The following is a 72,089-nucleotide window of genomic DNA, read 5'->3' as shown; positions in this document are numbered from 1 at the left end:
ACAAGCATATATAAATAATAGTTATTCATTTTTCTCTTAGTCTATAAATTACCTTGCAAATACCAATTGTTGTTATTAGTATTCATTTGGTGGTTGCAAAATCAGATGAGAAATAAGTACTGGATTTTTATAATTCTGGAAACATATCCTTTATATTTGCCCAATTCAGCCTTACTAGAATTAAGCAATAACCTTATCCCCAGGATTCCAGGTTCTGTGATTCATGGACATAGGATAAATTCCTGCATTAAGTCCTTATCTTCTACAGACAAAGTTCCAAGACTTCCCTCATGGGGTTTATGAGTTCTTTTATATTGAGGCAACCTTTTCTACCTTATCTTTTCTCACTCCATCACCTACTGTCCTGCATTACCGGCCACCCCAATCTTCCCAGAGTCAGCCTTATGCCTCTGCACAGATGGAGGACTGGAATCTCCCCACTTCCTTGCCAGGCCACCTGCACCTGTCCAACCAGGAAGGAGAGCTGCTCCCCAGCACTAAAGACTGGCTTCCAACCTTGTACTTTGGGAAAGTCTCTGGTGCCTCTCCTCCCACCCCCCAGGCAGACTTAGTCATTTTCTTCCTGGGCTGGAACAGAGCCTTATACATTCTTTTTCTGATACTTCATTTATTTTGTTTACATGTCTGTCTGCCCAAAAAGATGCTGAGTTCTTGGGAACCAGGCTGTGTTATTCACCTTCACCCTGAGCACCTAACCCAGTGCCTGAAATGTTAACAAAGTTTGTAGGGTTTTTGAAGAATATTTGAAATTATTGAATAACAAGGTATTCAATAAAAGAAATACAGTTCTTCAATCTATAATTTTCCCTCCACATTGGTCATGAACTCTCTCATTGGACCAGTGGTTCTTAAACATTTTATGGGCATGTAAGTCACCTGAGAGAAACATAAAAATGCAGAGCTGAGATTGCCCACCAAATACCCAGAAAATTAAATTTGTTGAGAGACAAACCCAGGCAACTGTGTTTCCAGAAATTTCTCCAAGTGATTTTCATTCTGATGCACATCAAAGTTTGAGAACCATTGCCTTTAGGTCAATCCGACTTAGAAATTGCTGGTTCCAATTGTTTCAGGTATTTCCTGCTGTCAAAAGGAGCAGAAACAAAAGTACCCATTCAGAGAGCTGGGAGCCCTCTCCCCACCTGGGCTCAGGTGCCTGCGCTCTCCTGGGATAGTTAATGTCGCCTTCCTTATCGCTCCGCCAGCCTTTGATCAGGAGCTTCTTCATTCTGGCTCATTCTTCACTTCAAAGCTGGGAAACCCGATCGGCAACTCTCTTCTCCCTTCACCCAAGGCCCAGCCAGCCCTACAGGTGGGCCAGTCACTTGGGAATACTGTACAGACAGGCTTTGGCACTCACTGCTAGAGGCCAGGGCAAAATCTTTTATGTGGCACTCCTGTCTGATTCGCCCTCAACACAAATGGTGCCAAAGAGAAGCCAGGAGAGGAAATGCGAGCTTGTTCTAAACCCGCCGCTGTGGGTGTGGAATCACCACAGTGGGGGTGCAGTTTTAGGAACAGTTCCACAGTGTTCCATCTCCCGATCCCTGGGGCAAGACTTCCTAGGCTAAACAGCAAAGCTTCCCCTACAGGAAAGAATCACTTGGAGGTTCGAGCATAAATCTTCTTTTATCTGAGCATTAAAATTAGTTCCCAAGTGAAACTTTACATAAGGGAAGATGATAGATCAGTTGGCTTTGTGAATTCAGGAAGAGCATCTGTTCAGCCTCCTTGGTAAATTATTCCACATGGAAAGACTGGCATGTGCAAGTGTAAGATGTTATTTTAAACCCTGGATGACAACCACGACCCTTACATTTCCCCTACCCAAAGGACCTTGCTTTCACATTACCAAAAATAAGCATAAGGTCATTTTTTATAAAAAAAGAATTATTGTGTATCTCAACAATAATTCACATATCATTAAATTTAACCACTTAAAGCATACACCTTAATGAGTTAAGGAATGATTAATACAATCAAAGTTTAGACCGTTCTCATGACCCCACAAAGAAAACCTGTACCCATTAGCCATCGTTCCCAACCTCTTCCCTAGGAACAATTCTGGGTGTTACTTTCTGTCTTCATAGATATGCCTATTTTGTACATTTTATATAAAAGGAATCATAGAATAGGTGGTCTTTTGTGACTAGCTTCTTTCACTTAGAATAATATTTTTGAGGTTTGTTGATATTGTAGGATATATCAATACTTTGGAACTTTTCATGGCTCAGTGATATTCCATTGTATGAATATACCACCTTTGGTTATCCATTCCTTCATTCATTAACAAACACTTGGGTTTTTCTATTTTTGGTTATGGATAGTACTACAATGAATTTTTATATGTGAGTTTTTACATGTGTGCATATTTAAACTTCATTTCTAAGAATAGGATTGCTGGATTCTGTAGCAACTCTTTAACATTTTGAGGAACTGGCAAACTCTTTTCAAAGTGGCTACACCATCTTTTTATTCTCACCAGCAAGTGACAAGTGTTCTAATTTCTCTATATCCACATCAAAATGTATATAGCCTCCTTGTTAATTTCAGACATTCTAGTTGGTTTGTATGGCAACTTTGATTTGTGTTAATAATTAACCATGTTGAGCATCTTTTCTTGTCTTGACTATTTGCACACTTCTTTGAAGAAATGTCTATTCAAATCCTTTGCCCATATTTAAGTTGGGGTATTTGTATTTTCATTACTGGATTATAAAAGTTCTTCATGTATATACAGATTCTTTTTCAAATATGTGATTTGAAAATATTTTCTCCAAGACTTAATTGCTGTTTCATTTTCTTGATGGCATCACTGCAAATATAAAAGTTTGTTTTGTTTTTTAAAATTTTTATGAATTCCAATTTATTTATTTTTCTTCTGTATTTTTGTTGTCATATTGAAGGAACCATCACCTAAATCAAATGGACAAAGATTTACTTCCGTTTTCTTCCAAGTATTTTCAACTTTTAATTTTCAAATATAAATCTGTGGTCCAATTTAATTTATCTGATATTAGATAGGGACTCAAAATATTTATCTATCATGTTGACTCAGCTCAGTTTAATTGAAAGACTATTCTTTTCTCACCCTTATCAAAAAATTAGTTGACCATGAATTTTAGAGTTTATTTTTGGACTCATAATCTTGTTTTATTGATCTACATGTCCCGCTTCTATTAGTTTTACTTGTTCTTTATTACTGAAACTTTGTAGCACGATTTTAAATCAAGAAGTGTAAGTATTCCAATCTTGTTCTTCTTTTTCAAGATTAAAAAAATGTTTTACTAGTTCAGATTCTTTGCATTACCATAAGAATTTTGATATCATATTGTGAATTTCTTTTAAAAAGCCAGCTGAGATTCTGAGTATGCATTGAATCTGTAGATAAGACACATTGCCATTGTAATAATTTAAGGCTTCCAATCCTTGAATATGGAATGAGTTCTCATTTGTTTAGATTTTTACTTTTTTACAACAGTATTTTAAATTTTTTTTTTTTTTTTTTTTTTTTTTGCGGTACTGGGGATCGAACTCAGGGCCTTGTGCTTGCAAGGCAAGCACTCTACCAGCTGAGCTATCTCCCTAGCCCCTAAATTCTTTGTATACAAGCCTAACATTTCTTTGTTAAATTCATTCTTAAGCACTTTTTACCTTAAGTGAATTTTTTATTTCTATGATGTATTTGTTAAGTTGGTTTGTTATTGCATAGAGATAATCTTTTATCACAGAGCCTTGCAGGACTCTTTCATTATGGATATTACTTTTATTTGCAAAGAGTAAACTGGATTTATATTCCTGGGATAAATCCATTAGGTTGTGGTACAGATTTTTTTACGAAGTTATATATGCAGCTTGCTTATGAATTTTCGAAGATTTTTATGTATATATACATAAGAGATATTGTTATGTAGTTTTCTTATTCTGTCTTTGTCTAATTTAGTGTTAGGGTAACAGTAGCACTTTAGAATGATTTAGGGAATGTTCCCAATGTTTTATTTTTTTAGTTGAGAAGGATTTTTCTTACTTTTATAATGTTTGGTAGAATTTCCCAGTGAGGATATCTGAACCTATTCTTTACTCTGGGGGGAATTTTTAAATAATTCAATCACTTACTCTTTGCAATGTATACCTACAAGTAAGGTATACCAATACAGATTATATCTCTTGGGTGAATTTTTATAGTGTATATTTTTCTAGGAAATTGTTCATTTAATCTGTTGTCTAATTTGTTGTCATAACATTTTTCATAGAATTCCCTTCAATCAATCTTATTTCTAAAAGGTATAATTATATTCCCTCCTTTTGTGATTTTAGTAATTAAAGTCTTTCTCATTTTTTCTGTGTTAGCAAGCTAAACTTGTGTGACTTTTTTGACCTTAGAAAAAAGTTTTGTTTTGTTAATTCTTTTCTGCTTTGTAATCTTATTTTCTATTTCATTTATTTCCCTAATCTTTATAATTTTCCTCTTCTGTCTGCTTTGGGTATAGTTTGCTGTCCTTTGTCTAGTTTCTTAATGTACATTGTTGATTTCCAACATTTCTTCCTTTTTTCACTGGTCAGTTCTAAATACCAATTTTTATAGGTAATTAAAGCTATGGACATTCCATAGAGCACCTTTAAATGTATTCCATATATTTTGTATGTTTTGGTTTCTTTTTATTCATCTCTAAATTCCCTTATAATTTTTTCTTCAAACTATTGATTTTTAGGACTGTTTTTCTCAATTTCCAAATATTTCTTAATGTCTTGAATTTCTTTGTTATTGACTTCTAATTTCATTCCATTTTGGTCAGAAAGCACATTTTGCAAGAGTTTAATTCTTTTAAATTTATGGAGTCTTTTCTCATCGTTTATTATGACATCTGTCCCATTACTGCTCCACATATCTTTGAAAGAAATATGTCCTGTGCTGTTGCTCCACCCTAGACCTAATGAGTCAGAATCTCTGGGAATCCCAGGAATCTTGAACAAACCCTCCAGGTGATTCTGATTCATGTTCAAGGTTGAGAATTACTGATTTTTACTCATTGCTTATATACCCTGACCATTTTTCCCTAAGATATAATAAATGAAAAAAATTATGTGCAGGTTCTTTGAAATTCTTTGCATTTCTCTGACCCTGGTGCCTAGTGAGTTCTTCAACTGAATATTCCTCTCCCTGCAGTGTTGGCTAAATGGTAATTTGGATCATTATGCTTGAGTCTGTATTTGCTGCTTAGCACTCTGCCCTTGCTGGTCCAAGAGGTCTATTGGTCTGGCTCCTTGGTTAAGGTTCTGATGTAATGCTTAATTTTTCTAACTTCTTCCTTGCAGTCCTAGAATCTGCTTCTTTTATTCCCAAATAATAGCTGGCCTTGGTTAGAAATGGAGTGACTACTTGGAATCTTAAAACCAGACTTCTCTCCTCTCCCTTGAGCCACCATCTTCAGACTTCAAATCAATTCCATTATCTAGGTTTTCTATTAGTCTTACCTTATTCCCTAGAATGTTCTTCCCAGATTTTGTCACCTACAAAAAAAAAACTTTATTATACCATGTCTCCTTGTTTACTGTCCTTTGTTTTCTCTGTTGGGACTAGGATCTAGCCACTTTAGCATCTACTGTGTGTACCACCATCAGTATCATTCAACAATGCCCCTTCTTGAACTTGGGTATCTCCTGCCTTACTATCCTCATTGTGACTCAATGGAAGACATCAAGTTTCACAATAATCTTTGGTATTCAAATTTGAGCTGAATTATTTGGTTCAGTTCTGAGTTCCACAAATCTTAAGACATTCAGTGGAATAAAGATAAATTGGGTGGTTCTAAGACTGGAAACTGTGTCCTTTGAGAAGTTAGTTTTATGGGAAATCATCAACTCTTTTGAGGCACTCACAGAGTTGACACTTCAAGTTCCCCACACAGATCCCTTTTCCAAACCAAGAACACCCATGTCACTACCACTTGGTCTTGCTTGTTAATGTATGGCTCAATTTTGCACTTTCTCCAGGGACTTGTCATCTGTTGAGAAGATTCAGTTCCTCCTCTCAGGAAGTTTACCCTTGTCCCAGAGGGTAGTAGACAGCAAAGGACTACAAGCTCCTTTACTTCAAGGTGAGAGAATTCTGGCTGCTATTCTTGCTCCAGAGGTGGAAGCTAGGCTATAACTGAGACCACTTTCATGTTCCCCAACTTACTTAACCAGGTCTCAATACCCTTACTCCATTTCTTTTGATCCTCCCTCGATAAATCACTTGCATCTGAATCCCTGCCTCAGGTTCTGCTTCTAGAGAATGCAGCCTAAAAGCAGCCCAGAACCTCCTACCTGAGGTATTCAGAGTTATCTGTGATCATCATTTTCTAAAAAGTTATGGCAACATCTTTGAATCCCTTCATATAGATAATCTCTGTGAAATATCTGCAAATTAGCTCTTAAAATACCTTTGTTTAGAAATTAATCTTGGTGCCTTGAGATATTGCTATAACAGAAGAACTAAAAACCTACCTCTCAATGCCATAAACGATATAACGAAGTTATGATTGGATGCCTCCATGAGCCAATGAGGTAAGAAAGTTTTTTAATTGTGTTATGGTTTGAATATGAGGTGTCTCCCCAAAGCTCATATGAGACAATGCAAGAATTTTCAGAGATGGAATAATTAGATTATAAGAGTTGTAACTGAATTGGTGGATTAATCCACTGATATGGATTAGCTGGGCAGTAATTGTAGCATGTTGATTGTGACTGAAGGAAGGTCCCCAGGGTTGTACCTTTGGGGTTCATATTTTCTCCTTGTTTAGGGGAACTCTCACTCTTCTTCCTGGTTGCTGTATCCTGAGCTGTTTTCTTCTGCTGCATCCTTTTGCCACAATGTTCTGGCCCAGAGCTATGAAGTCGGGTAACCATGGATTGACCTCAGAAACTGTGAGTCAAAATAAACTTTTCCTCCTCTAAGCTGTTTTTGTCAGGTCTTTGGGTTACAACCATGAAAAAATTGATTAAAACAAATTGGTTTTCATCATAAGACTATAAATTCCTCTATAATAAAGCAGATCATAAGAACTTATTTATTTTTTTGTTTATTTTATTTTTGGTACCTAGAAGCTTAGAGTGGCCCAGGCCTCTTCTGGACAGTGACCTCACTGGGGAGCTTCATTGCTGTGTGAGCTTCACCACCTTGAGTTCAGATCTGTTCAGGTAACTGGAAAATTCCTTCTTCAGGCAGAAGGCAGGAACCTGAAGAATAACATATATACATTGCTCGGCATTACATTCTCTATGGCAGACTCTGAAATCCTGTGATTTTCATCTTACTGACTTGAGAAAGAATCAATATATGATCTTGACCAAGGAGGGAAAGACTTCCTAATTCTTTGAGTCCTTAGATAACTGAGACTATCAAAGCACCATCTACAAATTTCTGAAGATTAGCCATATCATTGATGCCAGGGAGACAGACATGAAAATAATGATTGGAGAAAACAAAGTTATGCACTGGTTACTGTGGGAGAGATACAGGAAAAAAGGTGTATTTTAATCCACAGGAGAATCAGAAGTAGAAGAAATGAGATGAACTGAGTATAGAAAGTTGAGTAGACTTTCATAAAGGGAGAATGAGAATGATAACCTTCCAGACCGAGGAATGTGTGAAGAAAACCAGGCTACACCATGAGACTATAGGGCATGCAGTGTGACTGGATATAGGATACACTGTAGCAGAAGAAGCAGAAGACAAAGTCCAGAAGGGAGGCAAAGGCAGGGCATTTATAGCCTTTTGTGTTGAACTTGAAATTGAATTTCATCCAGAAAGCATGTCTGAGTCCATTGAAGAATGTTAAAAAAGTGAATGAAATAATTAGGTTTTTATTTTCATTCACTCAAGAACCAGGAAGAGGATACACAAGGTGAGGAGACAAATAGATGAAGGAGCCAGGAGTAAGAAGGCAGCCCAGTGAGGAAGATAATGAATAAATCCAGGAGGTGAGAGAGGAGGACCTGAATGCAGGTACTGGAGGTGGGTGTGTGGTAAGAGGCTCTGATGAGTTGAAACCTGTTGAAGACTACGTGAAGGGACTGGTGAGGAGGGGGAGCCTAGGATGCAGGGTTGTGGGGCTAGAGGAAAATATGGAACAAAAAGAGAGGGTAGAAAGGGAGAGAGGGAGAGAAAGAGGGGCAAAGGAAGAGCAAGTTGAAAGCTCAAGAAAACACACCTTCTGAAGACTTTCAGCAGAGTTTAGGTAACAAACCCTATAATAATAATCCAGCTACAGTTGAGTTAAAGTCTGAGGGCAGCCCTCTCACCATAGTGTCCAATAGAAATACTTTCTGCTAGCTACATTTTTTAGAGATAAAATAAACACAGAACATTATTTTTGATAACATACTTGTCTCAGTATATTTAAAATATTAATTCATGATTCGGTCAATATAAAATATTAATAACATTTCATCCATTTAATCTGGCATCAATTTTATAATTATAAAACATATCAGTTCAAACATTAAATATTTTCTACTTTATTTTAATTGACAAACAAAATTATATATATTTATCAGGTGATGTTATTCAACATGAAATATGTACACTTTGTGGAAAGTCTAAATCAAAACGATTAACAAATACATAACCTCTTATTTATTTATTTCTGGTAAGAACACTCAAAATCTATACTCATAGCAATATTCAAGAATGCAACGAATGCATTGTTATTAGCTATAGAACTCATGTTGTATAGGAGAGTTCTTGAACTCATTCCTCCTGTCTAACTAAAATTTTGCATCTGTTTTTGTCAACTTTTTCACTGCTGTGACTAAAGGATCTGACCAGAACAGTTGTAAAAGGAGGACGGGTTTATTTGAGGGCTCACAGTTTTAGATGTCTTAGTCCACAGAAGGCCAACTCCATTCCTTGGGGCTTGAGGAGAGGTCGAACATCATGGTGGGAGAGAGTGGTGGAGGGAAGCAGCTCACATCATGGTGATCAGGAAGCAGAGAGAGAAAGTCCACTCTCCAGATACAAATATACACCCAAAGTCACACCCCAGTTCCCACTTCCTCCAACCACACCCTACCACTTCAGTTACCACTTGTTTAATCCTTATGAGGGGATTAAATCACTGACTGGGTTAAGACTCTTACAACCCAATCATTTCTCCTCTGAAACTTCTTGCATTGTCTCACACGTGAGATTTTGGAAGACATCTCACATTCAAACCATAACATTCCACTTCTGACCCCAAGAGCTCACAAACATTTCATAATGCAAAATATATTTAGTCCATTCCCAAGAGTCCCCGGTTCAAATATAAAGTCTTCTATGAGGCTCAAAGCAATCTTGCATTGAAAGCTCCTATAAAATTAATAATAATTTACAAATATCTAATATATAAAGGTACTGAGTAAACATTTCCATTTAAAAAAATAGGGGCATAGGAAGAAGGGATAGGACCAAAGCAAGACTGAAACTGGGTAAACAAGTCTTGCAGCTTTATGTCCAGCAACTGGGGCACATGACATCGTGATATTCTCTCCAAATGGCATGTGTAGCTCTGCTCCTTTGGCTGTGTTTGTTGCAGCCCAAGTGGCTTTTCTGTTGCCTTGTCTCTGCTCAATTCCTGCAGCTTTCCTAGCATGATGTCCCATGTCACTGGAATTCCTTAATCTGGGGGGTCTCCACTGCAGCTTTGGCTTCCTCCTCACATCTCCACACTTTGACTTCTCAGGGGGTGCCCACAGGGACTTCAACCCTCTGACTTAGCCAGGCTTCCTAGGTCTTCCTTTGAAATTTTGGTGGAAGCTTCCATGACCCCCTAACTCCAGCATTCTGCATTCCTGCAGAACCAGCACCATGTGGTTGACACCAAGGTCTGCAGCCATCTGGAGCAGAGTCACACTTCCAGGGACCCTGGCTGTAGCAGCCTCTAAGTGTCTGGGTGGCTAAGCATATTGAAAACACTTCCTAGGCCACCTTGTACAAGAAGGGTGCCCCCTGTTCTCTTCTAAGACAATTTTCACTTTTACTTCTTTGAGCCTATGAGTGGTGTGGTCCCTCCAGCTCCTGAGATGCCCTCAAGCCACTTTTTTCTTATTGTCTCTGGGCAAAGTCTTTAGCATTTCTTAGTGGCAGTCATGTCTTTAACAACTGCGACTTCCTTAGCCCTAGTTTTACTCTGGTCTTTTAAGTACACTTATTCAAATCTTTCTGCTCTGCTTTCTGCTCCTGAGTATCACAATAAATTTGACTAAAAGCCACCAGCAATATGAATGTCCCTTCCTGAATGCTATGCTGCCAAGACATTTCTTCTGTTTATTTTTTTAAAAATTTTTATTTAATTTTTTTTTTATAGACTGCATTTTGATTCATTATACATAAATGGGATACATCTATTCATTTCTATGGTTGTGCACAATGTAGATTCACACCATTCCTGTAATCATACATGTACATAGGGTAATGATGTCTGTCTCATTCCACCATTTTTCATAGCCCCTTCCTCTCATTTCCCTCTACATAATCTAAAGTTCTTTCTCTCATCCCCCCAACCCCCATTATATATCATGATCCACTTATCAGGGAAAACATTTGGCCTTTGGTTTTTTGGAATTGGCTTATTTCACTTAGCATGATATTCTCCGATTCCATTCATTTCTCTGCAAATGCCATACTATTATTATTCTTTATGACTGAATAATATTCCATTGTGATTATATATCCCACAGTTTCTTTATCCATTCATCTGTTGAAGGGCATCTAGGTTGGTTCCACAATCTGGCTATTGTGAATTGACCTGCTATAAACATTGATGTGGCTGTGTTACTGTAGTATGCTAATTTTAATTCCTTTGGGTGTAAACTGAGGAGTGGGATAACTAGGTCAAAAGGTGGGTCCATTTCAAGTTTTCTGAGGATTCTCCACATGACTTTCCAGAGTGGCTGCACCAATTTTCAACTCCACCAGCAATGTAAAAGTGTGCCTTTTGCCCCACATCTATGCCAAAATCTATTATTGTTTGTGTTCTTGATAATAGCCATTCTAATTGGAGTAAGATGAAATCTTAGAGTAGTTTTAATTTGCATTTCTCTAATTACTAGAGATGTTGAACACTTTTTTCATGTATTTATTAATCACCTGTATGTCTTCTTCTGTAAATTCTTCTGTCCAGTTTCTTGCTCCATTTATTGATTAGGTTCTTTGTATTTTTGATGTAAAGTTTTGTAAGTTCCTCATAACTTTTGGAGATTAGTGCTTTATCTGGAGTGCATGTGGAAAAGATTTTCTCCCACTCTGTAGGCTCTCTTTTCACATTATTGATTATATCCTTTGCTGAAAAACTTTTTAGTTTGAATTCATCCCATTTATTGATTATTGCTTTGATTTCTTGTGCTTTGGGAGTCTTATTAAGAAAGTCTGATCCTAAGCCAACATGATGAAGATTTGGGACTACTTTGTCTTCTATTTGGTGCAGGGTCTCTGGTCTAATTTCAAGTCCTTGATCCATTTTGAATTGAGTTTTGTGCAGGGTGAGAGATAGAGGTTAATTTCATTTTCCTGCATATGGATTTCCAGTTTTCCCAGCACCATTTGTTGAATAGGCTACCTTTTCTCCTTTGTATGATTTTAAATCAGCTTCACAGAAAGTGTCAGGACACAGGCAAAATGCAGACAACTTATAAGTCAGAACATAATGTGAATGGGTTATACTCCAAATTCCAATAGAGTCCTCCTTTTCTGAACCCTTTGGAGCCCAGTCTTCACTGACCACAGTCCTATTACCATTCTGGTCTTCTGAGCTCCCATTAGCCATTTAGCTCCCTGTGACAAACTAAAGCATTTCCAACTTGCACTGCTACACATCTTAAAATTCCTCCCACCAATTCCAAAAAGCTCAAAAGCTTCTGAACCACATAGTCAGGTTAGTCCCAGAAATGACTCCACTTCTTGGTACCAATTTCTGTTTTAGTCAGTTATTTCGCTGCTGTAACTAAAAGAGCTGACCAGAACAATTTTAAAGGAGGAAAATTGTATTTAAGGGTCACAGTTTCAGAGGTCTTAGTCCATGAAAGGTCAGCTTCATTTCTTGGGGTTCAAGGTGAGGCAGGACACCATGGCAGAAGAATGTGACAGAGAGAAGTGATTTACATGGTGATCAGGGAGCAGAGAGAAACTCCACTTGCCAGATACAAATATATACCCAAAGCCATGCCCCAATTCCCACCTCCTTCAGTCACACGTTACCACTTCTGTTACCACTTAATTAATCCCCATCAGGGGATTAAATCACTGATTGGGTTAAAACTCTTACATCCCAATCATTTCTCCTCTGAACCTTCTTGCATTGTCTCATACATGACCTTTGGGGGGACCTCACATCCAAACCATAACAGCATCTTTTAACAAACCACCTACTTCTCCTCCCATCCTCATTAGCCCTTAGTAACCACCTTTCTACTCCACTTGATAAGCTCAACTTTTTCAGGTTTTACTTAGAGAACATGGTGTGGTATTTGTTCTTTTTGTGGCCAAATAGTATTTAATTGTACCACATTTTTTTTTTTTATCTATTCGTCCATCAATGGACACTTAGATTGAGTCTATATCTTGGTTACTGTGAAGAATGCTACAAGGAATATGGGAATACAAATATTCCTTAGACATGCATGTCATTTCCTTTGGGTGGATACACAGTAATGTAGGATTGCTAGATCAAATGGCAGGTCTAGCTTTAATTCTGTGAGAAACAGACATACTATTTTCTATAAAGGATATACTAATTTACATTCCAACAGTGTTATGCAAGAATTCTGTTTCTCCATATCCTCTCAAACACTGGCTAACTTTTGTCACTTTGATAGTCAATCTCACAGATATGAGATGACATCTCATTGCAGATTGGATTTGCATTTCTCTAATAATTAGTGATGTTTAGCTCTATTTTTTTCAAATACCTATTGGCCATTTACATGTTTTATTTTGAGAATTGTCTATTTAGATCTTTTCCCCATGTTTAAAATTTTTAGATTGCTTTTTTTTCTTGATATCAAGTTGTTTGAGTGTCATGTTTATTTTGATATTAAGCCCTTATCAAATCTATGATTTCCAGTTTTTACAACACCATAGGTTGTGTCCTCATTCTTTTATTTCTTTGACTGTTCAATAGCTTTTGAGTTTGATGTAATCCCAGCTGTCTATTTTTCCTTCATTGTCTGTAATTTGGGATTCACTGTTGTTTGTTTGTTTCTAATGGTTTTACAGTTTGGGGTCTTATGTTTAAGTAGTTAATCTCTTTTGAGTTTATTTTTGTATTTGATTTGAGAAAAAGTATAATGTCATTTTATTTTCATATAAATATCCAGTTACCCCAATACCATTTATTGAAGAGAATTCTTTCCTCATTCTTGGAACTTTTGTTGAAAATCAATTGACAATAAATGTGTGGATACATTTTTGGGCTGTCTATTCTGTTCCATTGGTTTATATGTAATTTAATACAATCCTAAACTATGCTATTTTGATTACTATACCTTTGCAATATATTTTGAGGTGAGGTGGTACAAAACCTCCAGGCTTGTTCTTTTTGCTCAAGATTGTTTTAGCTATTCAGGGTATTTTTTGATTCTCTATAAATTTTAGGACTGATTTTTCAAGTTCTGTAAAATATACATTGTAGATCATCTTTATGTAGTGAGGAGTTTTGAAAAATATTCATTCTCCTAATCCATGAAACGTGGATTATTTTCTTCTTTATTTGTCTTCTCAATTTCTTTCATCATTGTTTCATAGTTTTCAGTGTACAGGTCTTTCACCTACTTGGTTAAACTTATCCTTAAGTATTTTTGTAGATATTATAAATAGGAATTTTTTCTTGATTTTATTTTCATAGAGTTCATGCTAGTTCACAGAATCACTACTGACTTTTGTATGTTGATCTTGTATCTGCAACTTTACTGAACTCATTTATTAGATATAACTTTTTGCAGTAGAGTCTTTATGGTTTTCTATATATAATATGTCACTAACAACCAGAAGCAATTTATCTTCCAGACATCAAATTTTACTGAAACTCTCCCTAGAATGTATGGTTGAAAAGGTCGAGTTCACATAAACATGTTTTAAAAATAGCAATTTAAAAATACCTAAGTATTATTTTAAACTTAAATTATAATTGAAAAAATTAAAATTTAATTATTCTATTTCACTAGCCTCATTTCCTCATAGTGTAGTGACTGCCACATTGGACCACAGAGTTCCAAACTCCTATTAAAGTATGCCTTGAAGGTCACAGTATTAGCATTCTCTTGAAGTTAGTTAGCAACTTCAGAAACCCTAGCCCAGCCCCAAACCTACTGAATCAGACTGTGCATTTTACAATGTGTGCACATTACAGTTCAGGAAACATTGTCTACAAGGCAGTGAAGATCACATGGCAATGTTTGAGACACGAAAGCACAGTGCAATGAAGTGACTTACTAATATCTCACAGTGAGGAGACTGGCAGAGCTCATATACAGTTTAGAAGCCTGGAGGTTACTTCCTGTTTGACCACCCACATATACCATTGATTCACCTAGTCCAACTTAGGTTTTCATTCTGGCCTTCTCCCATACAAATCCAGCATCACACAGGGGAACCCATTAATTTAAAAAGCTGCATTCAAATAAGCATTCTGAGGGGAAAATATGGAAAAGTGTCTCCCAATAGATTTCTTTCAGACCTCCCTTTAATGAAAACCATGATTGGTTGTGTGGGGACAGATCAGAATTTATGATGGAACTTCTCACATACAGAGAATTTCATTACTCCTGCAATGACTCTGGTTAGTTTACCCTTGTTCTCTAAACCTCTCTGTCTCTAATTGCTGGTCTGAGCAAAGGAGTATCTTTTTCAACATGGGGAGAGAGAAAACAGGGTGGACATAATGCAAGGTGGCTTTTGTGTTGAGCCTGCTATGCCTGTGAACCATGGTGAATGACAGATGCAATTTCATGCTGAAAACTGGGTTGAATGATCCAAGCTCAGTTATCTGTCTGAACACCTGTAATTATAGAACTTTAGGTACTTAATTTTATTGTGGGAGTTGATGAGTTTATAAAACTCAGTATGGGCACATTTTATAATACTCCAATAGTTTTGGAAACTCAACATTACTCAAAATTATTTACAAATTATTATTAGCATAATATATCCTAATTTTTCCATCAAAGTAGTAAAATATTTTGAAACTTAGAATTTCCAGAAATCCTAAGAAGCTGAGGCTATGTCTTTACCACCCACGTCAACTAAGTTGCAGCCTTATGTAATCCAAACATTATAAAATGTTCTAATGAACATTTTTGTATTCAAATAACCAGAAGTTTCTGACTTTAGTTAAATTTTCTCCTAAGGCTATTTTCTGGCATATTAACTATTGTAATTAAAAAGCAATTGAATATTAAGTCTAAATATTCACAAAATTATAGAACTGCATAGAGATTGAAAGAAATTCTAGAGAATAATTGAATCAGAATTGTACAATGAATCATTGAAAATTTGGCCTGAGTATTACCTCATATACCATCATATTACCTTATGATGTTCTGTAACCTAATTCCAAATCTGAGCTCAGATACAGAATTCCAGCAGGTTCTGATGAAGCCTAGTTATGCCAAATTTCAGCTAACGATGCTTTGATGAAGGCATCTCTGTCCATGGCCACTTTCGGAATTCAACATGAAAATATGAATAACAATGACAACAATACTTATAATAGAAAAGTATGTCTTCAAAGAAATTAGAAGGCAGCAAAATCTCAGACCACACATAGAATATGAAAGAAGGGTTTAAAAATGCAAGGAAAAGATAACCTGGCTGAGAGAAAAGCAAGAGTTGAAAAATAGCTCTGCACAAAACAGTTACATATGAATCACACCTACAAACACCAAATCCACAACAAAGATGGGCGGCCTGTAAGAAGCAACATGGTTTGGGTGTATCCTGAGCCTCATCTATTAGTGTGGAGTGGTGGAGGAGTATGTAGGAATGAAGACACAATGAATACACAAAAGTATCAACAACAACAGCAAACAGGGAATTGTGTGCCAAGACGGAGGAGAGCAGACCAAGAGCTGAAAATGACAACAAAAGGAATATTCTCTAAGTCACAAGACACACACACACACACACACACACACACACACACACAAAGAATGGTAATTTGGGGAAATTACCAATATTTTCTCTGTCTCTGTCTCTCTCTCTCTCTCTCTCTCTCTCTCTCTCTCTCACACACACACACACACACACAAATACATATACACCACCAGAAAGTATTCATAGAAACAAGATTCTGTGAGAAAGAGATATTGAAAACAACTACAGAATCATCGTGCTTACAAAGAAGGCAGCTATTGGATTTACCAAATGTAAAATATTTGTCATGAAAGATACCAAGGAGCAAATTTAAAACATGATTGAAGCATAAGGCTTTATGTAAAATAAACAGAGAAATCCAAAGATAAACCAAATAGAACTACAGCATATATCTAGAGTTTTCAAAGCACAACCATAGAATACAAAGGAAAGACAGATTTTAAAAGTCATCTTAAAAGGTGGTGCACGCCTGTAATCCCAGCAGCTTGGGAGGCTGAGGCAGGAGGATCAAGAGTTCAAAGTCAACCTCAGCAATTTATCGAGGCCGTAGACCCCATCTCTAAATAAAATACAGAAAGAAAAAAAAATCTGGGGGTGTGGCTCAGTGGTTAAGGGATTAAGTGGGTTCAATCCCCAGTCTACTCCCAACAAAAAAAAGTCATCTTAAATTGTGGGTCACAGAGAGCATCCTTTCTCTGCTTACAGTCTGGCTCTCATGTGTCTATTTTTTCCCTCCTATTGATTTTTCATGGTTGTATAATTGCCAGGGTTACCCTTGGAGAATAAAAAATAATTTAACAAAACAAAATTAAGAAATCAAATTGGGAGGAAGTGTAAAATATACAAATCTTCCTTCTTTTATAAGAGGAGTCTATAAAGGAATATAGGAACAAATACAAAAATCATTAAAATATATGCATACATTTAATCTAGTAGAATATAATAACAGTTAACAAGAATAAATGGAAATGTAAAGAAAATTTCATATTAGAAAATCTTATTAAATGTTACATATTATTAAGAGATTGGAAAAAAGAAGTCATATCAATAACTGCTAAAAAGTTTTAATAAGTTTTAAAGTTCATTTTTAATAGTACAGTAAACTATGAATTAGAATGGTTTTTCTCCAACTTGATTAAAAGTATAAATCAAAATTATAGAGTCAGCTCAGTGTATAACAGTGAAACACTAGAGGCCTTCTCATTAAAGTGAGGAACAGCAAGAGCAGAGAACAGCTACTCCCCATTATCATCAAGTAGTTTTCTGTTAACTGTTGGTGTTTCAGAAATCTCTTGATCAAATTCTGTTCTATAGTCCTGAACATCATTGAAACTCAACATATATTTGCTAATCCTTTGATTTTCTATTTTGGATACCATATGAATAGAAAAAAGTTTTCAGTTATATGTTATTTGCAAGTGACTTATACCAAGAAAGATAAATATAACATTATGAGTGAAATATATAAGGTCTCCAAGCTCTTATAAGAAATCTGATTCAAGATTTGTGCTGGGCCTATCATCCGCCATTTGCCTGCCTCTCGCCTGTCCATCGCCTGCCTTACACCTATCCGTCACTCAGCGCTCGAGGTTCACCTCCCGATCCCTCCAACAACAGTCAGCAAACTGATCGCCAACCGCCAGTGGAGCACCAGCTGCCTGCTGCTGCCTGGAAGTTCACTGTTACAGTACCTGCAGGTTTGATTACACGTGGTTGCCGCCATTTTGAGACAACAGCCAGGCCCTGTAGGATCCCTGGCTGGACTGACTGAGCCTTGTCTCCAGGATCCCTCAGCCTGACCAATCACTCCCTGCCTCTGGGGTCCTCACATCGACTGACTGCTCTCTGCCACCAGGACCCCCAGACCAACTGAATGCGCCCTATCACCAGGACCCCAGACTGACTGATTGCACCCAGCCTCCAGGATCCCACAACCACACCACACACACAGGACCTCCAGGACCCCTGCCGGACCAACTGCATCCCGTCTCCAGGACCTCCAGCTGACCATGTCCACCTCTGAGCAGCAGCTCCCCATTTGCCAACACATTTCAAAGCCAGAGCGGCCATCTTGGATAATCCTGGAAGCCGTAGCTCCAATCTTTGGGTGGGGCAAATCCCATCCTGCAATGCCTGCTGGAGGCTTGAAGCTCATTGTCAGGTACCTGTCATGCATCAGGCTACTGAACACTGGGAGGTTTCATTAGTATATGACTCCTATACAGTAGATTTTCTTTTTTCTCCTTTTAAAAAAAATTTAAGTTTTTATTTCTTTACTTTTCTTGTTCTCTTTTCCTTTTGTTTACCTGTTCCCTCAGAGTCTCTTTCTCCCTTGTTTGCATGTTAACATATGATTTCTTTTGATTACACTCTCACCTTTCTATTTTCTAGAACTTCTGTATATTCTTTTCTTATCCCATTAACAGCCACATTCTACATCCCTCTGCATCCTCTTTGTCCCCCATTAGAAACTTCAGACCTTATTGCAAACCTGTTTGTTTTACCGAAGATAATATTTGAACTCATTTTGTTTATTATGACAATTTTGTTATTGTCCCCCTAGGGGCTATTTGGCCTAGGATTGCATAGTGTCTGATTTGGACACTGCTAATATTGATCTCCCCTTAAAGAAAGGGTTTTGGAAACCTATAGGGCCACTATAAGCCTACAGGGGGAAATCTGCAATACCCCAGATCTGCACTGCTAGAGGGGAAGATACATGAACAACATGAAAAAACAAGGGAAGAAAATGATCCAAACAAATCTAGATTCTATAGTAATAGAATCCAATGACAGTATGTTAGAAGAAATGTCAGAAAAGGACTTCAGATTATACATGATTAAGATGGTTCGCGAAGCAAAGGATGAGATAAGAGAGCAAATGCAGGCAATGAATGATAATACCAATAAGCTGAAAGAGCACCTGCAGGAAGCAAAAGAACATTTCAACAAAGAGATAGAGATTCTCAAAAAAAAAACAAACGGAAATCCTTGAAATGAAGGAGACAATAAACCAAATAAAAAACTCAATGGAAAGCATCACCAACAGACGAGACCACTTGGAAGACAGAACCTCAGACAATGAAGACAAAATATTTAATCTTGAAAATAAAGTTGCCCAAACAGAGAAGATGGTAAGAAATCATGAACAGAATCTCCAAGAACTATGGGACATCATGAAAAGACCAAATTTAAGAATTATTGGGATTGAGGAAGGCACAGAGATACAAACCAAAGGAATGAACAACCTATTCAATGAAATAATATCAGAAAATTTCCCAAACCTGAAGAATGAAATGGAAAATCAAATACAAGAGGCTTACAGAACACCAAATGCACAGAATCACAACAGATCCACACCAAGGCACATTATAATGAAAATGCCTAACATTCAAAATAAAGATAGGATTTTGAAGGCCGCGAGAGAAAAGCATCAGATTATATATAGGGGAGACCAATACGGATAGCAGCCGACTTCTCAACCCAGACTCTAAAAGCTAGAAGGGCCTGGAACAACATATTTCAAGCTCTGAAAGAACATGGTTGCCAACCAAGAATCCTATACCCAGCAAAACTAACCTTCAGATTTGAAGATGAAGTAAAATCCTTCCATGACAAACAAAAGTTAAAAGAATTTACAAATAGAAAGCCTGCACTACAGAATGTTCTCAACAAAATATTCCATGAGGAGGAAATGAAAAACAACAATGTAGGTCAGAAAAGGGAGGAACTACCTTAGAGAAAAACCACTCAAAGGAGAAACCAAGCCAAGTTAAAAACCAAAAATAAGCCAAATGACTGGGAATACAAATCATTTCTCAGTAATAACCCTGAACGTTAATGGCCTAAACTAATTAATCAAAAGACATAGACTGGCAGAATGGATTAAAAAGAAAGACCCAATATTATGCTGCCTGCAAGAGACTCATCTCATAGAAAAAGACATCCACAGACTAAAGGTGAAAGGATGAGAAAAAACCTACCATGCACATGGACTCAGTAAAAAAGTGGGGGTTTCCATCCTTATATCAGATGAAGAGGACTTCAAGCCAAAGTTAGTCTGAAGGGATAAAGAAGGACATTTCATACTGCTTAAGGGAACCATAAATCAGGAAGACATAACGATAGTAAATATTTATGCCCCAAACAATGGTGCATCACTGTACATCAAAGAAATCCTTCTCAATTTCAAGAATCACATAGACCACAACACAATAATTCTGGGCGACTTTAACGCACTGCTGTCACCACTACATAGATCTTCCAAACAAAATCCAAACAAAGAAACCATAGAACTCAATAACACAATCAATAACCTAGACTTAATAGACATATATAGAATATTCCATCCATCAACGAGCGGATACACTTTCTTCTCAGCAGCACATGAAACCTTCTCGAAAATAGACCATGTGTTATGCCACAAAGCAGCTCTTAGGAAATGCAAGAAAAATAGAGATACTGCCTTGTGTTCCCTTGTGTTCTATCAGATCATAATGGACTAAGAGTAGAAATCAATGACAAAATGAAAAAGGAAAATTACTCCAACACTTGGAGACTAAATAATATGCTATTGGATGAAACATGGATAACAAAAAACATCAGGGAGGAGATTAAAAAATTCTTAGAAGTCAATGAGAACGATGATACAACATATCAAAATCTCTGGGACACTATGAAAGTGGTACTAAGAGGAAAATTCATTGCATGGAGTGCATTCCAGAAAAGAATGATAAGTCAACAACTAAATGACCTTACATTACAGCTCAAAGCCCTAGAAAAAGAAGAACAGAATAACAGCAAAAGTAGTAGAAGACAGGAAATAATTAAAATCAGAGCTGAAATCAATGAAATTGAAACAAAAGAAACAATTCAAAAAATTGACAAAACAAAAAGTTGGTTCTTTGAGAAAGTAAACAAAATAGACAAATCCTTACCCACACTAACAAAGAGAAGGAGAGAGAAGACTCAAATTACTAAAATACATGATGCAAAAGGAAATATCACGACAGACACCACTGAGATATAGAACATAATGAGAAGCTACTTTGAAAATCTGTATTCCAACAAAATAGAAACTACTGAAGACATTGACAAATTTCTAGAGACATATGCTCTTCCCAAACTGAACCAGGAGGACATACACAATTTAAACAGATCAATATCAAGCAATGAAATAGAAAAAGCCATTAAAAATCTACCATCCAAGAAAAGCCCAGGACCAGACGGATTCTCAGCCGAGTTCTACAAGACCTTCAAAGAAAAACTCATTCCAATACTTCTCAAAGTATTCCAGGAAATAGAAAAGGAGGGTACCCTACCAAACTCATTCTATGAAGCTAATATCACCCTCATACCCAAACCAGGAAAAGACACATCAAGGAAAGAAAATTTTAGACCAATATCCTTGAAGAATATAGATGCAAAGATCCTTAACAAAATATTGGCAAACCGTATCCAAAAACATATTAAGAAAATTGTGCACCATGATCAAGGGGGGTTCATCCCTGGAATGCAAGGATGGTTCAACATTCATAAATCAATAAACGTCATCCATCATGTCAATAGACTTAAGGATAAGAATCATATGGTTATTTCAATTGACGCAGAAAAAGCATTCGACAAAATACAACACCCCTTCATGCTCAAAACACTAGAAAAAATAGGGATAGTAGGAACATACCTGAACATTGTAAAGGCTATTTATGCTAAGCCCATGGCCAACATCATTCTTAATGGAGAAAAACTGAAACCATTCCCTTTAAAAACAGTTACAAGACAGGAATGTCCTCTTTCACCACTTCTATTCAACATTGTCTTCGAAACTCTAGCCAGAGCAATTAGGCAGACTAAAGAAATTAAAGGATACGAATAGGAAAAGAGGAACTTAAGCTGTCACTATTTGCAGAAGACATGATTCTATATTTAGAGGATCCAAAAACCTCCTCCAGAAAACTTCTAGACCTCATCAAAGAATTCAGCAAAATAGCAGGCTATAAAATCAACACGCATAAATCTAAAGCAAGTGACGAAACATCTGAAAGTGAAATGAGAAAAACAATTCCATTTGCAATAGCCACAAAAAAAATAAAATACTTGAGAATCAATCTAACCAGAGAGGTAAAAGATCTCTACAATGAAAACTACAAAACATTGAAGAAAGAAATTAAGGAAGACCTTAGAAGATGGAAAGATCTCCCATGTTCTTGGATAGGCAGAATTAATATTGTCAAAATGGCCATATTACCAAAAGTGCTATACAGATTCAATGCAATTCCAATTAAAATCCCAATGACATACCTTACAGAAATAGAGCAAGCAATCATGAAATTCATCTGGAAGAATAAGAAACCCAGAATAGCTAAAGCAATCCTTAGCAGGAAGAATCAAACAGGGGGTATTGCAATACCAGAACTTCAACTATACTACAAAGCAATAGTAACAAAAACAGCATGGTATTGGCACCAAAATAGACAGGTAGATCAATGGTACAGAATAGACGACATGGACACAAACCCAAATAAATACAATTTTCTAATACAAGACAAAGGTGCCAAAAATATGCAATGGAGAAAAGATGGCCTCTTCAACAAATGGTGTTGGGAAAATTGGAAATCCATATGCAACAGAATGAAACTAAACCCCTATCTCTCACCCTGCACAAAACTCAACTCAAAATGGATCAAGGACCTTGAAATCAGACCGGAGATCCTGCATCTTATAGAAGAAAAAGTAGGTCCAAATCTTCAACTTGTTGGCTTAGGATCAGACTTCCTTAACAGGACTCCCATAGCACAAGAAATAAAAGCAAGAATCAATAACAGGTATAGATTCAAACTAAATAGCTTTCTCTCAGCAAAGGAAACTATCAGCAATGCGAAAAGAGAGCCTACGGAGTGGGAGAATATCTTTGCCACACATACTTCAGATAGAACACTAATTTCCAGAATATATAAAGAACTCAAAAAACTCTACACCAAGAATACAAATAACCCAATCAACAAATGGGCTAAGGATATGAACAGACACTTCACAGAAGATCTACAAGCAATCAACAAACATATGAAAAAATGTTCAACATCTTTAGTAATAAGAGCAATGCAAATTAAAACTACCCTAAGATTCCATCTCACCCCAATTAGAATGGCAGTTATCAAGAATACAAGGAACAATATGTGTTGGAGAGGATGTGGGGGAAAAGGTACACTCATACATTGCTGGTGGGACTGCAAATTAGTGCAGCCACTCTGGAAAGCAGTATGGAGATTCCTTAGAAAACTTGGAATGACCCTACCATTTGACCCAGCTATGCCACTCCTTGGCCTATACCCAAAGGACTTAAAATCAGCATACTACAGAGATACAGCCACATCAATGTTCATAGCTGCTCAGTTCAGAAGAGCCAGACTATGGAACCAACCTAGATGCCCTTCAATTGGTGAATGGATAAAGAAACTGTGGTATATATATACAATGGAATATTACTCAGCTATAAAAAATAATAAAATTATGGCATTTGCAGGCAAATGGATGAAATTGGAGAATATCATGTTAAGTGAGATAAGCCAATCTCAAAAATCCAAAAGACGAATGATCTCACTGATAAGCGGATGATGATATGTAATGGGGTGGGAGGGGGGCAAGAATGGAGGAAGGAGGAACTGTATAGAGGAAAAAGAGAGGTGGGAGGGGTGGGGGGGAAGGAAAAAAATAACGGAATGAATCAAACATCATTACTCTATGTAAATGTATGAATATGCAAATGGTATGCTGTTACTCCATGTACAAACAGAAACAACATGTATCCCATTTGTTTACAATAAAATAAATTTTATAAAAAAGCAAACAAAAAACAAAACAAAACAAAAAAGATTTGTGCTGTCTTGCATTTAATATTGTTAGAGAGAGAGAGAGAAAGATAGAGACAGAATTTGTCCATTAAACCCAAGGTAAAAATCAGATTTCATATGCCAGATCCAAAGAGTGAAGGGTTGAATGTTTTTTCTCATATGCAAAAACTACACCAAAATAAGGGTAGGAAAAGACTGTGGGGTGTGGAGGTGTGGAAATCTCATGAAAACCGAAGAGAGATCAGTGGAGCAGAGGGAGGGGGATGAAGGAGTAGGGAGAAGGAACAGGAAAAGGAAAGAACAATGAAAAAATCTAACCAACCTATCATATGTACATGTATGAATATACCAGGGTCAATTTCACCTTTATGTGTAGCCATAATGTACTAATTTTTTTTTAAAAATAGGAATAAACAAATGAAAGATCAGTAAAATAGTGGGAAGGGAACAGGGGGAGTGGGGAGCAAGGGGAAGGGGAAGTAGTGGGGATTAAATTGGAACAAATTATGTTCCATACACATATGATTATGTTAAAATGAGTTCTAATATTATGTATGATTATAATGCACTAATGAAAATTTTTTAAATATTTCTATATTTTAAAAAATCAAGTATCATCCTAGATCCGAGCATACATTCATGGTTTAATGAATGCTGATGGAAGACTGTAAACTCCTAGACCAGAGATGAAGGACAGTGTTTTATTCACAGCAATAACAGTATCCAGAGTATTAATATTTTGGCACTGTTTTTCTGAATCCCAACAACCACAAGGAGATGTGAAGAGAGCCAGAAGACATTCACACTCAATGTGCTGCCTTACTGAAGAGCGATTGTGAGCTTTGGGAACCTGGATCTTTCATGATGGATAGATAAGGACTCACTTGCCCTTTCATCCAGAGGAATCGTCTTTATGGTCCTGGACAGTATCTATACTATACAGCATACCTGTACTTTACTCTGTAGGGAGATACTAAATTCATCTTCCAAAGCTGTTCACTATACAAACAACCTTGAAAAGGATGGTTCTGGACAAGATAGTCCAGAAAATAAGACCACCAAAAATACTTGTTCATAAGATGTGCAGAAACTCGAGAGGTCCATAGAGAACTGTCTCCCATAGTTATCAACTCTTTATTGCAATGTTACATGGGTGACATTTTATTAACTAGCAAACTTTCATATCAAGCCCTTCTTTTCATGAAGTTATGGACAATGTCCACTCCTGCCTACATGATAAATAACTCATATATAAGTGGAAAAAAAAATTTACTGTGAGTCAAGATTTTTTGGGGGGGAGAGATTCTTTTTTTGTGTTGTCTTTTTTTTTTTTTTTTTAACATCCGAGCCTGAGTCAACATTTTTCAACTCATAAAACCTATCAATCATATTCATTAAGACTTTCTGAATCTGTGCATATGTATGTGTAGGCATGTGTATGTGTTTGTTTCATATAATTCCAACCATAAGGTTTTCTATTTCTCTATATTTGATTCAAATCCAGTAAATGAGAAGTACGAAATGAATTTGGTATAGTTTGCTGAAACTTAAGTTTTAGTTACATCTAAATTCATGAATCCAGTAAATGTAAGGGCAATTTTAATAGTCCAATAGCAAACATACAGTTGTGGAATCAGTTATATCTGATTCTCTGCAACCTTTGTGATATAGTACTAGAGCAACTTTCACGCAGTCTGTATATCCTGAAAGTTTATCAAGTTGTCCTTGATACTTGACCACAGCACTGGCAATTTCATAATGTTCATTCTACCTCCAATTTTCTAGAGACAAAAATGAGTCAATAGTCTTATTAATTAGTCAAGTACTATATCAATTACTCTTTCCTACCACTGCCAGATGTAGCGTCAGAATGCTTCTAAATACTCTCTAATTGGCCACAACCATCCTATTAGACGTGAAGTGCACATTGATCAGTGTCTCTCTGTTCTCATACCAGTTGAGGTCCTCAAGATGTCCCAATGCTTAGGTTACTCCCTAAGTAGATGAGTTTCCAATATTATTCCCCAGTTACTAATAAAATGTAAAATTTATTGAATTTTTATTGCCTAATTTTATTGCATTATTGTTCTAAAGCTGAAATGAATTTAATATCCCATGACATTATGAGTACATGCTTTAGCAGTTTCATTTCACCAATGAAGAAAGCAAGACGCCATGATGTTAACTTGTCCGTCAAAGACCACATAGCTAGAAAATGAAACAAAAGTCTAACACTGAAGTCTGGCTCCAGAGTCACTCATCACCATTACAAAATACGCTTGTTAGTGAAATGAGTCTTAAGTTGCTTACGGATTAACTAAATTGTTCACTACCATAGTTTCCATATAAACCTTTTATTAGGCAACTCAACTCCATAGGGACAGTTTGTAATAAGCCAATATTACAATATCAAGGAAGCAGCAGGATACTTGAAGAAATCTTTTCCCATTTTTTCATTCTCTGGTTTTAAGGCTATAGGGTAAGAGTAACCAATTGACTTACCTTAACTAAACTTAAGGAGTTTCCAACAATACAGTGTTTTCAGTGTTAAACTTGGAGATTATAGAACAAAACAGAACAATTTATCACCCTAGGGGGGCTGTACTCCTCAACATGTAATTCACCAAGCAAAGAGGTTCCACATAGATTACTGCAGTCATTTGTTCCCAAGGATTCATCAAATATGCCAGAGACTCTTGGCATGCCTTCCCTGAATCACCCCTAATTATTTTTAAAATGCAGGTCTCTGTGTTCCATGTTATCCAAAGTTGTGCTTCTCAAACTTCAGCATATATCAGAATCATCTGAAGAACTTGTTAAAACACAGACTCTGGAATAGTCCCCTAAGTTCTGAATCAGTGAGCCTCCAGACTCTGCATTTCTACAAGGTTCTGGTGGTACCAAAACTGTTGATTTATGATTCACGGTTGATTCAAAGTATTCTGTCACTTTACAAAATTCCAATGATGTTGCTCACTGGAGGGGAACAGTTGCTGTCACAGTTTGAATAAGTATCACAAAGTATTGTCTGCACTTCTCTATAGTACTGAGCTGAAGTATGAGAGTGCAACTGAATCTCAGTAATTTAGTGAAAACTGACTGTAAAGAGATAACTGACATTATGAGATAAGATGGTGACTTCATGTGAGGTAAATATTGACTACAGATGCACCGTGACATATGATAGGGTTGCATCCTGATGAACCCATCATAATTTGAAAATATCATCCGTTGAAAATGCATTTAATGTACCTAACCTATTGAACACCATGACTGAGCAGCACAACCCACTGTATGTTTTCCCTTGTGATCGTGTGACTAACTAGGAGGTGTGCTCAGGGCCACTGCCTAGCATCACAAGAAAATATCCTACTATGTATCCCTACTCTGGGGGGAATTTCAAAGTCTAAAATCTGAAGGACAGTTTCTATTCAATGCATCACTTTTACTCCATCATGAAGTCAAAAAATCAGAGGGTGGACTATCATAAGGCAGGTACCGTTTCTGTATTAGAATAAAAGACCACCTAAGAAAAGAAAAAGAAAACTAGCATGAGGGAAAGGAATGCAGTTTATTTTATGACAAATATCTAATGTCCACAACCCAAAAAACACTTTTTTCTTAGAAAAAAACAAAACAAAACAAAACCTTAAATCTAGTGAAAACTCTAGGAAATACAAGAAATAGAGAAAAAAATCCCATTATAAGCTATATTTTCCTAGGAAATACAAGAAATAGAGAAAAAAAAACCCATTAATAAGCAAGAAATAATTTTATGTGTTAAAATCTATCAGACAATGAGCCAGTGTCTACAAACCATTAGTCTAAAAAACAAAAAGAAAAAAAAATAGTGAGCATTGCTCTGGGTTAAGAGAGAATAAACAACCCAATCTGGTATAGTCACACAGACTACAAAATGAGACTATAATTATTGTTGATGTATTCAAGAATACCAAGAAATAATTAGCAATTTTGTTAGGTATGATAATTGTGCTCTGATAATGTTTTAAAAATAGTCCATCATTTTTAAAGATATGTTATCAGATATATGTTTAAAGATATATGTTATCAGGAGAGGGATGCCAAAATAAAGGAAAATTGATTTGAAATTTCTTTATTATAAATAAAATAAATGCACCAAATGTGTAAAAAAATGTGTGCATGTATTTTTTTTTGTATTGGGGATTGAACCAAAGTCCAACCTGTAATAATTTTTAATATGGGCAATGGAAAAAAAGTAAGTGCCATATCATCTCTAATTTTGTGAAGATTTGAAATATTTCAAAGTAAATATTAAAGAAAAAAAAAAAACCTTCAAGTTGGGTGTGATAACTCATGCCTATAATCCCAGGGATTTGGAAGCTAAGGCAGGAGGATCACAACTTCAAGGCCAGCCTTAGCAACTTAGCAAGGCCCTATCTCAAAATAAAAATGGAAAAGTGATGGGGATGTAGCTCAGTGGTAAAGCACCTCTGAGTTCAATCCCCAGTACCCACCTACCCACCAAAAAAAAAAAAAAAAAAACTTGAAAGGAAATCAAGGCCATCAATAAAATTAAAAGCTGTACTAATGGCTGATGGGACACCAGAATGTCTCCTGATATTGCCATCCAGGGGGATTACTGTGAAAGCTGTCCCCAAACAGCTGTTCATCTCCTCTGCACTCCTACCCTTCAGGGGGCGCTGTGATCCTTCCCCTTCATCTGACTCTGTCTTGGAGGTGGACGCAAACCCTTATCAAGTACCAAGTATGTGACAGTTGAGGAAAGGTGACATTCTGTCACAATAGAGGTGTCCAACCACTCAAAAGCTGATGAGTTCAAGGGCTCCCAGCCTGAGACCTTCTGTGCCTCTCCAGGTCTGCTGAATAAGAGGTAGAATGTGGGTGATGAAAAAACACAAAACTGCAGTTTGTTGTATGATAGGTCAAGGTTACCAGTGGGAAAGCAAGGAATTAAAATCTGATAGAAGCGTGCCCTCAGAATAACACAAGTAGCTTCTTGTGTAACAGCAGCTCATGCTATTTTGGATCTGGCTGGGGTATCAAAAGACAAAAGCACAGTAAATTAAGTTTGAAAATCCTAATTAGCTTTCTTTCTTAATTCTAGAATAAGGTAACCCTCAGAACCCGAACAAGTTTGAAGAACTCTGATACTGCTAGATAGGCAGTATTTATGAACCAAAAATGGAAGTGAGGAGAGGCATAGAAACTAACTGGTTTGTTTTTTTCCATCAGTCTTTTATGATTTACTGAAGTTCAGCTGCTGTAATTAACCAAAACTCAGCAATTTGTTTCATAAGTGTACTGCTAAGTTAATTAGTTTCATTTAGCATGAATGACTCCATTTTGGTTTGCTCTTTTGGACTCAGTACAGGAGCCTAGTCCAAACCAATGGCCTTCTACAAATTTTACTTAACAATTCAAAAGATGCTCCATGAACAGTCTTTGGTCCAGAAACAGAAGAGACAAGGTGTATAAATTGACATGGTTACTCATATAATCAATATATTATCGTGTAGAAGGAACCCATGCAAAGAAAATTAAGTGATCTTACAATTTTTATAATTAAAAAAAAAAAAAACAGTTAATACTGTCTGACAAGGACTGCCCTTCAAAACAAGTTTTTAGGTTTTCTGCTCCCATTATAGAGATGTAATTGCTACATCAGACATTTTTGGATTGCATGACTCCTTTACATGCAACAAAAGAAATTTGGTAATATCTTAAAGTTACATTTATTGTTATCATTACAATGTTTGATATTACTTTTATTACATTAGAATGGAGGGCATCAATTCAAGGCTATCTTTTAGCATCATTAGCACCATGCCTACAATATCCATTGTGTTAATAGTAACCCATTATCATTTTTCTATATACTGACACACAATTGACAGATTGAAATATTATGAATTGAAAGGAAAAAAATCAAGAATATGAAGAGGGAGCCTACAGAATGGGAGAAAATCTTTGCCACCTGCATCTCAGATAGAGAATTAATCTCCAGGATATACAAAGAACTCAAAAAACTGAACACCAAAAAAACCAGATAACCCAATCGTAGTGGACAAAGGAGCTGAACAGACACTTCACTATAACTATAACTATAAATGGTCAACAAATATATGAGAAGAATGTCCAACATCTCTAGCAATTGGAGAAATGAAAATTAAAACTGCACTGAGATTTCATCTCACTCCAGTCAGAATGGCAATTATCAAGAAAGCAAGGAACAATAAATATTGGCAAGGATGTGGGGAAAAATGTTCCCCCAGACATTCCTGGTAGGACTGAAAATTGGTGCAACCCCTCTGGAAAGCAATATGGAAATTCCTCAGAAAACTTGGAATGGAAGCACCATTTGACCCACATATTCTGCTCCTTGGTATATAACAAAAGGATTTAAAATCAGTATACTATAGGGATACAGCCATGTTAATGTTTATAGCAGCTTAATTCACAATAGCTAAGTTGTGGAACCAACCTAAATGCCCTTCAAAAGATGAATGGATAAACAAAGTGTGGTATATATACACAATGGAATATTACTCAGCCACAAAGAAGAATGAAATTATGACATTTGCCAGCAAATGGATGGAACTGGAGACTATCATGCTAAGTGAAATAAAACAATCTCCCAAAAAACTGAAGGTCAAAAGTTCTCTCTGATACATAGATGCTAACACACAAGAAGGGGAGGAGAATAGAAGTTCATTGGATTAGACAAAGGGGAAGGAAGGGAAGGGAGAGAAGATGGGAATGGGAAACCAGTAGAATGAATCAGACATAACATTCCCATGTGCATATATGAATACACAACCAATGAAACTCCGCTTCGTTGACAACCACAAGAATGAGATCCTAAGTTATAGTCCATATATGTATAATATGTTGAAATATACTCTACTGTCATGTATGTCTAAACAGAACAAATTAAAATGACAAAAATTATGAACTGAACAAATTCATTTCCATAAGTTATAAGTATTGAGTGACATCCATTCTTTATCACTTTAACACGTCAAACTCCATTTTGAATATCTTACTCAGACAAACACCCTGGACACATAATCTGAAACCAAAAGACAAAACAAAACCAACCAACCAACAAACAAAAACCAAACTAATTGATGCTGCATTCCAAAGTAACTTTTTTCCTGAATTGCATTTGTATTGTAGTGGCTAGATAGACAGATGCCACTATAGAATAAATTTTCTCCTCCTTTTTAAGCAGATGGAAACTTTGGTTAGATTCATTTTCTGTACATGTAGTAAGGTTTTTGAAGAAAGTGCAATTAGATGATTATATTATATCCCCCATTTTTTCCCAGGAATGAAGTCATCCTTATTTATAAGTTCAGTTATAGACACAGTGTAATTATTCATTAGATTTAGCTTTAAATAAATTTTAATTATTGGAAAAATATCAAATCTATTTTTGTTCCTACCAGTAAATATATTGAAGCTCATTTTAGTCAGTAAATATACTGTTCATCAAAGTGTTTGATGAATTTTTCAGTGCTTTGCAAAACCATTGGAAGGGATTTTGAAAATATGAAGGGGAAACACTTCATAACATCTGTTGCCTTTAGGAAAAACATTCATTGATGTGATTAGTCCTATTACTGTATAGTTGTCATTGTATTAGACATTAACGATGCAAGTAAGGATGTCATGAGATTTAAATGAACTTATGAGAGAAAGAATATTAGAGGAACTGTTTTTTTTCCAGCTTTTATTAAAGTATAATTGACAAGTAAAAATTGCACATATTGTGGTACACAATATGATGTTTTCATATATGGTACATTGAAAAGTGATTATTGTAGTCCAACTAATTAGTAGAACCTTTACCTCACAAGGTTATCTTTTTTGTGTTTGTGTATATGTGGTGAGAACACTAAGATATACTATCTTGGCAATTTTGTAGTATATAGTTTGTTATTAAATGTGGTTACCTTGCTGCAAAAAAGAGCTCTGTAATTTATTCAACGTGCACAACTGAAATTTATAATTTATTCACCCTGCGTAACAATTCTACTCTTCAACACTTTTAGATTCCACATATAAATAAGATCCAATAGTATTTGTCTGTTGTATTCAGTTTATTTTACTTAGGATAAAGTCCTCCAGGGTCATCCATGTTCTCAAAAATGAAAGCATTTTCTTATTTTGTTTTGTTGTGTGTGTGTGTGTGTGTGTGTGTGAATAATATTCATCCATTGTAAAACGTTATCTGTTTATTTGTCAATGGACACTTAGGTTGATGACACATCTCAGCAATTGTAAATAATGTAGTGAGCGTGGAAGTGTGGATATTTATTCCTCATTGATTTCATTTCCTTTGGATGTAATCAAAATTGAACTGATGGATTATATGGTAGCTAATTTTCATTTTTTTGAGGAACCTCCCTACTGGTTTCTATGAGGGCAGTACCAAATTATATTCCCTTTTCTTCACATTCTCGCCCACATTGATCTTTGTCTGTTTTATTATAAGAGCCATCCTAACCCGTGAACTAATAGCTCATTATAGTTTTAATTCACATTTTCCTGGTGATTAGCAATGCCAAACATGTTTTTTATATACTTGTTAAACATCTTTGTGTCTTCTTTTGAGAAATGAGTATTCAAGGTTTTTACCTAATTTTTCATTGGGTTTTTTTGTTTTCTGAATTTTGAGTTGTTTGAGATTCATGCACGTGTGTATTTGTACACAGATAGATATGCTATGTGCAGTTTGCAAATGTTTCTCTCAGTCCATAGGCTATCTCTAAACTCTGTTGATTATTTCTTTTCTGGTGTAGAAACTTTTTAAATTTTGTACATCCTATTTACCTACCTTATTTTTGTTGCCTACCTCATTTCATCCTCTAGGTTCAATTTAATTCTCCATCAGGAAAACCTATAAATATAAACAACCCCACAGGGATAGTAATCACAAACATTGCAGCATGGACATCGGTATAAATATACACTTGTGCTTAACACAGATATTCTCTAAAGTGTGTCCAAGTGTTCCAGTAGTATTTATCTGTTGTATCCAGTTTATTTTACTTAGGATAAAGTCCTCCAGGGTCATCTATGTTCTCAAAAATGAGAGCATTTATATTTTATTTTGTGTGTGTGTGTGTGTGTGAATAATATTCATCCGTTGTAAAAAGTTATGTTTATTTGTTGATTGACGCTTAGGTTGATGCTGCATCTCATGCTAGTGCATGACTAAAGTTAAAATGAAAATCGAAGAAACCTCACTGGGGAGTGCAAACAGAAGACAGCTCCGAAGTAGCCTGGGTACAGAATCTGCTGAGACTCTTGAGAAGAGAACCGACCCTACCACCACCATGGCCATTCTGCACACCCCTTCCCGGATGCTGTACATCTTCCTCTACCCTTCAAGACTGCTCTTAATGCTTAGCTTGAATAATGGGGCAGGGAGCAAGGATCAGTGTTATTCATCTTATGCCTTAATCCACTTCCATGTAAGCTTGGAAATGAAAATTTGGCCAGGGTTCCTATTGAGTTTCACAACATGCTAGAGTTTTTAAATCAATCATTTCACATTGAACTTTAAAATCTTTAAAGGAAGCCACCCAAGCATCCGTAGCAACATGTGTTTGACTTCAGGTCATATCTATTCCCAAAAGCTCAGGTTTGCAGTCTTCTGCAATGCGAACATCAAAATGCTTTTGTTAGAAATTCAGTATGGCCATCATTGTTGAAATGCCTGTCATAGTCCCTAAATTAGCTGTTTTGGTTGCACATCCTTTTTCTTTTGCTTGAGAGGAACAGTTTGATTCCCCCCATTTCACTTGATGGTTGATAGAGCACCACACCTATTTTATTTAGGCTAAACACAGTCAATCAAACAAAATTACAAGCACATTTGTTATTTTGTAGTAAAAATATTTTTCTTCTAAGGGATTAGGTTGAAAATACTCAGGGAAAAGGAAATATTCTGGCAAATAATCTATCTGAAAACTCCAGAATGCATCCTACTAAATAGAATGGTTTAAAAAACACAATAGTTAAGCAGTTCATAGGACATGTGTCAGTACATCATACTACGTTAGGGCAAGAATTTATTTTTTAAAAAAGGGATGAAGTAGACCAAAGTATCACCAATAAACATCATATGATGTGAACAGAACAAAAGTAAAACTACAGAATAATTTGAGCAGTTTTCATTTGGGGATGATCCAAATGGTCTGCAGGAGACTCACCTTTGATTATGATGACCTGAGCAATTTCCCAATTTCAGTCAACCCACAGAAATTTTTGCTCTTCAAATGATAAACGATGAATATAGTGATACAGTCACATCGATGTTTATGGCAGTGTGGTTCACAATAGCCAAGTTATGGAACCAGTCTAGATGCCCAATGACAGATGAATTGATAAAGAAAATATAGCATACATACACAATGGAGTTTTACTTAACCACAAAGAAGAATGAAATTATAGTATTTGCCAGTAAATGGATAGAACCAGAGAACATAAAGTTAAGTGAAATAAGCCAGACTTAGAAAGTCAAAAGTCAAATGTTTTCTCTCATGTGGAACTTAGAGCAAAATAAGTGAAAAGATGAAAGGGAGATCAGTGGAATGTCAACGGGGAGCTGTGAGAGATGGGAAAAGGGAGGAACAGTAGAATGAAGTTGACCAAATTCAGTTGTGTGTATGTGTGTGAATGCACCATGGTGAATTTCACCTGTATGTATACCTACAAAGTGCAAATTTATAAAAACAATAAGTAGATGGGGGACAGCCTATGGAATAGAAGAGGGGGAACCTGGAGTGGGTGGGGAGAGAGGAAGGTGGTATTAGGGACTAAAATGGAACAAATTATGTTCCTTGCATATGTGATTATGTCAAAATGAACTCCATTATTATGCATAGCTATAATGCACTAATAAAAACAGGGAAAAAAAGATAAGCCATGTTTTGGGATTACAGCTCAATGTAGAGCATTTGTCTAGCATGTGGGAGGCCCTGGGCTCTATCCCCAAAACTGCAAATAAGAAGAAAAAAAAAAAAGGTGAGAAGATAAGAAACCAAAGAGAAACTACCAATAAACCATTCATCAAACAACTGAGTAGTTTTAAATATATAGTATTATTTCTAAAAAATATTTTAGAATTATTTCAATTACATATCTTTGTTGATAGAGGCATGTTCATCTACTGTACTGGGCAGAACCAAGAAAAAAAGTTGAGTGAAGTTAAAAACCACAAATTACTTAGGTAGAATTGTGAGACTTGAGGGAACTAGAGATTATTTAAATCTTAAAATACAACGAATGAATTAAAGATACATTGTCTTTGCATTGTCAAACATGCTCCTAAATATGTAAATAGGAAGAAAGATTGTCTTGATTTTAGACAGGTTGAAGGGAAATACCTGAAGCCTCCCCTGGGTTCTTCCTAAAAGCTATTACAAGAAAATAGTTCATGGAAACAAAAAATACTTTGCTCTATTCTTTTCAAATAGAAATCATAAATACATACTTTGGTGTCCTGTGTTTCTTAGATTTTGTATTTGTCTATTTAGCATTCATGTATCACAGGGATAATTATAGTAACTAAATTTTCTTATGTCCTACATTCTTGTTGCTCTTGCACTGTGGCCTCTGACTGGAGAAAGCCTGCCCCTCCCAGAGACACTGACCCTCCCTAGCCAATTCTTGCTAGCCAATTGCTAGCCAATTCTTACAGATAGAAAAGAGCCAGGCCATGAGCAAGTCTTCTATGCAGAAACCAGCCAATCCCCAGTCTAAAGCCCTAACCACCTCCATATCTAACTTCCATGCACTAACCAATATTTCCCCTGCCCTAAATCATTCCAGGAGCAGGTACCAGACAATGAGAGATGACTTCTAGGCCAAGAAGTCCACAATCATTTTGCAAACTATCAATCTTTAGTTACTTTCCCTGCCGTATCTTACCTGTCTCATGAAAACCCCATAATGACTCTGGCATAGACTTCCCTGCCTTTTGCCTCTTGACCACACTGGTAGCATGTGTGACCTCCCTCTCTAGGACCTGTGAGAATAATAAACCTCTTTCTTCCAAATTTCATTGTCATATTCTCCATTGGCCACAACACAGATCTTCTTAGAACACTTGATTTATACATACATATGAAAGCTTGTAATCCAAGGAAGTATGTGCATGTTGCCAAACAGACCTACCTAATTGCAAACTTATCTTGCTCTTGCCTTTTAACAGGGAAATATCAAGTATTCAAATAAAAGATTTAATTTCTCTGTAGGTAGATCAGCCAACCAGCTATCCCACAGTTAAAGTGAAACTTTATGTCTAATTCTGAACCATATGACCTCATGTGTAAGGTGTAACACAATTTTGAATTCAACTCTCTATTTTAAATTTTTGTATAAAAGCTTCAAAGACTATAGAAAGTGTACAGGTAAATTGAGGTTTACAGTATTCATTGAATTGAACACATTTAAGAAATAAAATGCTTTCCATTTTTTTGTTCAGCTTCAGCTGTTAAATACAAAAATACAAATACAAAAATCATTTAAAAATTCATGTTCATATTTTGAAAAAAATCAGCCATAGTGCCAAGGTTGTCAGTTGAAGGGGGCATTCCTGTTTGCTCAAGGACTTGCTGCCTATTATTGGCTTTGTGTGGTTCTTCACCAAGTTGAGGATTAATTGTGTTGTGGGCAATTGGAGGTTGATACCTGAACCCCAGTGGTTATAACACTTTTGAGCTTATAAACATACCCTCTGTGCACTAGTTACATGCAATTTTCGACACAGAGGCTCCTATACTCCATGACCAAGCAACAGGAGAATCTCTAAAACTCATATCTAAGTTCAGTGATGGATGGGGGCCCAAGGCCCCAACTCTTTCTTCCATTTGCCTACTATAGAAATATATATGGACTCTGTAGCATAATTAATTGTTTATTTGTCTCTTGAATAGATAGCATGCATTTTGAAAGTAACCACGCTATCTTATTTCATCCAGTGTATTGAAAGTATTCAGTCAATATGCTAGAACAAGTGGAAGAAATAGAATGATGTTTTAAAGCAAGACATAAATGATTTTAAAGTTTGCAAAGCATTTTCTCATTTAAGAGTAATACTGGGAAGAAGGCATACCCATCCCCATTTTGCTGAAGAAGAATCTTACGGGTAGAGAGTTTTAAGCTACATGTCAAAAGTAAAGCTAATAGCAAAATAGTTCAGAGCATGAACTATGGAATCACATTATCTGGGTTTGAATCCTAACACTTTCTCCTAACTGTGCAAATTAGGCAAGTTGCCTAAACTTTCTGTGACTTAGCTTCCTCATCTATAAAATAATGTATAATAACATCTTCATGCTATTGCTCTGAGGATTAAAAATATATGAAAAGCTCAGAGTTCTGTGAATAAAGGTTCTCTGACTATAAAGCTAATGTTTTCTTTACTACAATTGAATCTTAACCATTTGTTCCAAATATGCTCCTAGACAAAAGCAAATTCTAAGTTTCAAAAAACCAACCTAGAAAACTTGGAAAAAGGACTGGTCAAAGACATTTACTAAAATTTATTAGCTAAGTCCTTAACTAATACCTACAAAATACAATGCTAATTTCGTGGGCAATAATGTTATTTTGTGTTCTTGTGTTTTGTAATGTTTCAAGTGAGACTGACAGGGAAAATCACCCGGATGTGATAAACTAATTAAAAAACAACAACAACAAATAACAATGCTTCCTACCCTCAATGGACTTATAACCAAGAGTGAATATGGGAGCTATTTGCCAGAATTCCACCTCCCACAATTCACACTTCATTCCTTCAAAATCTGTGCTGACTTGTAACTGACTTAATTTTTTTTGTTTTTATTGTGGTGAAGTTCACATAACAAACATTAAATTGACCATTCAAAATGGAATAATTTAGTATCGTTAAATACATTCACGATGTTGTGCAACCATCACCCTATCTGGTTACAAATTAATTTCTTCCTTTCTCTTAAAAGAAAAACTGAGACCAATTCAACTTAACAAATTCATTTGAGCAAGGAAAAAGTTCTAGAACTGGGAAACATTACAAATCAAAGGGTTGCCCCACCTGGCCATATGTGCAGATCATATTTACAGTTCAGAATGCCCCAACCCACCATATGCGCAGGTTATACTTATAGGCAGAGGAAAGGAAGTGACATACAGAAGCATCCTGATAGTTTGCAGTCTGCATTTGCCTTATATTGTCATGTTTGGGCAGCTTTCAGATTCTGATTGCCTGTAGGTTCAGATGCTATGATTGGCTGAGACTCAGTTGATTGGCTACACATATATACTCAGGTTATACCTGCTCACCATAAAAATGAATGAAGTACTGATATATACAGAATATATACAGAATATATGTATATACTAATATATACAGAAACATGAATGAATCTTGAAAACATAATGTTACACGATTGATACTTGACCAATTCAATGTAGTGCAGGTGATGCTTCAGACTTCAGAGGCAAGAAGTCTTGCAGCCTCAGCTGGGAGCACTTGAAACTTATTTGTGGAGGAACCTGAACTGCCAGCAAAAACAACTACCCTTAGATGACTATGGAGTGAGAAAACCAAAACAAGCCCTATGGAAAAATGGCAGGAAGAGATCTGCAGCCCACTGACGGTAGGTCAGCCCTCCCAGCCATCCTTGTTAAGGTGTCAGAGATGTGAGCAAAGCAACTGCCTCAATAGTCAAGCTCTAGAAGATACTGTGTGGAGAAAAGAGGGACCTGGGTGGCAGCCAGAACTGAGGTTCAAGCATGGTCCCAGAGCAACCATTTCAGATACCTGCCTTTATTGAAGCCACCCAACACAGGCTCTCGCATATAAATAAATAGATGAATGGAGAGATAAATAAATAAAACCATGATAGCATATTAGAGAGTGAGAATGCGGGATGAAAACACACAGGAAGGGGAATTAAGAAGGCTGCTGTAGGTGGTAACAACTTGTATTGCTATTATAGTGATGTACGCAATCCTCACAGAGAAGTTGGTATTTGAGCAAGGCCTCAAAGGTGAGGGAGATAGTTAGGCGGCTATTTGTAGGAAAACTAGATAGGCAGAGCCAGTGCAAAAGTTCTCAGGTGGGAAAATGCTTGGCACATTGGCAAAAGAATGGGGATGCTAGTTTGGCTGGAGCAGAGTAGAGGAGAGAGGATGTCTTAGGAGTGGCCATAGCCCAGGTCATGTAAGACCCTGAGTTCCAAGGACTTTGACTCATATTCTGAGTGAAATGGAGAATGACTGTAGATTTTTAAGCATAAAAGTTATGTGATTGGATACATGTGTTAGAAGGGTCCCTCACCTGCTGGGATAAGGGCTCAAGGGCAAAAATGAAACATTACAATGATCCAGGTAAAGAAGATAGGAGTGGCCAGGGATGTGTCAGCAGAAGTCATGAGAAATGTGTGGATGCTAGATATTCTAAGACAGAAGATATCGCGTTCCCTCTGCCCGCAGAGAGAGACACGACTCGCTGGTTGTTCGTCAGAGCTCTTTATTCTTCTTTGTTCTTCTTTTAACAAGGAAGTCACGGTCATTTTATATGAATCATGAGCCAATCAGGTTACAGAGCATGTGGGGAGAGCATGATTACTATATAGAATACACTAGGGGCATGAAGAGAGCACGCAGCGAGCACGAGTCACCTCGTCCAATCAGGTCAACTTCCTTAAGCAGTGTCAGCTGTTTGTTGCAAACCAGGCCATTCTGGCTCAGTGCCAGGCGCCATATTGAAGTCCCTGAAAACCAGGCTAGGGTGGGGTCCGCGGTACCCCGACAGCTCCCCCTTTCTTTTATTAAAAGAAAAGGCTTGAGACCGTGCCTGTCTTAGGTTGAGGGGTCCAGCACATGTCCTTACCCGTCATCAAAGACTGTAGAGCATGCTACAGCTTCTGTCTTAGGTTGGTACATGGCCACCTCCTGCATTACCCGTCTTTGACTACCGGTCCAGCATACTCAGCCATACTTGAGGGGAACTGCCGTCCTCTAAGGCTGTCATGACTTGTTGAAGGATGATTCGATCTCTCTGTTGGGTGGCTCGTAATTGATAAATTAAGCAAATGAGATATAAAACACCTAAAATATTAGTCCTAGGGAGCCAAGGTTTGCCCATTGTTTTACAAAACCTAGAGCAGTAGAGAACCATTTGACCATTTCAGATACAGGTGCCACATTTATCCTGGTGGTATTGACTCTCATAATTTCAGCTCTTAGTTGAGAGGTTAAATTGTCAAACCCATATGACCAAGTACAAGTAAGATAGTGAGAAAGATTTCTAGACAACATAGCTGCATGGCTATCATTATAAAAAGTGATAGGGGCAACACAAACTGCTCTTAAAGAACACATTTTAGACCCATAAGTTCTTGTAACAAGTCCACTTGTTCTTGTAATAAGTCCACTCTTTGATTTACTAGGAGGATGCCTGTTCTTAAATGTTGGTTAAAGGTCTCTTGAGTTGTTGTCTGTATTGTAGTTGTCAACGCGGCTGCTGCGGTTGTGGCTGCTGCTGCAGAGGCTGCAATGGCAGTGATCACAGCTGTTGTGATGCCAAAATCTCTTTTGTTTCTTGATAATAGCACTGGTAGTTTTGTATCTGTAACAGAGACTGGGACTGGTAGGAAGGTAGGAATATGCATTAAGACTGCCCGTGAGAACCTAGAAGCATTCCAACATTGAAAGAGAAGTTTGGAGAATAGTAGCTTGATAAATACCCTGCTTTAAAACTTGTATACTTGGAAAATATGAATACATTTAATATACAAGGAGTGACCATTTCACAATTACCTTGACACTTTAATCTTACCAAATTTAGTTTTTAAAGAAAAATTTAGATTCTGTAACATAGTACAATACTCTTAACAGTTGTTTAACCATAATTGTATAAACCCCAATTTTTAAGACTAATTGTTTTAAAGAATAAAACTTAATAGACACAAAGTTAAGAGTAAATAGTGTTTCTAAGAAATCCTTGTTATTTTACCATGTCATTTTACCATATAGATTAAACTTTGGCTTATATCAGAACATTAGTATTTCACCTTAGGAAAAACCTTAAATAGCTTTAGCTGTTTCACATACATACAACCAACTTAGTTACACACAGACTTGTTGAAACTTGCCCTTTACTTACACAGACTTTCTTAGCACCTACTCAGACCCTTATGCATTTCATCACACAAGCACTTTTTTACCCAGAAACATTTCCTTTTCCTTTTTATTAAATATATTTCCAAACCTAGAACCTTTTATTCTCTCTTTCCTATCTGTTGACCCCTTTTTGTTCACATTCTGAAACAACTTTTATGAAATTTCTGAATTTAGATAAATTACACCATTTTAACAAGATAAAATACTTTGTTGTTTATAGTACTCTAATTGAAACACAGTTGAAACTTTTGGGACCCTTTGTATATAGAATTCCACTTGTTAGGACATAACTCTTAGTAACCTTGTTTTTAGTCAAGATATTAGACAAGTGTCCTGAACAGTATTTGCTGTCTCTTTCCTGTTGAAGAAAAGTCCTAGAAACAATTGATATTAGACATTGTTTAACATCAACATTCCATTAGTTTGACCACCTAGAGACTTGCAAGTTATTTTTAAAGACATTTCACTTTTATTAGTTTACTCAATTTAAATTGAACCTTTTTAAATCACGTGAATAAAAGTATTTGGATCCATTTTTAAATTTTAATTTTAGGAGCGCTCAGTTTTGATACAGACAAAACATGACACCAGACAGCACGACATACAAATAACACAAAATTAAAGGCCTTGTAACTTTATAGGTAAATCTCCATTGCAATGTAACAGATATTTAAAAACTCTAGTTGAATAAAAATAGAACTGATCAAAAAGAGAAAAAATCATTAACCTAGGTATGCAGGATCAAAATTATGAGCTCAAAAATACAGCATTAAAGAAAAACAAAACAAAACAAGAATCCTGGAAAATGAGTTAGTTCTGTGTAGCAGCCCAGAAGTTTAAAACAGACACCCTTTCTTCTTTCTTTTTTTTCTTATCTTCAGGTTACCTCCCTTTCCCGCTGAGACTGTTGCAGTTTACATTCCAATGCAGGCTTCAGCAAGGCCAGGCAAGGGGGAGGGAGGATCACCCAGGACTTTTTAACCCTTTTTCTTCCTGGTTGAGAAATCAGGTTAGGTTTGAATGCAGAAAATCACAAAACATTATTTCTTACTACTTTTGGGGAATGGAGCTGCTGAGCTCTCTGCCTAGGGGGAGGACTGCTTCAAGGACACGGGTGTTCCCTCCCTAGGTGGCCATGGAGCTGCGTGGAAGGGATCAGGAGGGGGGCCTTTTTCTGTCTCTTGTGATAGTTTCTCTTGATCCAACAAGCCCTTATCTAAAAACCAAGGGGCTTTGTCTTCTACAGTTTTTAAAAACTTCCTAGCTGAGGAAACCTTTAAAGGTGCTCCATTAGCCTTTAATAAAGCCTTTAATAGTCCTTCCATGCGAACTTTAGACACCTCAGAACCCATGATTAATTTGCCCCCTTTCGAGTGCCACTTTGACTTTAATACTTTTAATGTGGACCGCTTTCCGCTTAGTCCAGGGTGTAGCCACCTTTCGCGTGCTACTTTCACTTTAATACTTTTAATGTGCCACTTTCACTTTAATACTTTTAAGGTGGACTGCCTTTCACTAGTCCACTCCGAGCCGCGTTTCGCTTGGCTCTGTCTCCGGATTGCCTTTTGCTAGTCCACTCCGAGCCGCGTTCCGCTTGGCTCTGTCTCCGGACCACCTTCCATGTGTCCTTACTTTCACTTTAGTTGGACCGCATTCCGCGTGTCCCTGGACCACCTTCTGTGTGTCCTTACTTTAATTGGACCGCATTCCGCGTGTCCCTGGACCACCTTCCGTGTGTCCTGATAGTCGCTTTACCTCGAACGTCAAGGCTGCCTTTATCACTCCTTTTTTATTATTTATAACATTAATCTCTAAAACTTACCTAGGTAGCTGCTGCTGGTTTGTTACTTCCCGGGTCTCGGCACCACTTATCGCATTCCCTCTGCCCGCAGAGAGAGACACGACAAACTGGTTGTTCGTCAGAGCTCTTTTATTGTTCTTCCTGTTCTCCTTGTTCTCCTTCCTAGGTGGCCATTCTGGCTCAGTGCCAGGCGCCATATTGAAGTCCCTGAAAGCCAGGCTAGGGTGGGGTCCGCGGTACCCCGACAAGAAGACACCTCAGTGAATATAGTGAGTATAAAACAAGGAGAGGGTTGAAGGTATTTGTTTTTCAAGAATTTTTGGCCTGAAGAATTGGAAAGATAGAGTCATCCTCAGCTGAGATGGAGAATTGAGAAGGAGACAGAATTGAGATGGAGAATTGAGAAGGAGACAGGGATGGTCAGGAGTGTTTTTTGGACATGTGAAAATCGGGATGTCTGTGAAACTTCTTAGTGGAGATGGCTGGAAGATAGTTTGAGAGTCTGGGAGAGGATGGTGACAGAGACATCTGGGCCAGAAATAAAAATGCAGGTTTAGGTGAGATAAGCAAGGGAGAGAAAGTAGGGAAGGAAAGAGCCCCAGGGCACTTGAACATCAGTGGTGAACAATAAAGGAGACTGAGAAGGTGTGACCAAGCGAGATTCAGGAAGGTTGAATATCATCAGCGTGAGAGAAAATTAAATTTGTTGGAGAAGATGGAGAGATGCTGGAGAAGATGCCTGGAGGAAACATCACTTGAGCAAACTTTGTGTCAAAACTGGGGATCGACAAAGAGATTTGAAGGAGGAAAGAGGGAACACTGGTAAAAGTAAAAGACAGAGCCAAGTGCAGAAATGTGAAAATATATGGTTATATCAGAAACAGTCTGATGTAACTCAAGGGCAAGGTGGATGGATGTCAAGATAGAGTGCAGAATGCTAACAAAGACCTAGGTAGGAGCCAAATTATGCATTTGACTTCCTGACTGAGAAAATAATAAGAATTTTTGAGAAAGGAAAATACATGATTTATTAATATTTTAAAAGCTATTCTCTGTTTCAGGGATAAACATGAGTGCTATCATCTAAGCACTTGTCTTCAAGATGAAAGAAAAAAAAGGTCCCAGTAGCTCACAGAAGACCCTACAGAGTGGGGACAAGCATTTCAGTTTAGTGCAAGTCCACACAGTATCTGGATTTCAAGTTGCAAGGATCTGAAAAGGTCTTAACCATTGGTCCTGGGAAAAAACTAAACCAACGAGTTAGTGAAGGGGGTACAACGTAGTGGAGGGTAATGGAGAAGGAGATTATTTTCCAAGGTCATCTCTATATTAACATTTTGCAATCTTGACTAATATTAAGGAAACTTTCTTTATTCTGGAAGCCAAAATCACAAATAAAAACCCAAGGGCTCTACTTAAGGGGACTCCGTGGCAACCACCTTCTTCTTCCCCCACTCTACTTTCTTTAGCTCCTGAAGTATGTCCCAGATTTCTGAGTCTCTTCAGACCCCAGATCAAATCTCCACCCAGGAGAAACTCAACTTCAAAGGGTTTTTTCCAGGTCTTTCAGATAGTAGAATTATATGTGAAAAAATCACCTGGCAAAGAGAACACATTCAAAACTTCAAACAAAAGACAGTTGAAAACCAATACAGATAAAAAAAAAAAAAGTTAAACAAATCCAACTCCAAACAAGAGCAGCAAGCACTAGAATCAAATTCTAAGACACAATACAAATGTTTGTGTAAATGGAAAAAGCTTTGGTTTTATTATATATCCACATGCATGTTTTAAATAAGCTCAGTATACATAATTTCTAACAATTATATATATATATAATTAATGTTTATTAAAACTCCACTCTATTGCCAAATAATTAGTTGATTATCCTCTTTATAAAAGTTGACTACAGGACTTATATGGGCATCCTTGATATTCAAGTTCCTGTGCTATACCAGTGATTACTCAGTTTACAAGCATGTAATTTCCAATCAATAAGTCAGAAAACCCAAACGCCTTTGTCAGGCCCTAACTATGTTGTATAGAGAATCTTTTTAAAATATAACTCTAAAGCTAATTTACTTAAAATAATTTATTTGCTTACAGACTTAATTTGTCCATGGTGGCAAAGAAAGTATTAAACATAAAAAGATGACGATTAGAACAACAAAAACAACAAAAATGAAGAAAGAAAAGAAACCATTTTTTTCAGCCATGATGCAGCTCAGTTTGAGAATATTCTGGCAATTATGCAATTGTTTTTTAAAAATGTTGTAGCAACATATAGATACCTGGTCCATAATTCCACATCTTTATAGAAAGAGTCCCAGGCAACTTGGATGACAAATTTGAACCCTCTCCATGTCGCCAGTGGTATTTTTCCACTAGGATATATAAGGCAAGTGTAAACTGGGGCAGAATTGCATAAGGATCATCTGGGTGTTGAAAATTCTGACTCTGGAGTCCCACTGCCCATTCCAGGAATCAACAAGGCCCCCAGGTGAGTGAGTTATACTCTGTCTCCTAACAGGAGACATGGGGTATGGGTGGGGATTAAAGACCCAGTTCTGTCCAGACAGCTCTAACCAGCCACCAAGAAGCTGGTTGACATCCCTAGGTTTCACATTCTTATACATGCAAGACAAGACCCCAAGTCCTTGCACAGAGAAAGTTGTGATTATTTTAACATACTTAATGTATTTCATTAATTTTGCTTCAGATCCTAAAGTCAGTCAAAATAAAAAGGGAAATCTTTTAATGTGGGGTACTCTGGTTAATTTAGAGTGAGTTTCAGGTAGATTAAAGTTAGTACGAGATCTGGTTAAATCTTTGTCTTGCCTGTGTAATTTTAAAATTTTCTCCCTAAGCTTTTCAATGTGAATTTCAGGTAAGAAGTTCTATTATTCATAATGTAGTCTTTCCTTGGAAGATCTCAACAATACTTGAGAACAGTAACTTTAGATTAGCAGCATGCACACCAGTTTCTGCTTTGTGAGCAGTTGGAACAGAGTAATCTATTTTAATTGCCTTTTTGGGTTCTGAACCCAGGGCAGTTCACCAATCTCTGTTGATACTTCTTTCATTACCCTCTACAGACATATTTGGTGTAGAAACTAGTAGATCTGTTTTGCAACAGAAAGTGCTGTGCCCAACTCCATGCTGATGAGAAATATGGGGTCATTTCTGTGCAGTCTCTCAGGTGGAATCTGTAGAGCTGGATATTTTCTTTGTCACTAGATGTCACTGTATACACAGTGTGCTACTGTGGCTGAAGGTATCAGAGACCCAGAGTTAGGGAAAGAGGCAAAAGCTTCTGAAATTCTGGAAGCTTTCACTGGGATCATACTTGGAAGATATCTGCCCTTTGGATCTCTTCGAGGCAGTCTCACAATCTTGTGTAATTAGGTTAATCTTTTCTAATACTTTGTCATTTTACAGATTGTGTAAAATCTAATTTAAATGTGTGCAAGTCTTTTGCCATTCAGCAGATCCTTTTGGAGAGTTCAATTGTGATGAATTTATCTCACTCACTGTTTCTTTCTGTTTGGAATAATGGATAGGATGTAAGTTAGTTATATTTGCTACTTCTAATTCAAGGCTACATTCTGTTAAAACACCAATTTATTCTCAATTGGAATGAAACATTTTTGGAGTGAAATTGGTTCCAAACATAACCTTAGCATTTGCAAACAAATGGACTTACACATATGTTTGAAGCTAAGAATTTTAATTAAAATTTACAGTCCCTGTATCCAATATCTTTTCAAATTTCAGGCTTTATTTGCATCTATTGAAGTCCCAGGTGTACTTGGTTAGAAAGAGGAGCTCCATTCATGATTTCTCCTGACCAAGTTTGCAGTATTTGAAACAAGCACTTGAGAAATTAATGCAAGAGTTGATAACTCCCATGTTCTAGAGAGACAGTAATTTATGTCTTTCCTTCTTATTTCCAGCCCAGAAGGAATTTGTGACCATCCTGTCTCCAGGATGATCCTTCTGGCTCAGGTGGAATTTCACCTCCATATGTATATTCATGCAGATCTTATGGAAGCAGGAGTTTACCCAAGGCAATTAGCATTTAGAATTCTCTTGCTCTCTCCTTAGTTGGAGAACCAGATGTGAACAGATCTCATTGGAACTTGGACAAGTGAATCTCTAAATTAGAATCCTGTGATTTGTGCCTAATAAATAAGCACAAATAAGATAGTAAAAGCCCTGTTTATGATCCTGAGTCATTTGGACAGCTATAGAAAATCTGGATCTCAGCTTCCTCATCTATAAAAAGAAGTTAATAAAATTCGTCTTATCTACTTCACAATGTTATTAGGATAACAAGACAACAGAATTGGGGGATTCAAAAGTTATGAATAGATTCACACATTATCATTCTTTAATAATTTAATTGTAACATGTATTTAAGTTGATCAGAATCGTGATAAATTCATAACACTTTCAAATGTTTATAGTTTTGTTCTCTTTTTAAAAGTTAATACTTTAGCTAATAATCAAACATGATTACCAACTTTGTGACAAATAAAATTATAAGGTGATATGACTGAATGTAGTGGCATGTTTCTAGACATTTGTGCAAGGTAAAAATCAGATGATGGGCACGGATCAACTTTATTGACATGAAAACCTTGAGACGATCAGGACAGGAATGGGATTGAGAAGAGCAGAAAGCAATTGCCACAGATAAAGTCATGACAAGTCTCAGAACAAACAAACCATTTCATTTCGGAACTGAGCATCAGTTTTCTTTCTAAGAAATATAGTTCAAGAGAAAGTTATGCAAATCTTGTAGCATATGACAGCATATCATTCTTACAAAACATCATATTGATGAGTATAAAGTAAACAAATTAGACCCACACAAATTCCATTTCCATGAAAGTGCACATGATATTAAGAATGGAGTAGATGGGGAAAAGTTGAGAAAACTAAGGCAGTTTTAATTAATTCTTCTACATAGTTTTTGCCCCAAATCTACTCTTGACATTGCCTGCTACCTTTCTTTCTAAAATGTTGATCCCACCAAATAAGAGAAACTGTGCTGATATCAGCGTATTTGGTAAATGGTGGGCTGCAGACCTGGGCCGGCTCCTCTCTGCCTTAGTTCAGATTTCTATGAGCGCCACACAGACATCCTCTAATTATGGGCAGGATTAGCGCTCAACAGCCCATGTGTTGTTCTTCGTGGTTTCCAGCCCTCATGGTTTCTCGGTTCCTTATGGTCACTGTGGCCACCTAGAAATTCTTTTCAGTAGCATAATAACCAGATCAGCTGCTGCAGCCTGGAGCCAGGCAGGACAAAGGGAGGCGGAGGGCACTCCCACAGGCTGCTGTCTGTTCACAGATCCCAGCGGGCACCCCGGGGTCACATCAGACAAAACCATAGTCCAGCCTCATTTGATAGGGCTCCATTCCACACGACCCGCTGCCCCTACTTAAGGCCTGCAGGATCCACTCCAAAAGCTTGTGCTGTTTGCCAACAGAAATACTAGCAGCGGAAAAAAATACACACCCAGGCCCAGAAACAAGCAGGAAGATGCCTCTTGGTCATTTTTCCCCTGCAGATATTTCTCCATGGGAATCTTGAAGGTAGTTACCCAGAGTTTAGTTTTCAGAGTTGGTTTTTAATATTAATTTGGGGGCAGGGATGACTTAATAATTACAAATGAGAAAGCAAAAGGTGGCAGGTATTTATTTTTATTCTAAAACGAAACAGGGCTGCTCTCTGTCTCTTGCCTTATTCATCATTCGTCAAGTTTCTCCTGCTCCACACGTCCCCTGATGCTGCAGTGTGGACAGGTTTTCCCTAAACAGCATCTGGTCCCTCTTGCAGGATTCCATAGACGTTTTGTCTCTTTCAGATTTTTCAATAGTGGCCTCTGGGGGTGGGAGGGTAACCATCTGGCTACGCGTCACCTGGCTGGCTGAGCCTGCCTGGCCACACGCTGCTCTGCTCAGCATTCCTTTGCATCAAATGGCCCCAATGCCCACCAGGGACTTGGCTGAGTGCTGGACAATGGACCACAGAGCCTAACCTTGAGCTAGGACCACAGTATTATTTCATAATACTTTTTAATAACAATAAATCCAAATTGTATAGTTTTAAATGTGAGTTTATGGGCAGCAAAGTTGGGTTTTAATTTTGATTCCTTTACCTCTTATCTATATGGCCTTAGGCAACTTAACTCTTGGATTTTTGCATCTGCAAAAGAAAAAAAAAATGGTAACAATTATGCACATTTGAGGGATTAATGAGAATGACTAGATACAAAGATATAGCTTATGCTAAACTGAAATCAAGGGTACATTTGAACAGAATTATTTAGTAGAAGGACTTTTTACAAAGGTGCAGGCATGGTTTAGGAAAAGTGAGAAGAGATTGTGCAGTATATCCCAGGATCTGTGGCAACCCAGAGCGGGTACCATGTGAGGGCTGAAGGGGCAGTCAGGGAACAGTTTAATAGGAACCAGAGAGGGCATTGTAGGAAGAGGACCATCCGGAAACAGCCTGTGGATTTTGTCAGAGGGCACAGCCAAAGACCAGCAAGAGGGCGGGGTGACTAAGAACCAATCCCTGAACCTCATTCTCCTCCTACTCTGTGAATATCCTGCTGGTGCCACCCATTACCCAAAGTGAGTGGTACCCTGCCCACATCCTCTTGGCACTCAAGTAACCTTAAAGCCTTTTTACTCTGGAGACATTTGGCCTGAGGGTTTCTTTTCTTTCCTTCTTTCTTTTCTTTCTTTCTTTTTTCTTTTTTTCCCAGCAGGGGAGCATGCTTGGTCCAAATGTACATCAAATGTGCTGCTAGAGAGCTGATGTGCCCAACAGCATTCCTAACCCAACGACTAAAGGGAGTTTATGAATCAAGAACCAGTTTCCTCATGCAGTACTGTCCCCCAGAGTTCCAGTAAGACCCAGAAATAGAGGTCAACTATGAGAATTTGCTTAATAACACCTACTGGATTCATTCCCTTCCTGTCTCCTGTCCCTTGCTCTTCTATAGTCACCTCCTGGATCACCACTCAAATACAGGATCGACACTATAATCCTTTCCTAAAGTTTACTTCTTGAAGAGTTTGAATGAAGACAAAACCCACTGGCATAATCCAGTGGACTTCCTGGGGCACAAAGCAGGGTGGGAAAAGGAGGAGATTGACCTGGGAGAGAAATGAAAGTCACCCCCAATCAACCCCAGCACCTCAGGGTACGTGAGCTATCGTGTCAGATGACAGCATCTGATCTGCAATCATTTCCTCACTCTGCTTCTCTTCCACAACACCCCTCAACTCTCTCCCTATTCCCTGGGGCTCCTTTCCTACACCGTTGGCCCTCTGTATTGGTGGATTCAGTAGCCACAGTTTCAGCCAACCTCAGATCAAAGATATCAGGAGTAAACATTACTGTAGCACTCAATATGCAGACTTGTTTTTTCTTGTCATTCTTTCCTAAACAATCCAGTTTAACCCCTAGTTACCTAACATTTGCATTGTATTAGCAGTGATAAGTAACCTAGAGATAACTTAAAGCATACAGTAGAATGTGCTTAAGTTATATGCAAATACAATGCCACTTCATGTAAGAGACTTGAGCATCCTTGGGCTTTGTTATCCCTCAGAATCCTGGAATCAATTACTCCAGGATACCATGGGGAAAAATGTATTTAATTTTTTATCTTAGTAGTATCCCTGGGTTCTAGTTCAGCATTATTACCGTGTGTGTGTGTGTGTGTGTGTGTGTGTGCGCGCTCCTGGGTTTGTGTGTTCCTGTCATAGGAATGGACAGGATCTCATTCTAAGTGGGATGAAAGAAGGTTGGAGGGTAGGAAGTGGAAGGGTTGTAAAAACATGAAATATCAATAAAAGCTAGATGATATATCTATTAAAGAACAAGGTCTTAAAACTAGAATGAACATACACACGTTTGTGCCACTAGTGAACAATGAAAGGGTTAAAAGGGAGGGGTCAGCAGAAATAGAAAGCCTATCAAGTATGAATTCAATTGAAGTATGTAGGTGCAAAGTTCTACTACCAGGACAAGAGTCCAAATCTTATATAATAAGGACATCCAGGTATTCCAGCTCCTAATAAAATTGCAAAATGTTGTATTAGGGTCAAAATGATTTAATTAAGAATGGGAAAGGCTTCAATGGAGTTACTTTTTATAGCACTATTAATTCAAGAAACTATGGCAGATATCAACCTGTAGTTAGTATTTAGTAAGTAATTAAGGATAGATAGATACATGATTGGTCAAATGGATGGTTTAGTATTGACTTAAAATAACTCAACCAGAATCAAAAATACTATAATGTTAATTCATAATCTTTTTTGTCTAAAACAATCATAACACTTCTCTCACAGTTTATGTGTGCGCATTCATGAATGTATGTATATATATATATATATATACACATATGTGCATAGGCACACAAATGTATTATGTTATATTATGTTATATAATATATTAATAATATATTATTGTATTATATTATGTATTAATTATTACAATAGATTAATACAGGGTTCCATTGGCCAGAGCAGGTCACATGGGCAAGCCCAATGTCAATACAGGAGTTCACTAAAAAAGCACCAATGAAAAGAAACATTAACAAATTAAGGTCATTCTCACAAACAACCCTTCACATCATTTCCCCATCCTATTAATTAGGGCACATGTCCCTCCTTGCTCCCATACACTGAATAGTTCTGATTCCTGAAACTGCCACCTCAGGGTTCTTCATATCTTGAGATATTTCATCCTTATGGGGAAAGAGATGAATCCCTAGTAAAATCCCCCAGAATATTTGAAAATAATTGAATTTCAGAGAACTGGCCCAAACTTCATAAAACAGAATTTCTGAGGAAGAGCCTTGAAATCTCTATTTTAATTAAGCATATACAGGTGAGGAAATAGGTATATTTGATCCATAAGTTTCCATTTCAATATAGCAATAAAACTCAGCAATTGGAAATTGATAATAAGTACTCTTTATCTACCTGATCACTTCATTTTTTTTAACTGATGTCTCTTAAAGGAGCATCGAAGGCCTTGAAGTTATGAAATACATCAGTGAAGGCATGGAGACTAAATCTCTCACTTAGCTGTTGACAATCATTCCAAAACAGTAGCAGGGCAGCCAACATAATGGATCCTGGAGATAACTGGGAGAATGAGATGAGACTCCTAGAAAGGGAGATAACAGATAAAGATGTACAGGGGAGCAACCTCTTTGCAGAAATTCAGTGTTAAAGCCATGAAGGCAAGGGAGCTCTCTCATAATAGAGTAAAAAAAGAAATGTAGTGAAGGTAAATCACATGAAATCTCTACAGAGCAGGGGCTGAAGGGGACACAGAGTCAGCAAAACAGAGGTTGCAAATGGCAGAAGGAAATGAAGAAAACTAGAGATTGAGAGAGGCAAGAGAGTGTCCTTTTATGCATATACTGGAGAGAAACAAGATGACTTGTCTCACATTCTTGGTCTCCATTACTAATGCTGCATATTTTATCTCATTCTTTTTCAGAATAGCCCCATGAGTCAATCATTATTTCCTGTTCTACAAACATCGAACAAGGGACAGAGAATTCACACAACCTGAGCAACATCAGGAAGCAGCTATCACCCAGGGTTGGTGAGGCAGTAGGAGTCTAAAATCCAGAAATATCCAATAAAAGCAAGATCCATGGTAGGATCTTGTTTGATGAACCTAGAGCCACAGAGATGTGGTCACTTGAAGAGATAGAGAAAACTGAGATATAAAGAGAGAGAAAGATCCTGGCTTTCCCTTCCTTCCCATTCTCCAATTTTCAGCCAGTTTTTCCCATTGAGTGAAATACCCAGAATCCAGAAGGATAAGGAACTTTGGAAATGAGTCATGGAATGTGTAATAGAACAGAAGAAAGATTGTAGACACATCTAAGAATAAACCAGGAGTTAACTAGTGTAACCACCAGTAGGAGATTTGCCATGCATTATCTTTGACCATATTTTACTATCCAAAAAACAGTCAAATGCCTTGCCTTAGCTGCAAGGGAGGCTGTGTATCCAGGAAGAAAAGGGTAATTGGGAAAACAGTGACTACAGTAGTCACTACCACAGGGACCTACAATATGAAAAGCACCACAGTGCCAACAGTAGGAAACACAGAAATGAATAAGCTACAGCTCTATCTTATAGGGTCAACTTGCTTGTTATAAGATAGACTTAAAAAAGTGCAGTAATGGATGTGAGTGTCTTCTTGGAACACTTGGAAGGGATTCACTGTATTTGAAATGTTAAACTGGAGGAAATTTGGGATGTTATAGGATTTGTAAGGGATTTTAGCCAACCATACCCTGGACAAAACCATTTCCAACATAGGGAAGAGAGGCAGAATTAGGAGAACATTGTGCGTGTGTGTGTGGGGGGAGAGGGGGTAGGGTGGCAAATATGTGTGGGCCACAGTGGTGTGAATAATTGGAAATAACGATAGAAGAGCCAAGTTTATGGTAGCTTTGAATATCAGGTTAAGATAATAATAATGTGGAATTAGGCAGGGTAATGATGGGAATATTAAGACTATTCTTACCCACAATTTAGAACCATAGAAAGATTTTGAGCAAGGTAGTAATATAATCAATTTGATATTTTAGGAATATAACAATGAACAGTGCATCCTTGGATATTATGGACTAAATCATGCCCCCTAAAATTTGTATTTTGAAGCCTGAATTCCTAGTACTTGAGAATGTGACTGTATTTAAAGACATGGTCTCCAAAGAGGTAGGCACAAGAAAATGAGGTCATTAGGGTGGGTCCCCATCCAACATGACTGGTGTCCTTGCAAGAACACATACAGAAGAAAATTTATGTGAATACACAGGGAAATGATAGTCATCTACAAGACAAGGAGAAAGATCTCGGAGGAAACCAACATTGCCAACACCTTGATCTTGGATTTCTAGGCTTCAGAGCTGTGAGAAAATAAAGTTTTGTTTTTTAAGTCTGTAGTACTTTGTAATGGCAAGGCTAGAAAAAACCAATACAATGAGTCTGGCATTCTTACCTAGTTGTAATCATCTATGTAAGGTAGGATGTGGGTAAAATTTTCTATCAATGAATTCAAGTGATATATTTCAAAACTTCAAACTTCTCCCACTTTGGAAAGCCTTTGAGCTACAATACTTTGAAAACTAAAAGGATTCAGGATTCAGAAGTGCAGTCTCTTGAAACATATGGCATGAATCTCTCAATCTAAAAATATCAGTTCATATACATGAGTTAAAATACACAAGGATAGCCAGGCACAGTGGTACAAACCTGTAAGTCTAGCAATTTGGGAAGGTGAAGCAGGAGGATTGCAAATTTGAGGAGCATCTCAGACAATAAGAGAGACCCTGTCTAATAAATAAATAAATAGAACTGGGGGGATACCTCCATGGTTAAGCACCCCCGTGTTCAATCCCCAGTAATAAAAAGGAAAAAAGTCACAGTTTTGTTTTTCTTATGAAATTAAAGATCAGTTGAGCATGAGATGAGGATCGGTTGATTCAGCAGGGCTCACCCATTGGTGGTAAAGGGGAAGGTCAGCTGTGGTCTGTCTGGTATTAGCTGGTTCTTACCTGGATGACTTGGCTCTGCTGCACATGACTGTCATCTCCCAGCAGGTTAACCTTGATTTATTACAGAAAAGCAAAGGAGAAAACAAAACAAAACAAAACAAAACAAAAAAAAAAAAACAAACCAGGAGAATGCCTTTGTGACTTAGGCCTTACATTGGCACAGTATCATTTTTGCAACATCTGTTGACCAAAGCAGCCACATATCCAAAGCCAGACTGGAGAAGTAGAGAAAGAGAATCTACCTCTTTACAGGGAGTGGTAATAAATAAATAAATAAATGGGGACTATTGTTGCATTCAGTCAAAGGTAGATTATTCCCAATGGTACTGAGTTACCTTAAGGAGTACTGCATCCCCCATCCAATACAGGAATTCCCCCAAATTAAAGACAAAAGGAAAAAAGGCTCTCAGAGAAGATTCCCACCACTTGACCATTTGACCTAACTTTTCTCACCAGGACAAAAAAAAAAAATAGTCCTCCCACCCCTACTGCTCAAAAGTTGGGTTTATCTGGCCTCTGCTATGAGTCACAGCTGAGAGGTGGGGGTGGGTCATGAGTCATGGCCTAAAACAAAGATAGAATTTGATGGGGGTGGACTAGAAAGCGGGACAGAAGACACAGCAAGTTCAGGCATTATCTCAGCATTTAGGGCAATTTCTTCTTTTCTGCAGCTGGGAAAGTTGGGCAGAGTGCTCCCTTTTGACATCCAAAGGAAGAGATTCCACTCAGGTTCTCTGCTGCAGGTTTGGGAGACTTGCACATCTGTGTTTCTGAGAGTCGGGTTGCTGATTTCAGAAGTGTGTGTATCATTGCTCTACGTGTGCTACAGCCCCCTCCCATCCTGGGTGCCCGTTCAACAGACCGTTGCATCCTGCCATTATCTAGAACCTCAGGAGCAAGTTACCTGCTCAATTTGAGAAGTTAATATTTAGAAAGATTAATGGCTGCATATAACTTGCTGCAAAAAAGAAATAATAAACCAATGTTATCTGTTGACTCATTCCCACATATATTTGCATTTGACAACTATTTTCTTCTTTTAAATTTTCTGCCTCAGTGATAGTTCAGTTCAAGTCACTGTTGGAATTTGTATTTTTCAGCTATTAATATTTCACTCTTGGTTGCTCAGTAACCTGTCAAAAATACACACATTTGTGCATCTGGCCTCAAGCAATTAACATTTCTTCTAGCCTGAAGATTAAATGAAAATTCTATCACTCTAAAATAAATCTGGAAACAGGACCAAATGTTTGCCAAATAAGGTGACTATCAGTTTGAAGAAGCTGAACTTGAAAATGACTGTCATGAAACAAAGACAAAGCTTGGTTGGCTCCCATTCAACCTGGTCAGTAACATCCTTAATTACAGGACATGGCATCATTTTGATTCACAGCAGAATAAAAGGCATCTATTTGTATATTTGGAAGTTTGAATGAGGATTTCCTGAATTCCTGATGAAGTCATTCCTGCATTACAACAGCCTTGCTTGTACACTAGAGTTAAAACCAGGTCACCATCTCCTTGCAAGTGTGTGCATGCCCCCCACCCCACCACGCACACTTCATTTCATATTCCAATTAAAACTTGTTCTTACATAATTTTCTCCCAGATCACTGCTGACCTTGAATAGATGTTTTAACTCAAGAAGGAAAATGCTTTAAATCAAGGGTATTCCTGTATTGCCTGTGAAGAAGACAGCACCTTTTGTTAAATGGTTTGGGATACATGTGTTCTGGATAGACTATTTAACCAAGAGAGACAAACAAGAAAAACATTGATGACATCCAGGAAAGACGCCACTGGCCTCTTTGGATGTCAACAGAAGATAAGCTGACTTTGACCAATGAATTATTGCTTTCCTATGTATGAGTTCCCCAAAGAATTATTACTGACTGTTGATGAGCTCACTGCAACTTCTCATGGCCCTTTACAGAGTCTATGTACTACATTAAAGGGTGGTTCAGTAGCTTAGATGTTGAGGAGCATGTATATTTTTCCTTCACTGCCTATGTCACGGAGATAGGGCCTAGAGGGTGGGCAGAAGGAATGAGAGGCTGATTGCAAAATCCTGTGTGCGTGGAAACTTAATGGGGGGCAAGAGACCTGATGGGTGGTTGCAGCAGATCCTGTGAACATCCTCTCCATGTCTTTTGGCCCTACTCCTACTGAAGACAGCCATACAACTTCCTATAGCCTAAAGGCTTTTTCTGGCCCCTAGTGCCAGCTTAGTCACTCATGGCTGGCTAGAAGTGGTGGGAAATTAGCACCCTCCAGGAGCAACCCTAGGTGAGTGACTGATAGGAAGGGGTGTATACATACTCCAGTCCCCTGGTGGGACAAATTTGAGTCCTATAACATTATACCATTTCCCAGCAGCAGTCCCCAGCAAGTGTCAGCTCTGTCCTTTCCAACAGCCTTCATAAGTTGCCTTCCTTTGCCAGCCTCTCTTTTCCTCTCCCAGATATGCATTTCTCCTACTTTCCAGGGTCAGGGGGAACTATCAGCAATTGAATTGTTATATCAGGAACTGATTTTGGGGACTCCAACCTAAGAGAGGTGCAAATTCAGTTGAGAACCCCTGTTTAATTTAACTTTAGGGAAGCAGTAAAGCATCCTGAACAAGAGAACATGCCATGATATTTTTGTATCCTGCCTTGGTAGAGACAGAACCCACCACACACAGTAGGTTGTTCCTCAAGTGGAGAGGTTACATCCTTCTCACTCTCTGGCTCTGTTTCCCTAGACACATGCCAGAGTGACCACCAAACAGAGCAGTTCCCAGGTTGAAGACAAAGTTTTCTTTGGAGTCCGATCTTTCCAAGGTAGAGCAGGATCAACTTTGCTCATTCTCTTGGGGCCCACTGCTCTTCCAAATCCATGGTAGACTCACATTTCCCTCCACTTTCTGTGCCCCATGCACCCTATTGCGTTGCTTATATTCTTATCCCCGACATGAAGACAGTCCTGTGGAATACAGACCAGACTGTGTAACTCTGCCTAACTGGAACTCATTGTGCCCATTAAACCTTGGCTCCCTAGGCCCTAAGAGACTCTCTTTAAAAATAAAGCTGTTAGTCCTGAACATGTCCGGCAAGACCCTAGGATGACTCAGTTCCTGGAAGTCACTCATCATTTCCTCTTTTTCCTCCTTCCTCTTTGACTTTCATCAAGCATGGCGACATGATCCTGTTGCAAGATTTTGCACTGGCTCTTCTCTCTAACCAAGGCACTCACTATTCCCATAGACAAGGGCCTGAATTTCTTACCTAACTCAACTCATGTCTCTGTGCAAATGTTACTACCTCAGACTTGCCTTTGCCAATCATTCCAGCACCACTTTAATTCTTTATGTCTTACCCTGATGGATTATGTTGATGTCATGTATAATTGTTTGCCTGTTTTTCGATGGTATTCCATGACAATGTAAACACCACTCTTACACCCTGATATCATGTGCCTACCACACAGAAAGGGTTCAGTTAACACTCATTTGACTGGCTGAATTTATATAGTGTGTTAACCTCAAGAAGATCCTAAAGTAACCTGTCAAATATTCCAGCATAATCATTTAGTCATAGTTCAGACTTTAAAAATAGTTTCCTCTTACAGGTAGACTTCTTTTAAAAGGGTCAATTCCTTATTCTCCAAAGACACATTTCCTGTTTTCCAAAATGTTTCTTTCTTCTTGTTTATTCAGTCCCAATTAGGAGAATGTCCAAAACTTAAAATGGAGTGGCCAATTGATCTATTCACTAATAAAGAACATATGTACTTCAAACCACAGTACTCATATTTGCCCATTCATTCACTCCACAATTATTAATTAAGCATCTACTTTATTCCAGGCACTGATATACATACCAGGGACCTATCAGGGACTATAACAAATATTTATGACCTCATAGAGCTTATAGTCTGTCAGGGTAGATATGCAATAAAATGTAAATATAATAAGCAATATCATTATTTAGAATGTTTAAGATGCAAGCATCTGGGCAAAACTTGTGTTAGTGATTGGGAAGCAATGTTTATATAGGTGGAAGAAGCATTTTAGACAGAGAGGAAGGTCAGGCTTAGGCTTTGAGGTGGGAACTTGCTAAGCTTGTTATAAAGAGCAAGCTGGAGGTTGCTGAGCTGAGGGAAGTGTGGATGGAAGATGAAACCTCAGAAAAATTGGACAAATAGGTCACATGGGTCCCTGGAAGCATTGAAAGGACCTCGATCTTCACCTATGCCAGTCATTGTTAAAAGGTAATAAATACTAGCTGTTGCCAACCCATTCAGTTAAATAGCACTTCCTGCTTGCTACATATAAAAAGGTAATGTGTTTTTTAAAAGATGCTGATATCACTATGTTGATAATGATTTTAATGCATAATTGTTTCTCCTAAGGTGATGGCTATTGTATTTTTTCTTAAATACACAGTAGTAAAATATTTTACTGATAATAAAAAAGAAAAGATACTTTATAAGATAAAAATAGAAGGGTATTAAATTGACTTTATTTTTTATTATAATAGCTTAATGGAGCTATAATGCACACATCACTCAGTTAATCTGTTTACAGGACACATTTCAATGGTTTTTCATATATTCAGAGTTTTACAGTGAGCATCATGCTTAAAAAGAAACCCTATGTCCCTTAATAGTCACTTCCTATGTCTCCTCAATCTCTCCTCCCAATCCCTAGGCAACCACTAATCTATTTTCTGTCTCATGAATATGCCTGTTCTGGTTACTTCATGCAAATGTACCATGTGGCCTTTGTGGTTGATGGTTGTTCATTTATGTAATGTTTTCAAGAATCATTCATGTGATACTATGTATCAGTACTTCATTTCTTATTATAACTGAATAACACTTTCTTTGTGGATATACCACAATATAGTTATCCATTAATCACTTGGTAGATTTTTTTTCCCATTTTTTGGCTATGATATATAATACTGCTCAGTCCACTTATATGCAAGTTGTTTTGTGGATTTATGTTTTCATTTCTATTGGGTATATACCTAGAAGTAGACCACACTGACTCTTAAAGCCTATGATAAGGGACTACCAATATTGGCAAGATCAAGTAGCCATCAACTCCCCAATCTGTATTGCTGAATCAATTAATGAAGTATCATTAAACATGTAATAATGTCTTAAGAATGACTTGGGAAAAAATCTCTCAGAAAGATAAGGAGAAATCCTCAAAACTGATCTTCATATCAAACTTGATAAAATAGCTAATAATGCCTTATAGAATAGATAAATTCTGTGCAATTTCAGAAATACTGAAAAAACACATGTATATGTCAAAATGTGTGTGTGTGTGTTGTGTGTGTGTTTGTGTGTGCGTGTGTGTGATTGAGCTAAAGCAAATAAAGATAAAAGAAAAGATGAAATTCAGTTATCTTGTCCACTGAGGCATGTTGTTTTGTCAAGTGGGTTTATAGAAGAGAAGATGTCATTTGCAGTGGGAGTCCAAGCCAGCACCCCTGACTGATGCTGCTGTACTCACATTGCCAGAGAAGAAAAGGCTATCTCTTGGAGGGTCACACATTTGAACAACAAGGACTTTTATCAAGTAATCAATGCCCAATGGGCGCAACTGCAACTGACTCTGGAAAGAGAATGTACAACTGGCTCTGGAAAAAGAATGAGACCAGAAGACTTCAGGGACATACAGTGGAGTTGGGAAATGAAATTACATGAGGCCCCAGCCCAGGGATATTAGGAATTGTTTGCAATGCATGAAGCCTTTTTCATCTGAGGTCACAGAGCCAACTCTCAGCTAGTTCTTAAAACCATAATTCATTCTGCCTTAAAACTACTCTTTTCTCGCCTCAAATTCTCCCAAGGTCCCGGGATTTCCCACCAGCAGAAGAATTCACAGGGTGGGTGGATTAACACCCAGGGGGATTGCGAACTGAGGAGGTGAGGGGACCTTGGCCACAGGAGTCTGACTGTCCTGTTTTGTGGGCTTGAGTCAGACTCCAGTGTGCGTGCAGTGAGAGTTCTGTGGTGGCGTAGCAGGTCATATGCTCCAGCCCAAGTGTGACTCAGGGTGAGGAGTGCCCCCTGTGATGCTCAGAGGCAGTAGGAGCCCAGCCTCTGCTTAGCCAAGTGTAGGCAGAGGCAGTGGTAGGCGCTGGCCTCAGGGCAGGGAGGTGGAGCCCTGGAGGAGACCAAGGACTTGCTGGGGACAGCTGGCTCTGCCCAGTTCCAGAGCAGTTGTTTACCCAACAGAACCTGAGTCCCCGACTCTCTGTCATCCCAGCCAGTCCTACCCCCTGCTGCGGTGTACTTCCAGAGACCCACAATCTCTAAAAGTGGACAAAGCTTTCTTTTTCTGGTCACTTGCTGAAGCATAGCTCCTGCACTTTTTAAAATTGTAAAGGGACTTGACACCAAAGTTTTCTCTGCAGCATGACGAGTAACAAAGTCTCAGAAGCTGCAAGACCTGGGTCACCCTCTCCCCGTGAGATATCTTTCTCGTTACATTAAATTTTCTACTGTTAAAGTTGAGCATAGCTCAGATGGTTGACATACCTCTGAACTGTCATTATCACCACAGTTTAATGGAGTGGAAGTAGAGTGTATTTCACAGATGTTTCTTTTTCTTTTCCTTTTCTCCATTTTTCCTCCACAAAATGAATACTATAAAGTTTAAGGACTGAATAAAACCTTACATAGTATCTAAAATGATCCATTCATTTTTTAAACCAAAGGCCCAGGAGAGCAAAAGTGACTTGAGCAAGGACATAGAGATAGTAGGCCTCTGAGCCGAGCTTGGTGTTCAAGTCTCTTGCTCCCAATCAGTACTCCTCCCTCCATCACACCAGGGTCAGCCAAGAAGTCAGATCAAAGAGAGACTCCTCAGAAAATATTTGCACCCGGTTTCCAAGGTTGCCTCATTCTTGCTATATGTTCTCACTCCACCCCTTGCCAGACCATGAGGTAGCTAAGAATTACAATGACCACATTCTGTAGTTAAATCTGATGACTTTTTCTTCAGTTTGCTTGACTCATTAGTATAATGTTGGAGAAGAAAAGAATTTTCCTGCAGGAATATGGATAGTTCTAGGCCATGTCCTAACATCCTACCATGGCAAAAGCAAATAGGGACAATGTCATTTTAAACAATTGCAAAATCAACAAAATCTTCCAAGTGCCACTGATGGAGTCACCCAAATGCAGGTTTGTACACACTGATCAATCAACTTCCAAAGCAGAAAACCCTCACTTGTAGAATGTGCTGATTTCTGTGTTGTACATGCTGTATGATCAATTTCAATTCAACAATAGGACATCACTGAACATGAAGTTAAGAAAAGATGCCCAGAGGCACAACATTATATAGTAGTGCCTCTATCCAGATTCAACTGGATTGCTGAGGATCATGGGTGACAGTAAAATGTGCTGATATAATTAGGAAGTGATGAATTTTAAATATGATCTTTTTAAATGCAATTCATTTTATTATAAATTACATGCATAAATATGCCACAGTGAATTTTACTCCTATGTATATCTATAAAGCACCAATATAAAACATATAAATGAATGAAAGAAACACCAGTCGAGAAAGGGGAATAGGAAGAGGGAAGTGGGGAGGGAAGGCAGAAGCATTGGAAACTGAAATGGATCAGATTATATTCCATGCATTTGTAATTATGTCAATATGAACCACAATGTTATATGTAACTATAAAGCACTAATACAAACATTAAAAGACATTTAAAAAATAAATTTATAAATTGGAATTTTAATAACAACTTTATGTAGCAATTGGCTAAAAACAAAACCTGAAAATTTAACACTCAACTCTCACCAGCAGGTACAGGCTGGCCTCAGCATATCACTTAGAATCACCTGCTACAAGCTTTGTTGACTTAAGTAGCCTTCACTGGTGCCCTCGTAGGAATATGTAAACACTAACCATAAATAAACTAAAGACCCTTGACCTTTTTATTTTCACTCTTAAGGTGACTGACCCCCATTAAAACTGTTCTTCCCTGAAAATAATGCAACAAACATAAGCAGAAGTAAAATTTATGGTTGTGAGCATAGCCCATCTTATTCCTTTCATTCAGTATTGTATTTTACATAGTATATCTCAGTTTTGAGTGTGATAACAAACAGTAGATGCAATGCTTTCCATCAGGACTAAGTCTGATCAATTTGGGGAGGGGACAACTACTAGGGATTGAACACAGGGACACTCTACCACTAAGTTACATCCCCAATTCTTTTCATTTGTTTATTTAGTGGTACAGGGGATTGAACCCAGGGCACTCTAACCATTTTTGAAATTTTGACACAGGATCTCGCTAGGTTGCCCAGACTGGCTTTGAACTTGGGATCCTCTTGCCTCCACAACTTTGGTTGTTAAAAAGCAAAAACAGAATTTAAATTCAGGATTGAATAAGTCTAGAGCCTGGGTTTAATTAAAGCTTAAGAAAAATTTAAGAGGATGAATGTAAATAAAAGTCTAATAACTTCTCATAAGGACTGCAGAAAAAGGCTCTGGGGAAGTAACTGTCTAAGAGAATTGGACCTAAAGTCATTTGGTAGTCAAAAATTCCGTTAGAACAGAATAGCACTTTGGAGCTGTAATTTAGTCTGGCTAAGGGCATGAGTGTATCACTTACCTATAGTCATAGTATGGCTGTGTAATAAACAATCCAGAAGACCTCAGTAGGATATGGCAGTAGATATCTACAATCCTGCATCCTGAACCAACTTCAGACAGAGTAGACTCCTGTGACTGGGTCTGGGATCACTCCTACCTGTGGGGTTCATCTGGTTGTGTAAGTGGAAACTCTAACAGGAATAAAGAGGTGATGTGGCTCTGTTTTAGGTATTTCTTATCTTCTTGCTGGCTAACTAGGGAATGTTCCCATGTTCTGTAGGCTCAGAACTGGCATGATATCAATTTTATCTCTTTCTATTTGGCCAAAGCCAGTTACAAGGGCAGCCTATGTCCAGGGGGTAGTAAAACAGATTCTACCTCTTTAGTGAAAGAAAGTGCAAAGTCACATAATAAAGGCAGAAAGACAGAGAAAGGAAGATAATTGGCATCAATAATTGAATTAATTAGTCAAGAGGTGAGCAGAGAAGTGAACAGAGAATGTGAAACAATCATCTTCTGCTTAGACACACTCAGCTCCACACCCTTTGCTTCCTGCTCCTCACTTCTAACCAGACTGTAACTGGTGCTGGGCCAGCAGTACTGTGCCTTGGAAGGACCTATAAATGTTGAGTTCCTGTTTAGATCAACCACTCACTAACTGAACATCCTCTGCTGGGCTCTGAGCTCTACCAATCCACAACATGCAGCAACAAGTCTTAGCTGCTCACAGCATATATTTAGTTTTCACTGAAAATTCTTCACTGTGCACGTGTGGAAGAGGATATGAATAGGATTACAAGCCTGGATTGATCACTCTGGTCAGTGAATAACTTTCTTCCTTTCATTCTAATGTCCTGTATCTTTTTGCTACCCTAGATGTGCTCTGGTCAGACTTTATCTAACTTTTTGCCCTTCGAAGCTAATATATATCATCAAAAGCCTTCAATGCCACTGGCTTCCAGCTGGAATTACTAAAGGGAAAGACCCAGGAGACCTAAGGGGAGGGGAGAATGAGGTCAGGGCATTTATGCCCTCAGTTCTTTCCCTCTGAGGTCACCTTGGCTTTCTGAGCCTCTTGACCTGACCTAAATGATTCAGTCTTGCTTTCCTCCCAGGTCCTGGTAACGGTTTTCTCCCCTCATTGGTTTGGGCCTCTGGATGACAAGGATCACAGACCTCTGTTGTGCCCTTTATTATTCTCTCAACACTCTACTACACTCTACTAATCCCTTTATCAATAAAGTCTCCTGTGTGTGCTAATTTGAGAGAGCTTTCTGTGTCCTGTAGGAATTTTATCAATACACTCTTACATGTAGAAAACATGCAACTCCTTTCCATGAGAAATGATCTAAGATGCCATCCTATCCTGCTCAAAATCCAGAATATCCATGTGATAATATTATTTCTATCACATCTAAATATGGCTCCTCTGAAATGTATTAACTATAAAAACACGGGTTTTTTTTTTTTGCTCACTATCCAATATATAATGGTAGAAGAGGAATGAGATGAACCACAAAAACAGGAATAATGAAAGATGTATAACAGAACAGAACTTGTATACTTTCTCTTAGGTAGATGTTTGAGGATCAGAGGATGCAGAATATCATCTGTCTAGATCCCGATTCAGTTCACTGAGAGAAGACCTCTCACCCATTTTCCTCCCTTGTCCCTGGATCTCTTTCCAAGATATTCTTCTTTGCCTATTTTATTTCTTGGTCACATTTAATGGATACTGGAGAATATGTTCTCCATTGAGACTACACAAGTTTCAAAGTCTGCTTCCTGGGATTGTTGTAGTCAACTATTGCCTAGCTAATGAGCATGTGAGTGGATTAATGCGCCTATAGGTTAAAACTCTTATAACCCAATCATTTCAACTTTAAACATTTTTATACTGCTTTACACATGAACTTTTGGGTCTACCTCGTATCTAAACCATAATATGGATCAAAAATTGTTTTAAACCACAATAGTCAAAGATGTTTCCAGATAGGATTTATGGCTTCTTTAGCAGTAAAATTTTCTCAAAAATCAGTAGGTTCTCAGTACCTGCAAGTCAGCCAGTCCTACATATCAATAACTATCCCAACAGTTCTTTTAGATATAACCCCAAATCATTACATTTGCACCTTCTCAGCATATACATCTAGTTTTAATATAGTGGAGAAATAGGCTACTTAGAGATTTTTGGATCAAATGAAGTCACAATAAAAAAATCTTTGCTCTGAAATATATTATTGGTAAAATTCATATTAAAAGCCCTTTTAAATCCCAACTCCAACAATTCAGGGTCACAGAGACAGTTTTTCAGATACTATAAAACCCACATTTTTGAACTATGTACATTTGCTTTCAGGTCATCTAGGCACCTGTCAATTCTCTCTGAATTCATCCCTTTCAAATCTTCAATTCCTCATCAAATTTGAAATAAATGCAACAGCAAACTTAAAGTTCTATTTTTCAATGTCTCCCAGGAGAGTTTCTGGATCAGAACCCATATCACCTGGTACCAAGTAAACTTCCCCAGATGGCAATTTTACCAAATAGTTTTTTCTAGAAAAAACATAAATTGCCATTTTTTTGCCCTTTGAATTAAGTTTCATCACTGCTTACTAGCAGTCACTAAGCCCAAGCCACATATATTCAGTTTTTGATGTGTAATACCCCACTTCTGGTAACAATTCTTATATTAGTCAGGACAGCGATAGCCTACGTTCTGAATACAAATTAACCCTACAAACACAGTTGGTTAACACAGGAAAACTTTTTTCACTACACATGCTACATGGCCAACAAATACCATGCAATACTACATAGTGGCATAATATGGTCAAAGAACACTTGGAAACTCACACAAGCTCTTAGTGGGTGATCCAAGAGGTGATACTTATGGCCTCCATTTACTTACTGTTGGGGAAAAAAAAAACAAAAAACAAAAAAACTTGGATTGAGAAAGGCAGGGGAGTATATGGAAATTCCATGAGCACCTCCTCTACTTTTGTCCCACTTATATGAGACACATCCACATCTTTCAGAGGGAAAATGACACAGTTTAGACCCTTCCAAAGCACATCAACTATATAATTTTCTGTTTTTTTTTTCAGTACAATTTTAATACAATATTAGCTATATACTACATATAAAAACTTCACAAAAGAACAACACTGATAATAGAAAGGAAAATTGATTGTAGCAAATGTCTCCATCAAGTGCTCTCTGGTTTTCAGGGAATAGTGAACTGATAATTAGGATTTACTCCTGATGCTTTACTAAGGCATAGAAAGCTTGTGATGACATTTTACACACATTTTTTTAGGGATTATGTTCAAAATTACCAGTTTAGCATAGGCACCAATCAGAACGGATGTGACCCTATCAGAATGGATTCCTTGCTGTAAATAATTGTTATGTTTATACCAGTACATCATCCTATCTCCCCCCAACAACACCTGCATTCTCCAATATGCAAAACAGCCTATTCTCCTTGTCTCCTTGTGTTTGCACAAGTTGAGTCACAGCCTGGAACACTATTTTTCATGTGAAGACACAACTTTGCGTGTCTAGGTTCTAATATGGAACCCTCTAGAAGTCAAAGTTCTTTGAGAAGATCCATGAATACCTTCACCCAACTGTTAGTTTCCTCCCTGTCATGTTATCCAGAATCCTATACTCTTATCTCTATCATGTAAATCATCATACTGTACTTCTGTTAATAATATTTATGTTTTGTCACCCTTATTTTACTTTGATCTCTAAAAATAAAAACATCAATAATGATAGCTTGGATTTACTTAGTCCTGGATAGAATTCCACCATTATCTCCACTTTGCAGATGAGGAAATTAGCTATAAAGGGGTAAATTTACTTGTCAAAAGTTAATTTTGACAATTCAAGTACTTGGCGCAGTCTTACACACATGAGACTGTTAAACAGATAGAGGATTCTGTTATGGTTTGAATATATGAGTTGTCCTCCCAAAGCTCCTGTGTTAATGCAGGAATGTTCAGAGATGGAATGATTAGATTGTGAAAGCTGTAACCTAATCAGTTCATCCCGGTTTGAATGGACTGACTGGGTGGTAACTATAGGCAGTCAGGGCATGGCTAGAAGAGATAGGTCACTGGAGGTATATCCTGGAACTGTTATCTTCTCTGTGGTCTCTTTGCTTCTCTTTTCCTGACCCCCATGAGCTGAGAAGCTTCCCTCTTCCATGCCTTTCCTCCATGATGTTTTGACTTACCTTGGACCCAGAGCAATGGAGTCAGCCATCTGAGGACTGAGAGTTCTAAAACCATGAGCCACAAATAAATTTTCTCTTCTCTAGTTGTTCTTATCAGATATTTTCATCACAGTGATGCAACAGCTGATTAAGACAGACTCCTACAACCTTTACCTTTTTTTTACTGTCTTCTTCCCATTTATTGTATGAAACCCCTACATCCCATAACCATTTCTCCTTCTGTATGTGAGACTACTTGCAACTACTGTGCCCCATCCAGATTTTGTCTTAAAAACTCTTGCTACAGGCTTTGCATTCCCCTCAAATTCAAGTTTGAGATGAGTCCCTTGACCTCAAATACAGGTCAACAGACATACCCCTCTAACACTAATGATTAATGTACTAAAAAAAGAGTCCAGAAAAATGGATAAACATTTGAATTTCAAAAGGGAATACTAAATATGGATTTAAAATTTAAGATTAGGTTCAGTGTATAAAAAAGCAAAAATCCCTAGAAACAGCTGCTTTAACAAATGCAAATATATATTTTCCTTGACATTTCTAAATTATGGACATAAATGAACCCTAGAAGTATAATATACTGCTCCATGATGTCAGATACTCAAATGTTTTCTGTTTTGTTGTTCTGCTGCTTGTAGATGCCATCCTCAAGGCACCCCATTGTTGCAGAACTCTATGGGAACTGTGGGAGTCCTCATTTTTCCTATAGATTTCCAGACCATGATTAAAAATACAAGCTTAAAAGCCAAAAGTTGAATATTTTCTCTGACATGTGGAAACTAACCCACAATAAGGGGGGGTGAGGGGATTAAAAAAAAGAAAGAATTTCAGTGAAGTAGACAAAGGGGAATGAAGGGAAGGGAGGGATCAGAAAATGAAAGACAGTGGAATGAATCTGACATAACTTTCCTACATGTATATATGAATATACCACAGTGAATTTTGCATCACATATACCTACCCAAAATTAATTTAAAAAAGAACTGTGGGCAAATGGCAGAAAGATCAGTAGAGGGAAGGGAGCAGGGGATGAGGCAGGAGGAGAAACACTGGGGACTGAATTAGGACAAGATATATTCTTATGTCAATTATGACATAATTATAATTATGTCAAAATGGATTCTACTGTCCTGTATAACTAAAATGAACCAATAATAATAATAATAAAAAAATGATGATAAGATTATCTACCCCTAGGTTTTGGGCATAAAACACTTTGAGATTTTTCTTGTGTTCTGAAAGCAAGACACTGAGCTATAAATAATTGCCAGTTAATTTGTACATATGTACGTTCTTGAATGCCATTATATATATTTAAAATACTTAGAAAAAAAAAAAAGGAACAGAAACCAAAGTCAACTGTGGTGGCACATGCCTGTATTCCCAGCGACTCAGAAGGCTGAGGCAGGATAATCACAAGTTTGAAACCAGCCTCAGCAAGTTAGTAACTTAGCAAGGCCCTAAGCAACTTAGTGAGACCTGTTTCCAAATTAAAAATGTAAAGGACTGGAGATGTGGCTCAGTGGTTAAACTGCCCTGGGTTCAGTCCCCAGTAACAAAATAATAATAATAATAATACCAAAAGACACTTCTGAGAATGGGTATACACTTCTTCCAGTTACACCTCAGAAGAAAATGCATAGTCACCTAACCACCAGAAAGTCTAGGAAATGTATTCTTTATCTTGGAAGTCCTTTCCCTAGTTAAACTGGCATTTTTGAGAAATAAGGTGAAAACAGATAATAGGAAAAAACTAGTAGGGCTTTAGGAAAGCATCCATTTTTATTCAAGACTAACTATGTCATCTGCCATCTGAGAGATGTGCATGTGTCCTATACAAATGTGATCAAAGTGGACCAGAAGCTGTATCCCAGGTTTCCTTCTTGTAAGTTTTGTCATTCAAGCTACAACAAATATTACATTGGTCTGTGCTTCACTTTGTAGCAAAATAATTTGAAAATATGTTATTTAAGTGAATAACCAAAGAAGATCAAAAATTTCAAAATAGACCAATGATTTGTCCATGGTCACACAATTTATAAGGAAATAAATTGAACACTAATTCAGCTTAACATCCTCTTTTTTGACTATTAGTACATTCTGCTATGTCACACTCTTAAATGATTTGGATTAAAAAAAATATTTGTTTATTTTTTAACATGGGGAGAGTAAATATTGTGTTCTCATGAGTTCCACATTGAGAATATTCATGTGCCCTAGCGTGAGGATTACTGCCTATTTTCCATATGTTACATCCTCAATCTGTGTTTTTAATGTTTCCAATGCAAATCTCCCTTTCTTTCCAAAGCAAAAATTAGCACTTAAATGCCACTACATATGTCCACTTGAATGCTATCGGGGCAACATATCCAGTCACAGGCGACCCCAGTCATTGACTTACAAAGAACATGTGCAAAAAATTTATCAATCACTTCTCCATCCCAGTAGGACAGATGGTTTTTACCACTATTCTCCCAATGGCCTTTGAAGCAGTGCTGGGGCGGGCCCCTGGGCTTTGTTCAGAGGGATGGCAAATACAGCCTCACAATGAAAACTAATCAGCTGGTCGCCTCCCAAGCTACCAGGAAGACTTAGCCTACACTAACACTCTCCCATGGGTCTGAGAATCCATCACAGAGATGAATTCCGGAAGATTTCACGAGCATCTTGATTAAGCTTCTACCCTTGCTGAAAATCTTCCTTATTTGCCAGGTACGGTGATAAAATGGCTAAAATGCATAATCATAAGTCATTGTAACAATGTTAGAAGAGAGAGGCATTGTTATCCAGCTTTAACAGATTGAAGAAATAATGACTTAGGCTAAGCAACTTCCCTAAATTGACACAGATAGTTAGGAATAGAGGTAAGATTTGAAAGCATGTGCTCTTCATTCTGCCTGACATCATCTTACACTTATTTTATGGATTCTCACATACAGAATATACAAAAGAGGAAACTATTTGACTTTCTAACTAAATCAATTATATAGCCGAGTACTTTTCTATAATAACAATTCTCAATTTGCTTGTGCGTATGAACCCATCATTACATGTGAAATTATTATCGTTCACCTTCTTTCCTGGGACCTGTTAGCCATTTATTACCAGTTATGTAAACAGTACTTTACATATACAGTAGTATAGGTTCTATAGAAGAATTGTTTTTTAAAAATCAGATATGTCATTAGAAAGAAATTATGTAGTCCTGAAAATTATAGTAAGAATGGAACGTTGATATTTTTGGGAAAATGATGACATATATATAACAATACATTAATGAAGATCATTAGATGACAAATTAGAGATACTGAGGAATAAGGTGCATTTTTCTAATTTAAATATTTCTATGATAATCACATAGTAAATCAATAACTAGAGAAAATAAAATGTATCATTTAAAAGGATAAAGAGCTAGAAGTAAATTTATTTCAAATACTTCAGCATTATGAGCTCTGAGAAGCTGATGGAATTCCACAGTATCATGAAATAAGAAGGTTAGGAAGAATCTGAACCTCTCTAACAGGCTCTTTGTCTATTGGTTTGACATGTTTTTTCTGATCATATCATTGATTTCTAGGAGACCCACAGTCTTGCCCATCCCACTGGACTGAGTGTCAAGGAATATAGCAAAGTCCAAGAAGCTTATTCGGGTGTTTGTAAATGGTCAGGTAAACTGAAAATTTGGCTGCAAGCAGATGAAATGAAGATTATCAGTTTTGTTATCAGAGAATTAGAGAGAATGAATCTTGGATCCAGGCAGAGGACTGGAAATTACAGTTGATCATTATAAGTAATATTAGCAAGAATTTCAAAATGAAGTGTGTTGGAGGGTCCTTGCTTACAGAAACTTAGGTAAATAGAATGTACCAGTCCATCCATTTTTCTGCGAGGAAATTCAGTCAACTCAGGTTCCTTCCTAGCTCCTGACATGGAAAAGGGTTAGTTCACAGGTTTGCTATGAGACACCAGGTGAATCACATCACCTTCCGGGCCTCTTTCTTTATTTTGAGAATGAAATGATCAGTTATATCCATCTATCCATTCGATTCTTCCCAAACTTGTTATACTACAAGCTCACTGTTCCATCACCAAAACCTCTTTCTCCCACATATATTAAGGAATGCCTTCCAGGGTGGGAAAGCATTCACCCTTCCCTGGAGAAACTCTCTATGTAACCTTGCACATGCCAATCAAGCTAAATCCTCTCTGTGTCCCGTTTAAAAACATAAGCACCCTCAGCTACAACTGTAGATGTTTGAGCACATACTGAATTTCTGACAAAAAATGAATTCCTGAACTTCTGTCACTTTCCTAGACATTATCCACACCTCAAGGGTGGACTCAGTGACCACTCTGTCCCATGACAGCCACTAAACGTTTCAGACAGAAGGTGGCTGGGTTCTGCAATGCAAAAGTAAGTCTCTGAGAATCCAGTGGGTGGAGGGGCTGCCGAATACTCCTGGGACAACGCTTTACAGCTTTTCTCAGTGGCTCCTACACTGAAAGGAAACCTCTAGCATTTCATAGGATAAGACGGGATCATAATTAGAGTGACTAAAATAGCACAGGGCCGAGCTGACGATTTGGAGGATCGTGCCCATTCAGAGTGAAAGGGAGGTAAAAGACACTAGCTAAAAAGAGTAT

This window comes from Sciurus carolinensis, chromosome 2 (assembly GCF_902686445.1).
Source record: "Sciurus carolinensis chromosome 2, mSciCar1.2, whole genome shotgun sequence".
Taxonomy (NCBI): domain Eukaryota; kingdom Metazoa; phylum Chordata; class Mammalia; order Rodentia; family Sciuridae; genus Sciurus; species Sciurus carolinensis.
Note: the sequence above shows the minus strand (reverse complement) of the source record.